We start from the raw sequence: 72,089 nt of genomic DNA on the forward strand, positions 1-72,089 counted from the left end.
CTCTTCTCCCTCGTTTCTCTGTTCTAATTCTAAACTCAGCCGATGCCCGGTGGGCGGGGTGGGGATTTGCCGATGGTCGGTTTTCTCAACTGCGGCCCTACCTCACAGTGAAAACGTTACTACTGGAATAAAAATGCCATATACTCCTATACTAATAAAACATTAAGGCCACGAAGCGATGCAGTGCTAGTTACAGGAGGCAATAAGAAGAGATGCATCCATCAACGACGTCCACCTCCTCGACTCAGGGCGCCGGCCCACCGAACAGCGGCTAAGTAGCAGCGACTTTCGTGGCCAGGTCAACGTGCTTCTAAACAATGGCGTCCAAAGATTCCAGCCGCTGGAAGAAGGCCAACGTCTTTCTGTCCTCGCTGGCTTTGTAGTGGCCTATGTAGACGATTTCCTCGTAGACGTGGATGTGCAGGTCGACAGTTTCTTGCATGGCGAGGCGCTGCGCGACGAGCACGACCTCGAGGTGCACATTCTTCGTCGCGACTTCCGGCACCTGCAGGGCCACCAGGGCTTGAAATAGTTCGTCACCATGGAGGCCGATGAGGGTGGCAGGCAATGAGGAGTCTAGGCACGCGGGCTGGAGCAGTACGGCAAGGTCATCCGCGTGCTTCTTGATGGCGGTGAACTTGCAGATGGAGTTGACCATCATGTCGTCCGCGCGAGAGGCGAAGCCGGCGTCGGCGAGGGCTACGACGCCGGCGGTTGCTAGCACCGTCTGGAAACGCTGCATGGTGCGGGGCCGCAGGCCAGCGCCTTGGATGATTTGGCACAGCCGACTGCCGCTCGCGTCCATCGCATCCATAGGTGCTTCTGGCTTCTGGTCACTTGGTCTTGGATTGGAGTGAGGCTGGCCATAGTGGGAGTAACATAACTAGTATCATGTACTTGGGAGTCGCAAACATGCTTACATCGCAGATAATTAAGAAGAGAGAGAGGGTCATAGTAACATAGGTAGATACCATAACATAATAAATGTTATGCTACTATGTGTCATGCATGGCAATAAATGAGACCACCTATGATACTACTTTATGATACTATGCACTATGGATGTAGTATCATACACTAGTATCATATGCATGATACTAGTATATGTTACTCCCCACTATGACCAGCCTGAGCAGTGTTGCGCAGAGACTAGGAGTAGATGGATTGGAGTGGTGGGGCGCCTTTATATGAGAATCCAAACTCTGTTGCAATGACATCGTGTTGGCTCTATTCCGCTTCTCCAATTAATTCCCTCTGCATGTAATTTGAGGATGCATCATTGACCGTTCAATGTCTCGGGAACCGCTACCCTCTCCCTCCTTGGCATTCAAGCACCTATGGAGGCGACTGCCGCTCGCGTCTATCGCGTGTCAGGAGACGTTCCCGTCGACGACGAGGTGCCTATGGTGACTTCGTAAATTTCAAGATGATAGTACTAGTATACTCAATATTGTGCACCGCGACCAAGGCCGAGAGGAAAACGAGAGAACTACGTATTTATTTACGGTGTAGATTCACTCATTTTGCTCCATATGTACTTCGTCTCGGTGTACTCTAGTCATTTGTTGAAATCTCTAGAAAGGCAAATACTCCTTTCTGGTTTACAGGGCTATACTAGCAAGTAATAGTGGGCTCACATAGCAATTTTGTCTCATGCAAGAGCCTGCCTATATGCGTGCTCCTGAGAACTGAGCATAGCTCAGTTGGCAAGGTGCGGGAGTTCGCAGCCAGCCTACCAGGGTTCAAGTCTCGGCTTGAGCGTTTGGTGCTCATGGAGTTTTCTTCTATAAAAAAAATTCCAACAGGCTAGTCTAGCCCGGGTTGGTCTCGTTTTTTTATATGCGTGCTCCAAGGTTCGCAACTGCCACGTTCGGGTTGCGCTTGGCTCTTCGCCTCTTCGAGAAGACGAACAATGATGTTACTACCACTGCTTCTACAGTATCAAATCCACAGCTGCATGTCCGTCCACCGCGGGTGGGAGGGATAGCTTGTTGTAGTACTATAAGCAAAACCATGTCCTCGTCTGCGAGCCACCGCGCGCATGGGCGAGGGAGAAGGCGTGTAGTAGTAAAATCAAGCTTCTCCTTATTGTACGAGTTGATGCGACACATCATAGCACTGGCCCCACATGGTTGCCTCTAAACTTGACTGAAAGACCCGCAGTGTACAATACTCCATTTGCTGCAACCTCTAACATTTACCCCACCACAAATTAAAATATATATTCCTGTCTTGACCAGATGAGCGTGCAAACTAGAATCACCACGATGACAGGTAGGGCCAGAAGATTATTTTAATAAAAAAGCATGGAGCCGACCCCAACGATTTTAAGCTTACAGGCACGGTACACGCTATCCTAGACTACTCTACACATGAAACTGCCACACGAGCATCCGGGCTGCGCTTGGCTCTTCGCCTCTTCAGGAAGTCGAACAATGATGGAGTACTACTGCAGTGGAGGAGTACTACAGTATGCTTCTAGCCATTTGACACCGATTGAACTGCTGCATGTCCACCGCGTGCGAGAGGGAGAGCGTGTAGCGAACGAAAGCTTCTCCTAGTCCTGCCAGCCACCACGCTCATGGGCGAGGGAGGGACGCAGCTTCATTGACTTACTGCTCCTGCCTTTGCATCTATGACAGGTGGGCCCAACAGGTCGGTGGCCCACCTGTCATGCAGCCAAAGGCAGGTGCGGTTAAGGCGAGAGGGCGTTGTAGTAATCAAACTTCTCGGTCTTGTATGAGTTGACGCGACACATCAAAGCACTACACTCGATATATTTCAATAATTTGCGTTTACTGATGCATTAATTACAACGCATGCATGCATGCCGTGACTACTTTTGATACTTGCATGTGTTGATTTAATGCACCTTGAAGTAGTATGAATATGTGACGTTAAAGCTTTGTAATACCCCGACCCTAATAAAGCGAGAGATGGTTGTGTACGTGGAGGGCGAGATCATGCAGACGGAACATGACCCGACGATGGAGCTCTCTATGGTCTCGATGGACCTCACCTTGCTCCACTACCCCTTGTGCCTCTGCCCCTTGAAGCCTCCAGTGTATGAGGTTCGAATACACCTCCTCCGTTCGGCTGATCGAGCAAGGTGCAGGTTTCTTGATTGATGTGCTGCTCGATTGATTTGTGCAGTGCAAGGGAGGGCACCTGGACTGTGCGGACTGCCGCGTCGAGCGCCCCGGGAACCAGCGGCAGTGCCAGAAGTGCGAGCGCGGCGATGGCTTCGACGTGTGGAACACGGCGGTGGATGCCGTCCTCTCCTCGGTGAGGGTGGAGTGCCCTCACGAAGGTTGTGGGCTCTACGTCACTTACCACAAGCTCGCCTATCACCAGAGCGTGTGTCCACTCGCGCCCTGCAAATGCCCTGTGCCCGTCTGCGACTACGAAGGCCCGCCGCCGTGGCTCTCCCACCACATCAGCACCATGCATCCCATGCCCGTGCACAGGATCCAGTACGGCAAGGCACTCCAGCTGCAAGTGCCACTGTCGGAGCCACGGCTCTTGCTGTTCGCGAAGGAGGACGGACGCGCGTTTTTCTTGGTCGGTGGTGTGCTCGACATCGGTGCGCCTATCACCATGTCGGTCGTCTGCATCAGAGCGGGGGCGTCCCCACTGCTGCACTACGTGGCCAAGCTATGGGCGAACGGCCCGCCGGGGGAGCCCAAAGGCAGGACCGACGCCGTCAAGGTGGAAATGGAGGTGACAAGCAGCAGGGATCCCGGCGACGTCGCCGTGCAGGAGCTGACCTTCTTCACAGTTCCGCCCAAGCTGCTGGCCGGGGCTAAGCTGGTGTCCCTCCACATTCATATTGACAAGCTCACGTCCTAAATGATTCTACAATGCCTTCTGTTTATCTTAGTAATATGCTAATATAGGGGTTAGCTCGGTCTACTTTAGCTTAAGAGATGGTGGGTTTTGGTGGCGATGCACCAATTACTTTGACATCAGATCAGCAGTTAAAGTAATTTCCAACAGTTGAATGGATATTTTGTGTCTGTTGGATATAAAGATCCTTTGGGTAAGAAGTAACAACTTATATGCTTTTTTTCGAAATGGAACAGCTTATATGCTTGTTTGTTCAGGAAGTGTTGCATACTTGTGCGAGTTGACACGACACATTAAAGTAGTACTACTAGTATTACTCCCTCTGATCCTAACTTCTCTGTGCATAATAAGTCGAGGCATAGATACCAAGGAGGGCCTGGTTGTGTCTATAGGCAAATTTGACAATTTTGACCTGTGGATGAAATAATTTCACAAAATGAACTGCCCCTAAATTTTTTTCACTCAGATGTCCTTTTTGAGTGGCACCTGACACGATGGCGCCACACTACACAGTGCAGCGCCTGACTGACAACCCACCCGACTGCGCACCAGGAAGACGAAGCTCGTGTCGTGTTGGTGTTGTGTGCGGCCTGCACATTAACCAAAACCTCGCGCCTCCAGATTAGCCTCCGCGTTTTAAACTTCTCAATCTCAAGGCCAAGGACCAACGTGAAACCTATGATAGAGCCAATCAGATGGTTGAGAACACTACAATTCATAGCTACAGATGCGTGTGTGAGAGTGGACGAGTGCGTGCGTGCACCTCTTCTCTTCCTGTATAACGTACTCCCAAATTACCCGTCGCAAATTACTCTTCGCGGAAATGGATGTATCTAGAACTAAAATACATCTAGATACATCCATACTCGCGACAAGTAATTCGAGACGGAGGGCTAAACTCAGAGTACAAGTGTATGTGGGTGGCATCGACCTAGGGACCTAGAGATGGTGCGTGCGAGAAGTCCCAAGAGATAGGTGTGTGCGTGGGAAAGAGGGAGGGAGATGATATGTGTCGATGTAATCGTGTGAAAAAAAGACTAGTCTATAGCTCGCCACGAGGCTATTCTTGTCGAACACCCCAATAACCGTAAGATATGTATCCGATGGTGCCAGTTATTGCACATACACAGCAGTAGAAAAAGAAGTACCATGGCATATGCTACACCACGGCCGAGAACACGTGCCATCCGGGAATAGTGCAGCACTTCGAAACTAGAACCGTCAATAAATTTTGAGCTTGCGTCTCGTCACATCCCAAATTACTACTACTACCTCCGTTCTGGTTTATTGGTCCCTTTAGTATTTTGTGCCAAACTTTGACCATAGATTTAACTAAGAACATAATAATGCATGTCACTAAAAATTATATTGTTGGATTCGTATTTGAACGTAGTTTTCAAGGATACTATTTTTGTACATGCATTAACATTTTGTTAGTTAAATCTAAGGTCAAAGTTTAACACCAAATATGAAGGGGACTAATAAACTAGGACGGAGGTAGTACCTCCGTCCTGGTTTATTGGTCCACATCGTAATCTGTGCCAAACTTTGACCATAAATTTAATTAATAAAAAGTTCATGCATGTTATAAAAAATTATATCATTGAAAACAATGTTCAAAAACAAATCTAGTGATAGTATAATTTTTGTTGACATCCACTAACATTTTTTAAGTTAAATATTTAGTCAAAATTTGGCACAAATTACAAAGGGGGCTAATAAACTAGGACGGAGGTAGTACCACGCTATATTTAATTGCAAACCTGTTCACACCGATCACAACCTAAACGGTTTCCCACTTAGGAGCGTGTTAGTAGTACTCGGTTATAAATACTACTATGCCAAGATGACTGCACATTCCTCCTCAACTCCTCATCCACAAAAAACAATCAAGTCATTCAGCATCGTTCCCTTGCGTCTGCCATGGCCAGCGTGAGTTCTGGGTTGAGAGGTTTCCACCAGGCAGAGGCGAGCATGGAGGAAGAAGCACGAGAGATGTCCCGCCTCGCCGCGAAAGCAGCCGACATGTCCAGCCGGGCAGCAGTAGCAGCACAAAGGTCCCGCCGTGCCGCCGAAGCAGCACGGAGGTCCCGCCGTGCCGTTGATGTAGCAGACTGGTCCGGCCACGCCACAGATGCAGCAGAGATGTCCCGCCGCACCGCCGAAGCAGCACGGAGGTCCTGCTGCGCCGCGGCGGCCTGGGAAAATTTCTCGCTGGCAGACGAGGACTCTTACAGGCGCATGCATGCGATCGTCCATAGCCAGAGGGATCGGATCTCTGGCTGGGCGAGGTCGCGGGTCGAGGCTACCGGCGTCATCCGGCAACTAGGGGAGGGCAATGCGAAGCTCTGGGCCGAGCGCGACCTGCTGAGGGCGAAGATCGCCGGAAGGGTGAAGCAGGCGGAGGAGACCACTGCCTTGATGCGTAGGACGGGCGTCATCGTCAAGAAACTTATGGACGAGAATGCCATGCTCCGCATCGAGCGCAACAGGCTGGTGAAGGAATCCATGGATGCTGCCAAGCAGCGTATTGAGGACATGAAACTGATGAAAGAGATCATCGCCGCTCGCCGCGAGAACTAGTCTCCGCGACCTGCAGGGCATAAAGAAAGTAGAGATCAGCGAGCCAGATCGTTGTATGCGTCTTCCTTCTTCTTTTGCCCTTGTGTATTTAGGGCGTAGCCGCATGTGGCTTTTTAAATCATCTTCCTAATTATGTAAGACAATTATTATCCACTCTCGTCGTCCTTATATATATATTCATCAGTCTTGCTATAAGTCGCAGTAGATGCTATTTAGGTCAGTCAGATCTTACATCAAGATCCATGCAAAATTTTCTTTTCAGATTTTCTTTTTCTCTCTTAAATCTCAGTCGAGTGAGACATAGCCACGCCATTAAGCAGAGGCTCGAGCGCCATTAATGGAGACCTTGGGAGAGAGGTGGACGGCAGATGGAGGTCAAAGGGCTCTCCTCCCGATAAGCACACACAGGGGTCTGATCACACGGCTCCCGTACTCAAATAGCTACCCTCGACGGCCCCTCCTAGCTAATAAAAAGGGGACGCATGGCGGCACGTAGATGGTAAATAGAATGCCCATAATTTCAGTAATACTTGTGTTTCCGATTGTAATGTGACAGTACTTGTTCCAAAATGACTTTGTTGATTGTTAATGTGTGCGCCTTCGCAAATCGGACAGCAAAATTACCACAACATGTTGGTGCCATGTCATGACACCAAGCCAAGGTTCATGATTTTCATGCGTGTTTTGGATTTACAGGAATTAAAAAACCAAGTTTCTCAATGTTTCCAGCTGAGCCACGATGCCCGGATGTTTGAATTTCATTCCCATTTCTTGCATGGGACCTAGAAATTTACCCGAGGACACACATGTGATTTTTCAACCAGCTTTGGTGCACTGGAGCATGTGCTTGTATATTTCAAATTAGAATTATGCACACAAAGGTGACACGTTCCGTCTCAGAACTACGAACCTTCTTGAGAGAAGCTCCGGTTTGCAAAAAGCTTATACCAAAACTTGTTCCTATTCGGCCAATTTTTTACCACAACATGGTAGTACCATGACATGAGACTATGCCAAGTTTCATGATTTTCAGGCGTGTTTTGGATTTACAAGAATTTTAAAACCAAGTTTCTCATGTTCTTGGCCGAGCCACGATGCCCAGATGTTTGAATTTCATTCCCATTTCATGCATGGGACCTAGAAATTCACCCGAGGACACACATGTGATTTTTCAACCAACTTTGGTGCACAGGAGCATGTGCTTGTATTTCAATTTTGAATTATGCACATTAAATGACCAGAAACTCAATTAATGTATAAAAAAGGCCAAATGAACCCGGAATAATTCCAAAATTTAACAGGGCACTCATGTAGTTCTATGTTGCCTCTGTAAAGAAACTCAAGGGGGGGGCAGCGTATATCGTTTCACACTCAAAGGTGACACGTTCCCTCTCAGAACCACGAGCCTTCTTGAGAGAAGCTCCGGTTGGCAAGAAGCTTATACCAAAACTTGTTCCAAATATGCCCAATTTTTTACCACAACATGTTAGTGCCATGACATGACACCATGCCAAGTTTCATGATTTTCAGGCGTGTTTTGGATTTACAAGAATTTTAAAACCAAGTTTCTCGATGTTCTCGGCTGAGCCACGATGCCCAGGTGTTTGAATTTCATTCCCATTTCTTGCATGGGACCTACAAATTCACCCGAGGACACACATGTGATTTTTCAACCAACTTTGGTGCACGGGAGCATCTGCTTGTAGTTCAATTTTGAATTATGCACATTAAATGACCAGAAACTCAATTAATGTATAAAAAAGGCCAAACGAACCCGGAATAATTCCAAAATTTAACAGGGCACTCATGTAGTTCTATGTTGCCTCTGTAAAGAAACTCAAGGGGGCAGCGTATATCGTTTCACACTCAAAGGTGACACGTTCCCTCTCAGAACCACGAGCCTTCTTGAGAGAAGCTCCGGTTTGCAAGAAGCTTATACCAAAACTTGTTCCAAATATGCCCAATTTTTCACCACAGCATGTTAGTGCCATGACATGACAGCATGCCAAGTTTCATGATTTCCAGACGAGTTTTGGATTTACATGAATTTAAAAACCAAGTTTCTTGATGTTCTTGGCCGAGTCACGACACCCAGATGTTTGAATTTCATTCCCATTTCTTGCATGGGACCTAGAAATTCATCCAAGGACACACATGTGATTTTTCAACCAACTTTGGTGCACCGGAGCATGTGCTTGAAGTTCAAATTTGGACTATGCACATTAAATGTCCAGAAACTCAATTAATGTATAAAAAAGGCCAAATGAACCCGGAATAATTCCAAAATTTAACAGGGCACTCATATAGTTCTATGTTGCCTCTGTAAAGAAAATCTGGGGAGGCAGTGTATATCGTTTCACACACAAAGGTGACACGTTACCCCTCGGAACCACGAGGCTTGTTGAGAGGATCTCCAGTTTTGCAAGAAGCTTATACCAAAACTTGTCCCAATTCAGCCAAGAATTACATACATATGAAAACAGGGTTTAGATTATCCCAAACATCTCGCCACCTAGACCAATGTACTCTGATTTGAATTCAACATAAAATGGATACAAATATTTGAATTGGAGATCGTATGTCACATGTAGTTTATAGAAATATGATTACTGCTATATGCATGTTTTTTGTTATCAAGATAATATTTAAATAATTGTATACCTTGACATGAATCATATTCAAAGAAGGAAAATTGATTCAAATTTAGTCCATATGGTAGACGACAATATATATGTTCATAGGGTGGAGTAAAATGTTCATATATGATGGAAGATCAAAATGTAGGACTACATCCATTATAAACCGCAAGGTCACCTAACGATATATTCGAATTCAACATAACGTGGATTCAAAAATTGAAGTTCGAGATCCTGGCATTTGTAATCATATAAAATGGGACATGACTCTTTCTTTTGGTGGGAATTGATTTGTTTTTTGTTGTTGTTGAGGGAAGTGCGAATCGATTTGGTACTGTATAGGGTAATCTTGTTCTCCCCATTTTTTTTTACATTTTTCTTGTAGTTTTTTCAATGACATTTATAGCAATATAGTAAAAGGGGACATGAGTCTCTTGTGTCTTGTATGAACTGTTTTTTTGTACACGTTAAGTTTGTTCTGCCGAACAAGGAATCCGCGCCTTGTTATCCCAAAAATTTCAAGCTCGAGTATCTTTTGTCTCATCTGCTTTGAAACTCCCGCCTCTTCAATCCGCGCCGCGCCTTGTTATCCTGAAATTTCGACGCGCGCGAAAACTCCCTCCTCATCCGAAATCGGTCCCGCAGTCCAGACGCGCGAAATCCCCCTTCTACCCCTCAGCCGGAAATGCCGGTTCGACGTCGCGGTGTCAAAATCGGTGGGGGTATGCTGGTAACTTAACCTACATTTCGGACAAGCGCGACCCTCAGCCATGGCTCTCCCTACCTTCCCCTTCGCCCCCATTCATACACCGAGGCCGCCAAAACCCACGAAACCCCACGCTCCTCGGTCAGCCTCCCGACCGCCGCCCAGCCGGAGACTCTTCTCCGACGACTTCATCCACCGCAACAGCTCACCGTCCCTCATCCAACGCACTGGATGAGGATCCATCGTCGATCTCATCATCCCGCCGGATCAGCCACCCCGTCATCCACATCCAAGCAGCTGCCCCGACGTTCGCCTCGTCCGCGCCACCTCCATCCCCAGAGCGCCGTCTTGACCTGCCCCACCGGAACCGCATCACCCTCACCAATTCCTCCGATGAAGCCGAGGCCAACTCGGCGCCACCAAGGAGGTTCTGCACTCACCGCTGCATTTTATCTTTTATTCGATCTCACGAGGCTGCCAGTGCTCAATACCGAGCAGCCATGGCGGGTCTCCATCGACGGCGCCGTCACCGGCCACTTCATCCACGACGTCTCTCCCCCATGTCGTTGCTTCCTCGGCGGCGACTTCCACACCAGCACTAGCTGCAGCTGCTCCGGCTCTCGCTCGCGCTGCTGCTGATGCTGCTCCGGCTCTCGCTCGTGCTGCGGCTCTGTTCTTGCTGTCGGTCACGCTACTGCACTGCTCTTGCTTTCGTTCGTGCTGCTACTCTGCTCTGATATTGCTGTCGGTCGCGCTGCTGCTTCGCTGTTGCTCTCGTTCGTGCTGCTGCTCTGCTCTTGCTCTCGCTCGCGCTGCTGCTGCTGCATGACCACCGGCAGCTACAGGAGTTGCTACTTTAGCACACGCTCGCGGTTCTGCTGCACGACTTGCTCTCTGCTAGTGCGTTCCCTGCTCGAGCGTCTGCTGATTTAGATCACTGCTTCTCTGCTACTAGTGATCGAACGCCCTAAACATCTATTGCAATACTCTTCTACTAGTTCAGTCAGTTTCAACAGTAAAATTCAGTTTCGACTGTAAAGTTCAGTTTCTTCAGTTAAGTTCAGTGTAAACAGTATTTACAGCATCTGTCGGAGCGGCCGTGGCGCGGTTGATGCGTTTTACATCTAGCACTTTTTGGTGATGTATTTTACATCATCTCTTGCAGATGATATTAGAGTCCCACTTCAGATTAACGTTGTATGTCTTGTCCTGCTTCAGCCTCGCCACTGTACATCTCACCGGAGCTGCTCCAACTATGGAACCGTCCATCACAGTGGAGCAATACCCTCGGTGCCGTTTCCAGAGGCTTCAGATCTTCTTCCCCGCCTCCGACAGTCACACCAGCATCACCATCCTCCACGTCCAACCCAATGTTGCTGAGGTCGACAAGGCTATGCCAAAGAGGTTGTACACTCGTTGCATCACTTTGTTACTCTGCATTTATGTTGATCCCTCAGGGATCCTTTGCTATGGAACTACTATGGTACTACTATTCGTGCATTTGCTTAGGAGTGGAGCAAAGCAAAACTGGAGGATTTTTTTTCCTTTGGTGTCTCTTTCAAAGAAAAATGGTAGGAATTTTAATATCCAGTTGGACGTCCTTTTCAAATTAATATGCATGAAGAACAAGACTAATTGCATTACTGTCATAATAAGATTCTTATTTTTTCTTTTTCACATGGTTTGACTTTAATTTGACCATGTTTCTCCATTCCTGTGTTCTTCCAATTCATGTGAACCAAACACCGAGGTTTGCAGAAATCCTACGTCTCCAAATTCTCTGTTTTGCACATGCATTCCTATCCTATTCTTGTGTTTTTCCTGTCCCTGCGTTTATAGAATCCTCCAATTCTAAGGAGCCCTAACAGATTTACTTCATTTTCAGATAGGCATCAAAGAAAACTCTGTGTGTTATGTCCTGCTCCTGCCGTGCCGTCATCCACCCCACCTGAGGTGCACCATCGACATAAGCGTTCACTGCAGCAGAGATTCCCCCTGCAAATTTTCTTTTGCCGCCTCGGATCATCTTCCCCATTGCTGGCAGCCACGCCAACTGCATTACCATCATCGACCGAGCAGATGAACCTGAGGACTACACAATTCCGGAAGAGAGGTCGCGGTCTTTCGCGTTTGCTTATGTTATACATCAGTTATTATTACCTGCTACTTTATCGTTCAAACTTGAGTTTTAAAATGCCCGTGGGTCTCATATCGAGGCAACAACCAATAGTATATGTCTACTATCTGGTTCATCTGGGGTCTTCTATGTGGTTCATGTTGGGTGGGCAACAAACAGTAGATGATCCATTGTCTATCTTTTTAAACCGAAGCTATAATCTACCTGCTATCGTTAGTTTTGGACCTATCCACTCATTTGCTACCATCAGTCTTGATTTCTCCATGCACCCCTTAGGCCTTACAAAATCTAACTAATTTTTTATTATGCATGTTAGTTATTGTACACAATCGTACTGAACATGTAGAGAAAAAGAGAAGACCGTTGCGTGGGAATACAGAGGGAGCCGACCACTCCTATTTACCACCTGAGGTGTTTGCTCTAACCTGGCATGCTGATGTTGGTCATATCATGCATATGGCGCCTCGCATTGCTTACATTATTCATCTTATATGTCATCAGCTTAGTTTAGATTTGCTTTGTGTGAATGCCACCTGTTTGGTTTCTATATAATACTCCCACTGTTCCTAAATATTTTTCTTTTTAGAGATTTCAACAAGTGACTACATACGGAGCAAAATGAGTGAATCTACACTCTAAAATATGTCTATATACATCCGTATGTAGTAGTCCATTTGAAAGCTCTAAAAAGACAAATATTTAGGAACGGAGGGAGTATATGGGAATTATGCAATGCCATCTTCTTTAGCCAGGCATCATATACGTGAATCATGCAGTGCCATCCTGTTTAGCTAGTCATCGTATATGTGAATTGTATCGTGCCATTTTTTTCATAATGTATTCCATTTGTCAACAATGTTTATACATTCATCTATTATTCCTGTGCATCAGCCATTTGAGTCGGTCATGGGAAAATCTGGAGTGAAAACAAGGTCTTCTGAGCAGTCAGTGCTACCTGTCGATGCAGATTTCTTGCTGGTTACAGATAGCTGCTCAGAGGAGGATTCAGAGACAGATGACCAGTCGTATTCCCCCCCCCCCCGAGGTGCATGCTCTAACTTGGCAAGGTTATACTGCTCACTAGCAAGATGCCATGCATTGCACGGAACATCAAGATGCATTTCTATAAGTAGTTTATCTTGTGAGAGAAAAGGATGAACACATAGCAACGGAACAACGACGATGACGATGGACTCCACTCCGCGGGGACGCTGGCTGGACGTTTATCCTAGCTCGCAAACAAGCAAGCATACAAGGCATGACCTGCAAACCGGCATGACACGCCACGTCAGTACATTGAATGTACTTGCAAGCTCACAGCAACCAAAGCAATCAAGAAAAATAACAGCATGGCATTTACAGGTTACTTAGCAGAGATGAACATGATACTAGCAGAACACATGGCATGCACAAGATGAACATGATACAGCTAGAACAATACCAGATGAGCATGACATGAACATATGAGGATACTAGCATGCGACATGTTAACAATATTATTCACCAACTTACTCTATTCAGGGTTACCTCATAACCACCACATGAATCACTTACCATCATTGTCATCACACGATCATCTCAGGATCAAATCAAACTTGTTATTAACAATACCGTAGTAATCATTCAAGACCACAAGGAGCTTGACCTTTACCTTGATTCTCACAAAACACCATAAACCTCAACCAACTTCGGTATCCTCAATACCACTGTGATCCTCTCGCGATCACATAAGAATCAACCACTTCTTTTATCATCGAACCGGGGTTGTTATTAAATAGGTTATTATTACTGTTGACCCATAGTATGACCTACTACGAACTGGGCCCGTATCCGCGGGCACGGCTTGATACATCTCCAACGTATCGATAATTTCTGAAGTATTCATGCCATATTTACTATTGTTTTATATGATCTTGGTATGATTTGATTAGAACTAACCCAGACTGACGCTGTTTTCAGCAGAACTACCGTGGTGTTGTTTTTGTGCAGAAAGAAAAGTTATCGGAATGCGCTGAAAATCAAAGGAGAATTTTTCTGGAAAATATGAAAAATACTGGAACAAAAATCTACCGGAGGGGAGTCCCGGGGGGCCCACGAAGGTGGGGGCGCGCCCCTGTGCCTCATGGATTCCTCGAGACCCCCCTGACGTGAAATCAACACCAACTTCTCCTATAAATATAGAAACCTTCGGGAAATAACCTAGATCGGAAGTTCCACCACCGCAAGCCTCTGTAGCCACGAGAAATCAATCTAGGCCCTCTCCGGCACCCTGCCGGAGGGGGGCATCATCACCGGTGGCCATGGAGGAGGATCCCGGAGGGGCCATCATCACCATGAAGGCCAAGGACCAGAGGGAGAACCTCTCCCCATCCAGGGGTGAGGCCATGGAGGAGGAAGCACAAGGGGGAGAACCTCTCCTCCTCTCTCTCGGTGGTGCCGGAGTGCCATCGGGAGGGGAATCATCGCTGTGGTGATCGTCTTTATCAACATCACCATCATCATCACCATCCTCATCTCTTTTACGCGGTCCACTCTCCCGCACCCCGCTGTAATCCCTACTTGAACATGGTGCTTTATGCCACATATTATGATCCAATGATGTGTTGCCTGTGACACCCCCGATTCAATCGTACACTAATCATGCACGCAAACGTGTACGATCAAGATCAGGGACTCACGGGAAGATATCACAACACAACTCTAAAACATAAATAAGTCATACAAGCATCATAATACAAGCCAGGGGCCTCGAGGGCTCGAATACAAGTGCTCGATCATAGACGAGTCAGCGGAAGCAACAATATCTGAGTACAGACATAAGTTAAACAAGTTTGCCTTAAGAAGGCTAGCACAAACTAGGATACAGATCGAAAGAGGCGCAGGCCTCCTGTCTGGGATCCTCCTAACTACTCCTGGTCGTCGTCAGCGGGCTGCACGTAGTAGTAGGCTCCTCCGGTGTAGTAGGAGTCGTCGTCGACGGTGGCATCCGGCTCCTGGGCTCCAGCATCTGGTTGCGACAACCAGGTAGAAAGGAAAGGGGGAAAAGAGGGAGAAAAGCAACCGTGAGTACTCATCCAAAGTACTCGCAAGCAAGGAGCTACACTACATATGCATGGGTATATGTGTAAAGGGCCATATCGGTGGACTGAACTGTAGAATGCCAGAATAAGAGGGGGATAGCTAATCCTGTCGAAGACTACGCTTCTGGCCACCTCCATCTTGCAGCATGTAGAAGAGAGTAGATGGTAAGTTCAGCAAGTAGCATCGCATAGCATAATCCTACCCGGCGATCCCCTCCTCGTCGCCCTGTTAGAGAGCGATCACCGGGTTGTATCTGGCACTTGGAAGGGTGTGTTTTATTAAGTATCCGGTTCTAGTTGTCATAAGGTCAAGGTACAACTCCGGGTTGTCCTTTTACAGAGGGACACGGCTATTCGAATAGATAAACTTCCCTGCAGGGGTGCACCACATAACCCAACACGCTCGATCCCATTTGGCCGGACACACTTTCCTGGGTCATGCCCGGCCTCGGAAGATCAACACGTCGCAACCCCACCTAGGCTCAACAGAGAGGTCATCACGCCGGTCTAACTCCTATGCGCGCAGGGGTCTGGGCCCATCACCCATTGCACACTTGCACGTTGCGTACGCGGCCGGAAGGAGACCTAGCCCCCTCAATACAAGCGCGATCTTACGGTCCAATGTGGCGCGCGCCACTCAGTCGCTGAGGTCAAAAAGAGCTTCGGCTGATACCACGACGCCGAGTGCCCATAACTGTTCCCGCATAGTTGGTTAGTGCGTATAGACCAAATGGCCAGACTCAGATCAAATACCAAGATCGTTAAGCGTGTTAAGTATCCGCGAACGCCGACCAGGGCCAGGCCCACCTCTCTCCTAGGTGGTCTCAACCTGCCCTATCGCTCCACCACAAAGTAATAGTCGGGGGCCGTCAGGAACCCGGGCCCACCTCTACCGGGATGGAGCCACCTGTCCTTTCAGCCCCCTCATCAGAATCACTTGCGGGTACTCAACGAGTTGACCCGACTTTAGTCACCACATGTGTCATGTATATAAAGTATATAATATATACCCGTGATCACCTCTCGAAGTGATCACGGCCCAGTTGTATAGCATGGCAGACGGACAAGAGTGTTGGGCCACTGATGGAACACTAGCATCCTATACTAAGCAGTAGGATAGCAGGTAAGGGTAACAACTGTAGCAACAATGACAGGCTATGCATCAGTATAGGATTAACCGAAAGCAGTAACATGATACACTACTCTAATGCAAGCTGCATAGAGAAGAATAGGCGATATCTGGTGATCAAGGGGGGGGGGGGCTTGCCTGGTTGCTCTGGCAAGGAGGGGTCATCATTGACGTAGTCGATCACAGGGGCGACATCGGTCTCGGGGTCTACCAGAGAGAAGAGGGGCAAGAAACAATAAATATAAAAGCAAGCATAGCATCACAAAGCATAACATGGCAATATGCTGTGCTGGGGGTGACCTAACGTATGGCTACACGATAAAGGTGAAGGGGGAATTCAACCGTGAATGATTTCCCGGTTCCGGACCTGTGTCAGACAGATGACCGGAGGGGGGAATGTTCCATGCTCAGGTAGTTAGAGGCATCTGACAGGTAAACGGACCGCGTATTCGGATTCATTGGATTTTTCTGAGCAATTTTCATGTATAAAGTTTTTCCATCCGAGCTACGCTTTATTTTCTATGATTTTCTAAAGTTTTAATAGTTTTCTGAAATTATTTAAATTAATAGAATTAACAGAAAAGGGACATGACTTCAGCATGACGTGTGGGTGATGTCAGCAGTCAACACAGGTCGGCTGACCAGGTCAAACATGACCCGTGGGTCCAGCGGGACCCACATGTCAGCCTCTGTTAGCTTAACAGTGGATTAAACTAATCTAACTAAGCAAATTAGGGGTGTGGGCCCCATATGTCAGTGAGTGTTTAGGCTAGTATAGTTACTTGTTTTTATAAAAACGTTTATTAAACTAATTATCAGAGTGGGGCCCCACATGTCTGTGACAGAAGCCGGCCCAGTCAGCGTTGACCTCGGTCAACTGGTCAAAGTGGGGCACCTGGGCCCACCAATCAGTGGCCCAGGAGGTGCCACGCGAGTGCCACATCGGTGACGTCACCGAAATCACACTGGCGACCATTCCCGCGGCCGAAGTTCGCCGGAGTTGCTCGGATTTCCCGCACAGTGCACCATTCCGCGCGTTTTCGGTGGCGTTCGAACGAGTAGATCGTCCCGCGTTGATCTAGAGTGATCCCAGGTGCGGGGTTGGCCGGAGTGGAGCAAAACGACGACCGCGGGCGGTGCCAGAATACGGGCATCTCCGAAAACCATGCTATGGGCTGCGTTCTAGTTAACAAATGGCGCTAGCGGGCTCTACGGACCTCCAGCAACTCGACGGAGGCCGTGGCTTGGCTCGGAGATGGACGGGGTGAGCGCAACGAGCTCGCGGACGAGGCCGCATGCGGCAATGGCGACGGAGGCACCACAAGCCATCTACGGCGCATGAGGAGGAACCAGAGGAAGGAGGAGGGTGCAGAAGCTCGGGCGAGGGGTGAGCAGAGAGAGAGAGAGAAAGAGAGAGAGAGAGCGGCCGAGATGGAGAGTGGAGTGGGTGGAGGTAGGTGGGGGGGCCTCGGTGGAGGCCTTATCCACCCAGTAGCGCTGTCGGCGAGCTGGCTCGACGGCGACGGTGGGTGCGCCTCGGTCGCTTGTACAAATAAAGGGGGAGAAGGAGGAGGCCGTGGTGGGCTGGGCTCTAGGCACTGTGCACTTAGGCCAGTGCACAGTGGCCTTTTTCTTTTTTCTTTTTACAGAAAAATGCTATGCATTATTTGAGCTGCCAAAAGGAGTTCTGTAAAATGTGGGACTTGGCCAAATAAATACATTACAATATTTGGCACCTGCCACAAAAAGTTTGGGAGGAGTTTGAATTGTTTTGGATTTTTCACAAATGGAAAAGCATTAAAAAATGCTGATTTGGAACTGCATTAATTTCCAGGGGAAATTAGCTATCTCAAATGATGTTGAATCACTCATGACATTTAGTTAGTGAAAAATTGCAAGCCAGCGAACATTTTTGTTTTATTGTTTGGAGAAATAATTTATTTGACTTTATTTGAAAATTGAATTTGAATTGGTTTCGAATCAAAGTGAGATTAGCAACAATAATAGTGATGACTTGGCTTCATTAGTAGGGGATTACTGTAGCTTGATTATCCGGGTGTTACAATTCTCCTCCACTACAAGAAATCTCGTCCCGAGATTTAAGAGGTGGAGTAAGGGGGAAGCTATAAGGACGAATGTCTGAAAGGACGAGCATTCGGAAGTTATCTCAAGAAAGGAGATTTTAGAAGCACCAGGACGTATCAAGAGTGCTATACGGAGATTCAACAAGTTTTAACCAGGTAGGCATCCAGCTGATGCCTAGAATAGGTGATGAAGGGGTTCAGAGCAAAGAAGAATAATGTTGCCTCTGATACCGAAATGAAACATGGTGAGGAAGTTAGCTTGTGTATTACATACGAAGCCGAGTGCCAAGAATATTTCAGAATCAAGGTTGTACAGGAGAGTCAGGTTTCGATCCTGTGGAACTGTGGGTTATGGGCCCACCATGTGGGTTAAGGGGTAGAAAGGGGGATGGCATCTTGCATGGTCATGATAGTAAGGCATGTCAGAGAAAAATCTGTCAGTTATGTTGGCAACAACGTTGGTACCAAGGGCGAAGGACGAAGAGAACCATTTTCCTGCTCGTTGAAACGAGGCGGACCAATAGGCAAAGTTCTCGTCCATCGGTGGTTACCGGAATGTCAACAACTATAGTAACAGGGTCTTACTGACACGGTTCTACACCAAGGTGTTTACATAAGCAGAAAAAATATTACTGCTTAGATCATATAGATCACAAGAAAGGTTAAACAAAACAATGGGAAGGAAAAGGCGATTATCAGATTAAACAGAACAATGGAAATGAAAATGTGTTTAAACACATATTTCAAGGGTATATCCTTCCCAAGGACAAGCAGAGCATGATATCCATGACAGGATATAATGTAGAAAACTCTTTAGGTAAGGGGAGAGAAATTTCATGACATTACCCATACAGCGGTGTTTGGATAGTTGATGAGGAAACATTTAGCATTGGGCGTCAAATGTTCCTGTTGAAAATCGAAGTACCATAGGCATGCTTCGAGATAGCATCGACATGGTCATCAGGTGAAGATCAGACTTTGGAAACACAAAGGATCCATCAGGAATAACTTTTAGAATAAGTCTTACAATTTCCTCATGGAAAGAATGGATAACCTTGCTAAAAATGAAAACTATAACAATGGGTCCTCCGGCCCGGTGCGCTAGGCAAGACATCACCTTGCTGGGCTATACAAAGTCCAATGTTACGGCTTTTGGAAAATTTCCCAACCATCATATTTGGCCGAGATTCAGTTCTGATTGGTGTCAGGATACCTCAGACTCATGATGCGTGAGAAGGAAGGGGTGCAACACAATTTTACGAGATGGAGTTGCAAGATTCTCGGGAAATGAATTATGGAAGCAAGTTCCGAATCATGAGTTCATCATTTAACCAAGGAGAGGACGAGGAGGTGGTTGATGAACTCAGCGACAATTAATTGAGATTTTCAAAAGATGGATTTCCACACTTATGTGAACAAGGAGATAACATTTGTCAGATCAAATGATGTAATGAGGTATGCTCGCGGAAGCCATACACAGTTAAACATTGGTTGAAAGGTGCACCCGAAATATGGACTTAGGTATCATGATCAATGTTAGTATGGTGATTCGATAACCAATGGTCTAAGAATGAAATATCGACCATTAACTTCGAAGCAATAGGGTTGCTAGAAGTTTTGAAGACGCACATCATAGTTCAATTGTCAGTTTTCCGGTTAGAAACAACACGGGGACCAAGGAATGAACGGATATGGCAAGAAGTATCACCTGTATCAAGATCTCTTAAGAGGTGGTGAAATTCTCACGACTTTCTTGACATAGAAGATGGTAATACTCCAAGGTAAAGAAGAACAAATGCTTGGTAGCAAGGATCTCGAGGTATAACGCAAAACACGAACAATTTGTGGTAAATGGAAGGCAATAAAGTGGTCGATGATAACACACATCATCAAGGGCAAGGATGGTATTTCTCAACAAGAATTCAACTGATATGTTGGAAGAGCTCAGAATGTTGACGAGCACGACACAATTGTCGAGAGATTTCAGGAAGATGTAATTGATCGGTGATGACATCAAGTCAAAGGAATGATGAAGCGAAAAGTTATTGGAACCACGGATGCGACACAAGCTCAAAATCAAGCTTGTTGTTCGAGGTGAATTGATAAAATGAGGAAGGTCGACGTAAGCTTCGCTCATCGTTGAAAGTTGTGCTCCGGGAATAAGGACCATGTAGCACAGTTAAATTAGCACGATAATGATATAGCCGATCATGCTAGCAATGATGTGACGGAGTACCACTCCAATTAAGAATTTGCAAGAGGTAGTGCAATGACACAATATCATCGAGATAACATGAGGCAATACTTGAAGGTAGATCAAATTAGAGGTTGGACAGATGAAATGATCTGCAGAAGACAAGTATTTTAACTTGTCCGGGAAATGGAATTAAGGAGAAACTATGGTCGGAACCACGGTTATGAATGATCAAACCACCGATACATGATGAACTTATAACAAGGGGTAATCATTTTTACGAGCAGCTTCCACGATAAGTTCTACATCGGGTCCATGGGCATGAACACAAAGGTTCAAGGTCGACTCCCACTTCTTCAATGCATAACCTTTCATTCACTCCTCGTTTTCAAAGAAATTGTAGTGCAAAAGATTTATCTGGCGAAGTACCAGAGGAGTAAGTCTCACATCTCTTTTGAGTTCACACAGATTAGGGAAGGCATAAGTTTAACCCGTAGGGGTATCTTAGGAACACCTACCACTAACTTCCAGAGCATATAATATCAGCTCGATAGCATAGCATGGTTGACAATAAGCAGAGGATAGAATTTACCGAAGGCAATATGTATCAGGGGAAGAGCGCACGAGATTTTGAATATGACGGACGTTGCTGGATAATAATCCAACAAAGGATTCAGCGGTTCTCAATGGATCTGATGTGAGTATCAGTACTCAATCAGAAGAGGGAAAGAATGCAAAGGCATCAGATTATAGAAACAGCTGAATAATTCGACATTCAAGTTGAAGGGAACTAGGTGGACAATCAATTACAACATGATTGGCCGAGATCCAACTCATGTCCAGAATGACGTATGAGCAGGAAGGTCAAATTTCAGGGTTCAAGACAAAGGATGTTAATGAATATTGCTGGGCATATGGATTTAACCACAATGCAGGTAGACAAGACTTTATAACGCTTGATATTTATTTATTTTTCTAATCAGAATTAGCAATTTTATTTACTCTGACTCTATGTTCCCCTTAGTGAAATATTAATCCTCGGGGGCACTAGGCTGCAGAGGATCTTTGGGAGATCGAATTGCATTCAAAGAATTTTGTGAGACATATGATCAACTGGGGATGAACGAATCCCCGATAAGTGTGAGGAATTATTCGTAGGGTTATTCAGGCGGAAAAGAGATGCAAGGCAGTCGGAAAAGGATTCTCGAAAGTCAGAGAATACTTTTGGGTATCTTGTAATAACAAGAACAACTAGGGATGGAAGTATGAACGGCAAGGTACGCAGTTATCCATAAGGATTCAACGGTGTTAAGGGATTGCAAAAGAAATGAACACAAGTTCTCGGGAGTAGATCGGAGAGTATCTTTGAAGTCTTCTCTTGAAGCAGGCAACCATCCGAAATGAAGGCGATCTCCGGGAAAGTCGTTACGAGAACCTAATGTAGCAAATTCATTTAACCCGAATAGAAGAGAGAAAAGAGTCCCAGAATAAAGATCGAGGAGTAAAAGATGCTACTACCACCCATTTGTGATGTGGGCCCGTAAGCCACACAATCAGTGTTAGTAAAAGTTTTTCAAGGACTAGACTCGACTTCGGCCAAGGAGTTGGAAAGGGGGCTACCTACAGGCAGTCACCTCTGATACCAACTTGTGACACCCCCGATTCAATCGTACACTAATCATGCACACAAATGTGTACGATCAAGATCAGGGACTCACGGGAAGATATCACAACACAACTCTAAAACATAAATAAGTCAAGGTACAACTCCGGGTTGTCCTTTTACAGAGGGACACGGCTATTCGAATAGATAAACTTCCCTGCAGGGGTGCACCACATAACCCAACACGCTCGATCCCATTTGGCCGGACACACTTTCCTGGGTCATGCCCGGCCTCGGAAGATCAACACGTCGCAGCCCCAGCTAGGCTCAACAGAGAGGTCAGCACGCCGGTCTAAATCCTATGCGCACAGGGGTCTGGGCCCATCGCCCATTGCACACCTGCATGTTGCGTACGCGACCGGAAGCAGACCTAGCCCCCTTAATACAAGCGCGAGCTTACGGTCCAATGCGCCACGCGCCACTTAGTCGCTGAGGTCAAAAAGAGCTTCGGCTGATACCACGACGCCGAGTGCCCATAACTGTTCCCGCATAGTTGGTTAGTGCGTATAGACCAAATGGCCAGACTCAGATCAAATACCAAGATCTCGTTAAGCATGTTAAGTATCCGCGAACGCCGACCAGGGCCAGGCCCACCTCTCTCCTAGGTGGTCTCAACCTGCCCTGTCGCTCCGCCACAAAGTAACAGTCGGGGGCCGTCAGGAACCCAGGCCCACCTCTACCGGGATGGAGCCACCTGTCCTTTCAGCCCCCTCATCAGAATCACTTGCGGGTACTCAACGAGCTGACCCGACTTTAGTCACCACATGTGTCATGTATATAAATTATATAATATATAACCGTGATCACCTCCTGAAGTGATCACGACCCAGTAGTATAGCATGGCAGACGGACAAGAGTGTAGGGCCACTGATGGAACACTAGCATCCTATACTAAGCAGTAGGATAGCAGGTAAGGGTAACAAATGTAGCAACAATGACAGGCTATGCATCAGTATAGGATTAACCGAAAGCAGTAACATGCTACACTACTCTAATGCAAGCTGCATAGAGAAGAATAGGCGATATCTGGTGATCAAGGGGGGGGGGCTTGCGTGGTTGCTCTGGCAAGGAGGGGTCATCGTCGACGTAGTCGATCACAAGGGCGGCATCGGTCTCGGGGTCTACCGGAGAGAAGAGGGGGAAAAACAATAAATATAAAAGCAAGCATAGCATCACAAAGCATAACATGGCAATATGCTGTGCTGGGGGTGACCTAACGTATGGCTACACGATAAAGGTGAAGGGGGAATTCAACCGTGAATGATTTCCCGGTTCCGAACCTGTGTCAGACAGATGACCGGAGGGGGGAATGTTCCATGCTCAGGTAGTTAGAGGCATCTGACAGGTGAACAGACCGCGTATTCGGATTCATTGGATTTTTCTGAGCAATTTTCATGTATAAAGTTTTTCCATCCGAGCTACGCTTTATTTTCTATGATTTTCTAAAGTTTTAATAGTTTTCTGAAATTATTTAAATTAATAGAATTAACAGAAAAGGGACATGACTTTAGCATGACGTGTGGGTGACGTCAGCAGTCAACACAGGTCGGCTGACCAGGTCAAACCTGACCCGTGGGTCCAGCGGGACCCACACGTCAGCCTCTGTTAGCTTAACAGTGGATTAAACTAATCTAACTAAGCAAATTAGGGGTGTGGGCCCCATATGTCAGTGAGTGTTTAGGCTAGTATAGTTACTTGTTTTTATAAAAACATTTATTAAACTAATTATCAGAGTGGGGGCCCACATGTCTGTGACAGAAGCCGGCCCAGTCAGCGTTGACCTCGGTCAACTGGTCAAAGTGGGGCACCTCGGCCCACCAGTCAGTGGCCCAGGCGGTGCCACGCGGGTGCCACGTCAGTGACGTCACCGGAATCACACCGGCGACCATTCCCGCGGCCGAAGTTCGCCGGAGTTGCTCGGATTTTCTGCACAGTGCACCATTCCGCGCGTTTTCGGTAGCGTTCGAACGAGTAGATCGTCCCGCGTCAATGAGTGATCCCAGGTGCGGGGGTGGCCGGAGTGGAGGAAAACAACGACCGCGGGCGGCGCTAGAATACAGGCATCTCCGAAAACCATGCTACGGGCTGCGTTCTAGCTAACAAACGGCGCTAGCGGGCTCTACGAACCTCCATCAACTCGACGGAGGCCACGGCTTGGCTCGGAGATGGACGGGGTGAGCGCAACGAGCTCGCGGACGAGGCCGCATGCGGCAATGGCGACGGAGGCACCGCAAGCCATCTACGGTGCATGAGGAGGAACCAGAGGAAGGGGGAGGGTGCAGAGGCTTACGGCGCGGCACACGGAGGCCCTCGAGTGAACGGGAGCACAGAGGGGAGGCGGAATCGATAGCGGCAGACGACGGCGACCGAGGTTGGGGAAAAGCTTGACCCGACCGCTGCAGGGTACTCCAGCTCGTCCTGAAGCGCGGGGTCGATGAGGACGACGTAGAGGGAGCTCGGGGACTCGGCGACTCAACGAACGGTGGTTGGGGCCACGCCTACGGCGAGGCTTCGGCGGCGATCTCGCTCGAGCGAGGGGTGAGCAGAGAGAGAGAGAGAGAGAGAGAGAGAGAGAGAGCGGCCGAGATGGAGAGGGGAGTGCGTGGAGGTAGGTGGGGGGGGGGCTCGGTGGAGGCCTTATCCACCCAGTAGCGCTGTCGGCGAGCTGGCTCGGCGGTGACGGTGGGTGCGCCTCGGTCGCTTGTACAGAGAATGGTGGAGAAGGAGGAGGCCGTGGTGGGCTGGGCTCTAGGCACTGTGCACTTAGGCCAGTGCATAGTGCCCTTTTTCTATTTTCTTTTTACAGAAAAAATGCTATGCATTATTTGAGCTGCCAAAAGGAGTTCTGTAAAATGTGGGACTTGGCCAAATAAATACATTACAATATTTGGCACCTTCCACAAAAAGTTTGGGAGGAGTTTGAATTGTTTTGGATTTTTGACAAATGGAAAAGCATTAAAAAAATGCTGATTTGGAACTACATTAATTTCCAGGGGAAATTAGCTATCTCAAATGATGTTGAATCACTCATGACATTTAGTTAGTGAAAAATTGTAACCCAGCAAACATTTTTGTTTTACTGTTTGGAGAAATAATTTATTTGACTTTATTTTAAAATTGAATTTGAATTGGTTTTGAATCAAAGTGAGATTAGCAACAATAATAGCGATGACTTGGCATCATTAGTAGGGGATTACTGTAGCTTGATTATCCGGGTGTTACATTGCCATCCTATAATGTTTTGAGTAGATATCCTTTGTCTTTGGGTTGATTGATGATCTAGATTGGTATGGGTTGTATGTTTTATTTTGGTGCTGTCCTATTGTGCCCTCTCTGTCGCACAAGCGTGAGGAATTCCCGCTGTAGGGTGTTGCAATACGTTCATGATTCGCTTATAGTGGGTTGCTAGAGTGACAGAAGCTTAAACCCGAGTAAGGGGGTTGTTGCGTATGGGATAAAGGGGACCTGATGCTTTAATGCTATGGTTGAGTTTTACCTTAATGATCTTTAGTAGTTGCGCATGCTTGCTAGAGTTCCAATCATAAGTGCATATGATCCAAGAAGAGAAAGTATGTTAGCTTATGCCTCTCCCTCATATGAAATTGCAATAGTGATTACCGATCTTGTTAACAATTGCCTAGGACAATTCCGCACACAGACCCATCATTATTCCAGACTCGCTATTTATAATATTTAGTAATATATTCTAACCTTATTATAACAGCACCTACTTTTATATTTTAGCTCTCCGATATCATGCAAAGTTATCCTCTTCATACCCACAACGTAGTTTTATTTCTCGTATCTAGTTGGAAGCAAACGTTCTGTGTACGTAGAGTCATATCAGTGGCAGACAGGACTTGAGAGAATATTGATCTTACCTTTAGCTCCTTGTGGGTTCGACACTCCATACTTATCACTTCCACCTTTGGAAATTTCTACGATGATTCCCTGCACTTGGGAACTATCAAGCTCTTTTCTGGCGCCGTTGCCGGGGAGCAATAGCGTGGGGTTGATATTCTCGTGTGTGCTTGTTTGCTTTCTTCACTAAGTAGATTTTATTTTTCCTTTTGGTTTCTGTTTAGTTGTGGGTAAAAAATACAAAAAAATTAAAAGAATGAAAATACAAAAAAAAATTACTTGTCTCTCATGTCTAAAAAGTTTTTTCAAAAAGGGAAGTGATTGGAAAGTTATGCATTGAAGAAGTGAGGGTCGACCTTGAGCACTTGTGTTCATGCTCACAGAAACAATGTAGAATTTTTCATGGAAGTTTCTCTGTAAATAATTATCCCCTTGTATATATCCATTGTATTATAAAAATAATGTGCCAAGCTTTGGTTTTAGGATGATTAGATTGCTTGTTTACTATGTGCAGAACAAAAACAGAAACTTTGGCTATAGCGCGTGATTTTACGTTTTTGATTGGAAGGTCAAATGGGTCTGAAAATTTTTGCACGTTGCTTATGTACAAATTTTTCAAATTTTCAAATTTATTTCATAAATTTTGGAGTTACAGAAGTTTACTAAACTTCCAGATTACTACAGACTGTCCTGTTTTTGACAGCTACTGTTTTTCGCGTGTTGTTTGCTTATTTTGATGAATCTATGGCTAGTATCGTGGGGTATGAACCATAGAGAAGTTGGAATACAGTAGGTTTAACACCAATATAAATAAATAATGAGTTCATTGCAGTACCTTAAAGTGGTAGTTTGCTTTATTACACTAACGGATCTCACAAAGTTTTTGTTAAAGTTTTGTGTGGATGAAGTGTTCGAAGATCGAGGAGCTATCAATATGAGAAGAATAAAGAGAGGAAAGAGTTCAAGCTTGGGGATGCCCAAGGCACCCCAAGTAAATATTTCAAAGGATACTCAAGCATCTAAGCTTGGGGATGCCCCGGTTGGCATCCCATCTTTCTTCTTCAACAAATATCGGTATACCTCGGTTTTTGTTTTGTTCACATGATTTGTGTCCTTTGTGTTTCCTTTAAGAACCATGCTAGTATGAGATAGCCCTTCATAGATTTATATAATACTTCATGAACTTCACTTATATCTTTTGGAGTATGAATAATACTATCATCTAAAGCGGGTTTGGAAAAGTGTCAACTTTAGGAATTATTGATCCCACTATTCCGAATGAGAAGAATTTTGCTCATGTGGAGAGTAGAAAAATTTATATGCTTGTAGATCATGAAAATAATGCTTTATGTGATGGTTATAATGTTGAATTCATTCATGATTCTACTTAAAATTATTAGGAGGGAGGAATACATGCTTGTAGGAGTTGCAATAATATCAAGTTTCCTCTCTATTGCTTAAAGTTTTGAAGTTATACTAGTTTTGCCTTCCTATGCTAGTTGATTCTTGTTCCTATAAATTGTGTGCTCACAGAATCCCTAGGCATAGGAAGTGGGTTATATTCAAATGTGATACTCATATTCTTCATGATGCTCTCTCTATGTTTCAATTCTTATCTTTTATGTGAGCATCATTGAAATCATCATGCCTAGCTAAAAGGCACTAAAGAAAAGCGCTTGTTGGGAGACAACCCAATATTTACCCTTACTGTTTTTGTGTGTTTACATGATTAAGCTACTTTAATAATCATGTTTTATAGCTTTTGTTTCAATAAAGTGCCAAGTAAGACCTTTGGGAAGACTTGGGTGAAAGTTAATGTGATCTTGCTGTAAAAAACAGAAACTTTGCGCTCATGAGATTAGCTTTCATTTTTTACAGAAGAGTGCTTTTGAGTTGATTCTTTTTTCAGAAGATTAATAGACAAATTCCTCATGTCCACCAATTTGTTTCATAATTTTTGGAGTAGCATAAGTATGGTTTGTGTTCAAATCATTACAGACTGTTCTGTTTCTGACAAATTCTGTAATATTTCTCAATATAAATTGTAGAAATGATATGGTACGGTAGGCATTGTGTGAGAACAATTATGAACCTTGTCTTTGACAGTACCAAAGTGAATGGTTTACTCTTTATCATACTAACCTATCTCACGAAGTTCCGTTAAGTTTTGTGTGATTGAAGTTTTCAAGCTTTGGGTGAGATATCGATATGAGGAGAATAAGAAGTGGAAAGACCCTAAGCTTGGGGATGCCCAAGGCACCCCAAGGTAATATTCAAGGAAGACTCAAGTGCCTAAGCTTGGGGATGCCCCGGAAGGCATCCCCTCTTTCGTCTTCAAAACTATCGGTATACCTTACTCGGAGCTATATTTTTATTCGTCACATGATATGTGTTTTGCTTGGAGCGTATTTTCAATTTTACTTGTTGTTCGAATAAAATCAATGGATCTGAAATCTTGAATGAAAAAGAATCCTCCCATGGCTATTTAACTATTTGACTACTCAGTGTTCTTCACTTATATCTTTTTGGAGTAGTTGTCATTTACTCATGCGCTTCACATATATCCTATTAGTAAATGGTTGGATGAATTGAATATCATAAAATCTGAATTTATATATGTTTCATATGCTTATAACATGGGGAGTAATGACTTCACACATAATAAGTATAGGTAGTAAACTTATTGAAAGTTAGCAAACGCAGAATTGGTCACTTGAACAATTCATGAAAGAATATTGAAGGAAGAGAGATTTCACATATAAATACTATCTTGGACATCTTTTGTAATTGTGAGCACTCATTAAAATATGACATGCTAAAAGGTTAATGTTGGACAAGGAAGACAACTTAATGGGTTATGTTTTCCTATATCCGAAACGTTATATTGTCTTGGATCATCCAACATGTTGAGCTTGCCTTTCCCTCTCATGCTAGCCAAATTCTTTGCACCAAGTAAAAATACTACTTGTGCTTCCGAATATCCTTAAACCCAGTTTTGCCATGAGCGTCCACCATACCTACCTATGGATTGAGTAAGATCATTTAAGTAAGTTGTCATCGGTGCATGCAATAAAAATTGCTCTCTAAATATGTATGGCCTATTAGTGCGAAGAAAATAAGCTTTATACGAACTTGTGATAGGGAAGAAATAAAAGCGACGGACTGCATAATAAAGGTCTCTATCACAAGAGGCAATATAAAGTGACATTCTTTTGCATTAATATTTTGTGCATCCAACCATAAAAGCGCATGACAACCTCTGCTTCCCTGTGCGAAGGGACTATCTTTTACTTTTATCTTATACCCTTATACAAGAGTCATGGTGATCATCACCTTTCCTTTTTACATTTTTTCCTTTGGCAAGCACTTTGTGTGGGAGTGATCCGGATATATATACCCACTTGGATGTAGGTTTTCATGAGTTACTATTGTTGACATTACCCTTTAGGTAAAAGGTTGGGAGGCAAAACTATAAGCCCCTATCTTTCTCTGTGTCCGATTAAAACTTTGAACCCATAAATATCACGTGAGTGTTAGCAATTGTGAAAGATTAAATGATAGTTGAGTATGTGGGGTTTGCTGAATCAAAGCTCTGACATATACCCTTCCGGGAAATAAGATGAATTGCAATTGTTTGATGACTGAGAATATAGTTTGTTAGTTTCAAGAAAGTTTATGATCTATACTTTAACATGTGAATAACTTGTTACTTGATCATGAAAAGTTTTATGAGATGAGCTACTGTTATGACATATAATGATGCTAGAAAAGGTGATTGAAATTATCATTGATCAAACTTGTGCACTTGCTAGCATTCACACTTCATAAATTATTTCTTTTATCATTTACTACTCGAGGACGAGCAGGAATTAAGCTTGGGGATGCTGATACGTCTCCAACGTATCGATAATTTATGAAGTATTCATGCCATATTTACTATTGTTTTATATGATCTTGGTATGATTTGATTAGAAATAACCCGGACTGACGCTGTTTTCAGCAGAACTACCTTGGTGTTGTTTTTGTGCAGAAATAAAAGTTCTCGGAATGCGCTGAAAATCAACGGAGAATTTTTCTGGAAAATATGAAAAATACTGGAACAAAAATCTACCGGAGGGGAGTCCCCGGGGGCCCACGAGGGTGTGGGTGTGCCCACCCCCTGGGCGCGCCCCTGTGCCTCGTGGACTCCTCGAGAGCCCCCCTAACGTGAAATCAATGCCAACTTCTCCTATAAATAAAGAAACCTTCGGGAAATAACCTAGATCGGAAGTTCCGCCGCCGCAAGCCTCTGTAGCCACGAGAAATTAATCTAGTCCCTCTCCGGCACCCTGCCGGAGGGGGCCATCATCACCGGTGGCCATGGAGGAGGATCCCGGAGAGGCCATCATCACCATGAAGGCCAAGGACCAGAGGGAGAACCTCTCCCCATCCAGGGGGGAGGCCATGGAGGAGGAAGCACAAGGGGGAGAACCTCTCCTCCTCTCTCTCGGTGGCGCCGGAGTGCCATCGGGAGGGGAATCATCGCCGTGGTGTTCGTCTTCATCAACATCACCATCATCATCACCATCCTCATCTCTTTTACGCGGTCCACTCTCCCGCACCCCGCTGTAATCCCTACTTGAACATGGTGCTTTATGCCACATATTATGATCCAATGATGTGTTTCCATCCTATAATGTTTTGAGTAGATATCCTTTGTCTTTGGGTTGATTGATGATCTAGATTGGTATGATTTGTATGTTTTATTTTGGTGCTGTCCTATTGTGCCCTCCGTGTCGCGCAAGCGTGAGGGATTCCCGCTATAGGGTGTTGCAATACGTTCATGATTCGCTTATAGTGGGTTGCTAGAGTGACAGAAGCTTAAACCCGAGTAAGGGGGTTGTTGCGTATGGGATGAAGGGGACTTGATGCTTTAATGCTATGGTTGGGTTTTACCTTAATGATCTTTAGTAGTTGCGCATGCTTGCTAGAGTTCCAATCGTAAGTGCATATGATCCAAGAATAGAAAGTATGTTAGCTTATGCCTCTCCCTCATATGAAATTGCAATAGTGATTACCGATCTTGTTAACAATTGCCTAGGAAAATTCCGCACACCGACCCATCATTATTCCACACTCGCTATTTATAATATTTAGTAATATATTCTAACCTTATGATAACATCACCTACTTTTATATTTTAGCTCTCCAATATCATGCAAAGTTATCCTCTTCATACCCACAACGTAGTTTTATTTCCCGTATCTAGTTGGAAGCAAAAGTTCTGTGTACGTAGAGTCGTATCAGTGGCAGATAGGACTTGAGAGAATATTGATCTTACCTTTAGCTCCTTGTGGGTTCGACACTCCATACTTATCACTTCCACCTTTGGAAATTTCTACAATGATTCCCTGCACTTGGGACTATCACGGCTATCGATAGATTTAAACACACTCTCCAGATGTTAGCACACTGTCCCCACACCACGGAACCCATGGCCTCGTGCTCCCATTCGGGTGGACCAACGGCGTTTCGACAAATCCGATCTACTGCCATGACACTCTCCCGGCCACTCCGACCAACTCCCCTTTGGGCTAAGTCATGGGTGGCCCCAATGCCACTCCGGACATCCAACGGCCACCGTCGTGGCAAAACAATCGTCCCAAACGGGGACATGAGATCTCAATACCAAACACAGGCACACACGGCTTATGTCCGCCTACCTGATCAGGGTAGCGCACGCCGATAACCTTCCCTAGTTGGAGGCACCAGCGAGAGGCATGACAAATGTGGTTGCATTGGTCAGTTCGGTTTTGATGGCACTATGACTCAACCAACAGGTGTTCAAGTTTAATTAATGTCCGATTAAACTTGAATGTAAAAGATGTTGAGTCATAATATGATGAAATAACAATGCATATGAGCTTGACATCAACATGAGCATGGATGGATACCACAACCGTTTAGCACGTTCATTTAACATCAATAACTATAAAGCATTTACCCTACTAGATGCAAATGAACATGGCATAGCGAGCACAAGTATAACACTACACATGAGCATGGCATGAGCACTAGCATCATAGATAATCCCTAGTCAAGAGCATGGCAATATATTAGCAAGTAAACAATTACCCAACAAGATACAAATGATCATAGCATAAGGATAAGCATAGGTTCACAAGCATATATAAATCACTCACAAAATATTAGCATGCACCAAATATTTCATTATTCAATTAGAAAACAAAGAAAGAAGGGGCATTGTTAATATCCATTACCACACTTGTGCTTCAAAGTAGCACCATGCTTTTCATATGGAGAGTCTCCTATGTTGTCACTTTCATATACTAGTGGGAATTTTTCATTATAGGATTAGATGCACACCCACTTAGTTTTCATATTGAGCTTGCATACACTTATAGCTCTTAGTGCATTCTTTGCATGGCAATCCCTACTCCTCACGTTGATATCAATTGATGGGCATCTCCATAGCCCGTTGGTTAGCCGCATCGGTGTAAGACTTTCTTACTTTTTTGTCTTCTTTATATTTACCCATATCATCATACTCTATTCCACCCGTATTGCTATATCCATGGCTTGCGCTCATGTATTGCGTGAGGGTTGAAAAAGCTGAAGCGCGTTAAAAAGTATGAACCAATTCCTTGGCTTGTCATTGGGGTTGTGCATGATAAATACTTTGTGTTAAAAAGATAGAGTATGACAAGACTATATGATTTTGTAGGGATAACTTTCTTTAGCGTCGATATTTTGAAAGACATGATTGTTTGTTGGGATGCCTGAGTATTGATGTCTTTATGTCAAATTATAGACTATTGATTTGAATCAATTATGTCTTAATATTCATGCCATGATTAGACATATGATCAAGTTTATGCTAGGTAGCATTCCACATCAAAAATTATCTTTTTTATCATTTACCTACTCGAGGATGAGCAGGAATTAAGATTGGGGATGCTGATACGTCTCCGTCGTATCTATAATTTTTGATTGTTTCATGCCAATATTATACAACTTTCACATATTTTGGGCACCTTTTTATATGATTTATTGGACTAACCTATTGATCCATTGCCCAGTGACAATTCCTGTTTTTGCATGTTTTTTGTATCGCAGAAAATCCATATCAAACAAAGTCCAAATGCAATAAAATTTCACGGAGAATTATTTTGGAATATATGTGATTTTTGGGAGTTGGAATCACTGCAAACGGAGGCCCACATAGGGCACGAGATAGGAGCGCACCACCCCTGAGCCAGGCGCGTGGTGGTGGGTTGTGCTCACCTCGTACGTCGGTTGGAGCTCTACTTAGGGCGCAAGGAAGCTTATATCCGGAAAAAATCATGTTAAAATCTCAGTGCAATCGGAGTTACGGATCTTCGGGAATATAAGAAACAGTTTTCGGCCAGATATGGGGAACGCGAAATAGAAGAGAACAGAGAGGGAGATCCAATCTTGGAGGGGCTCCCGCCACTCCGCTGCCATGGAGACCAAGGACCAGAGGGGGAACTCTCCTCCCATCTAGGGGGAGGCAAAGGAAGAAGAAGAAGGAGGGGGGCTCTCTCCCCCTCGCTTCCAGTGGTGCCGGAGTGCCACCGGGGCAACGATCGGGGCGACGATCTACATCAACAATCTTGCTACCGTCAACACCAACTTTCTCCCCCTATATGCAGCGGTGTAAAACCTCTTCCCCCCGCTGTAATCTCTACTTAAACATGGTGCTCAACTCCATATATTATTTCCCAATGATTTATGGTTAACCTATGATATTTGAGTAGATCCGTTTTGTCCCGTGGGTTAATCGTGATCTTGGTTGGTATGATTGCATATTTTATTTATGGTGCTGTCCTACGGTGCCCTCCGTTCTCGCGCAAACGTCAGGGCCCCCCACTGTAGGGTGTTGCAATATGTTCATGGTTCGCTTATGGTGGTTTGCGAGAGTGAGAGAAGCTTAAACCCGAGTAAGTGGGGTATGACGTATGGGAGTAAACAGGACTTGATACTTAATGATATGGTTGGGTTTCACGACCTTGATGATCTTTAGTAGTTGCGGATGCTTGCTAGGGGTCCAATAATAAGTGCATATGATCCAAGTAGATAAAGTATGTTAGCTCATGCCTCTCCCTCATATAAAATTACAAGAATGATTATTGGTACTTGTTATCGATTGCCTAGGGACAAATAACTTTCTTGTTGATAAAATTTCTCTACTAAAACTAACTTAGTTGTGTCTTTATCTAAATAGCCCCTATATTTTATTTACGTGCTCTTTATTATCTTGCAAACCTATCCTATCACACCTATAAAGTACTTCTAGTTTCATACTTGTTTCCGGTAAAGCAAACGTCAAGTGTGCGTAGAGTTGTATCGGTGGTCGATAGAACTTGAGGGAATATTTGTTCTACCTTTAGCTCCTCGTTGGGTTCGACACTCTTATTTATCGAAGAAGGCTACAAACGATCCCCTATACTTGTGGGTTATCAAGACCTTTTTCTGGCGCAGTTGCCGGGGAGTTATAGCATGGGGTGAATATTCTCGTGTGTGCTTGTTTGCTTTATCACCAAGTAGTTTTTATTTCCTGTACTAAGTTGTTATCTATCTTTAGTTATGGATATGGAACACGAAACACCAAAAAAATAGTGGTACTTGCTACTCATGGAGATGGGGAACCTCCTAAAACCCTCGATGCTCGTTATGTGAAAAATATTATGCACTACTTAGATAATCCTGAGAAAACCCCATTCAACATGATAATGGGAGTAACGTTGGATCAACGTGAATACTTTAGGGATTATCGGTTGACACAAAAAGGGAAACATTTATGGGATCAAATTTATATGTTGCATTGGTATGCTCGGGATTTATGCTTGAGATATGATTTTACTTGTTGCTCTAGGATGAATGCTCCACACCTTTCCTTTTCATGAAAATTTAATGATAATGAAACCTTAGCTTCTTATGCTAATGGTATATATGACTAATATGATGTGGAACGAATAGAAGAATTTGTTGCTTTTAAGGGTGCTTATGAAATTGAATCTTTGTTTGAAAAGTTTGAAGATTCTGATGATTCAATTTATAGACCTAATTTTTTTGCTATTCTTAAATATTGCTATGATAATTATAAATTCAATTCCGATATTGATGCATTTATTGAGAAAGTCTCCGCTGTCCAAGAAGAGGCTAATATTTTGCAGGAGTCTATGGAAGAAGGAATTGATGAAACTGTAGGCTCACTGGATGAAAAAGATGATGAGGAGAGCGGAGAACAAAAGGAGGAAGAGCGGATTAGCTACCCGTGCCCACCTTCTAATGAGAGTAACTCTTCAACTCATAAATTATTTAATTTCCCTTCATTCTTACCTAAGGATGAATGCCATGATAATTGCTATGATCCAGTTGATTCGTTTGAAATATCCCTTTTTGATGATCCTTGCTATGCTTGTGGCTAAGATGCCAATATGAATGATGCTTATGGAGATGAGCTTTCTATAGTTCCTTAAATTAAGAATGAAATTGTTGCTATTGCACCCACACATGATAGTCCTATCATCTTTTTGGATTCTCCAAACTACACTATATCGGAGAAGTTTGCACTTATTAAGGATTATATTGATGGGTTGCATTTTGCCACTACACATGATGATTTTGATGAATATAATATGCATGTGCTTTCTGCTCCTACTTGCAATTATTATGAGAGAGGAACTACATCTCCGCTTCTCTATGTTTCCAACATGATAAAATTGCAAGAAACTGCTTATCCTATGTATTGGCCTTTACTTGATGTGCATGAATTGTTCTTGTATGACATGTCGATGCATACGAAGAGAGTTAGACTTTGTCATTGCATGATTTATGTTGCTTTGTGCTCACTACTAAATTACAAATCATTGTTGATTCAAATTGGCTTTGATATACCTTGGGATCCAGGTGGATTCATTACTTGAGCACTTTATGCCTAGCTTAATGGCTTTAAAGAAAGCGCTGCCAGGGAGACAACCCGGAAGTTTTAGAGACTCATTTATTTCTGTTGAGTGCTTTTATAAAGTTTAAAAACAAAAAAAATATAGAGGAGAACTTAAAACTTCACAAAAAGAAAAGTGAAAGTGATAGAGACGAGCATTGTGAAAGTGGGGGACGTCCTTGAACTTTGTTCATGCCCATGGAAACTTTATGAATCTTAATTGCAGAAACTTTTCAACAAAAATCATTATCCCCTTGTACAATTCCATTGTATTATAAAAATAATGTGCCAAGATTTGCCTTTAGGATGTTTAAATTGCTTGTTGGTTTGTGCGGTGCAAAACAGAAACTTTGGCTGTAGTGCGCGATTTTAATTTTTTTACTGGAACGTCAAACGGTTCTGAAACCTTTTGTACTGTCTTTCTATACAAAATGTTTATTTTTCCTATTTTTCAGAAGTTTTATAGTTAAATAAGTATGGTGGATGTTCGAATCTTTACAAACTGTCCCGTTTTCACAGATTGCTATTACAGCTTTATTATTTCGGTATGTTTGAATTCTTGTTGAAGCCTTCTTCACTTGGGGCCATAGAATTGTGATAGTATATAGTGGGTGATGTTTTTTATAATTATACAATAATGTTATAGCAGTACATGATGGGATTTCATTGCCATATTCACTAACCCCGCCACTAAAAGTTCGGTTAAGTTTTGTGTGGATGAAGTGTTCGAAGATCGAGGAGGTATTGATGTGAGGAGAAGGAGGAGAGGCAAGAGCTCAAGCTTGGGAATGCCCAAAGCACCCCAAGTAAATATTCAAGTAGACTCAAGCGTCTAAGCTTGGGGATGACACGGAAGGCATCCCTTCTTACTTCAACAAGTATCGTTATGTTTTCGGATTCGTTTCGTTCATGTGATATGTGCAAATCTTGGAGTGTCTTTTGCTTTTAGTTTTCACTTTTCTTTTATGCACCATGCTGGTATGAGATAGTCCATGGTTGATTTACAGAATGCTCATTGCACTTCACTTATATCTTTTGAGTATGGCTTTATAGAATGCTTCATGTGCTTCACTTATATCATTTGAAGTTTGGATTGCCTATTTCTCTTCACATAGAAAACCGTTGTTTGTAGAATGCTCTTTTGCTTCACTTATATTTATTAGAGCATGGTATTTTGTAGAAAGAATTGAACTCTCATGCTTCACTTATATCTATTAGAGAGTCAAAAGGAATTGGTCATTTTCATGGTTAGTCATAAAATCCTACATAAAACTTATGGATCACTGAATATGATATGTTTGATCCCTTGCAATAGTTTTGTGATATAGAGATGATAATATGTGGGAGGTACTAGTAAATGGTTGTGTTTAGTAGGAATATTGGTGTTAAGGTTTGTGATTCCCTAAGCATGCACGTATAGTCTCTCGTTATGCTATGAAGTTGGTGCATGATTTATTATTGATTGTCTTCCTTATGAGTGGCGGTTGGGGATGAGCGATGGTCTTTTCCTACCAATCTATCCCCCTAGGGGCATGCATAGTAGTACTTTGCTTCGAGGGCTAATAAACTTTTGCAATAAGTATATGAGTTCTTTATGACAAATGTGAGTCCATGGGTTATACGCACTCTTACCTTTTCGCAATTTGCTAGCCTCTATGGTACCGTGCATTGCCCTTTCTCACATCGAGACGTGGTGCAAACTTCGCAGGTGCATCCAAACCCCGTGATATGATACGCTCTATCACACATAAGCCTTGTTATATCTTCCTCAAAACAGCCACCATACCTACCTATTATGGCTTTTCCATGGCCATTCCGAGATATATTGCAATGTAACTTCCACTGCTTCCGTTCGATGACTTGAGCATTCATTGTCATATTGCTTTGCATGATCATATAGCTAACATAGTAGTTGTGGCTCAGCCACCATTCATCATTTTTCATACATGTTACGCTAGATCATTGCACATCCTGGTACATTGCCAGAGGCATTCATATAGAGTCATATTTTGTCATAGGTATCGCGTTGTAATTTTTATTTCTTTTGAGTTATAAGTAAATAGAAGTGTGATGATCATCATTATTCATTTTTAGAGCAGTGTCCCAGTGAGGAAAGGATGATGGAGACTATGATTCCCCCACAAGTCGGGATGAGACTCCGAACAATGAGAGAAAAAGAAAAAGAAAAAAAAGAAAAACGAAAAAAAGAAAGAAAAAGAAAGAAAAAAATAAACAAAGAGAGAAGGGGCATTGTTAGTATCTTTGACCACACTTGTGCTTCAAAGTAGCACCATGCTTTTCATATGGAGAGTCTCCTATGTTATCACTTTCATATACTAGTGGGAATTTTTCATTATAGGATTAGATGCAAACCCACTTAGTTTTCATATTGAGCTTTCATACACTTATAGCTCTTAGTGCATTCGTTGCATGGCAATCCCTACTCCTCACGTTGATATCAATTGATGGGCATCTCCATAGCCCGTTGGTTAGCCGCGTCGGTGTGAGACTTTCTTAACTTTTTTGTCTTCTTTATATTTACCCCTGTCACCATACTCTATTCCACCCGTAGTGCTATATCCATGGCTTACGCTCATGTATTGCGTGAGGGTTGAAAAAGCTGAAGCGCGTTAAAAAGTATGAACCAATTGCTTGGCTTGTAATCAGGGTTTTGCATGATAAATACCTTGTGTTAAGAAGACAGAGCATGACAAGACTATATGATTTTGTAGGGATAACTTTCTTTAGCGTTGATATTTTGAAAGACATGATTGTTTGTTGGGATGCCTGAGTATTGATGTCTTTATGTGAAATTATAGACTATTGCTTTGAATCACTTATGTCTTAATATTCATGCCATGATTAGACATATGATCAAGTTTATGCTAGGTAGCATTCCACATCAAAAATTATCTTTTTTATCATTTACCTACTCGAGGACGAGCAGGAATTAAGCTTGGGTATGCTGATACGTCTCCGTCGTATCTATAATTTTTTATTGTTTCATGTCAATATTATACAACTTTCACATATTTTTGGCACCTTTTTATATGATTTATTGGACTAACCTATTGATCCAGTGCCCAGTGCCAGTTCCTGTTTTTTGCATGTTTTTTGTATCACAGAAAATCCATATCAAACGAAGTCCAAATGCAATAAAATTTCACTTAGAATTATTTTCGAATATACACTAGTAAGCATCGGTGCTATACAAACGGTTTTTAACCCCTTTCCGCGACGCCATTTGGAACCGTCGCCAAGTGAGTGTGGGCGATAGGGGGGTCCTTCCGACACGACCCAGAAACCGTCGGGTATAGGGCCCCTACAGTATTCCTACTCGTTTCTGCTTGCATTGCCATCACAGTCGGTATTCTGTGGTGCTACGTTTATGATGCGCGGCCTATCACAAATGGTTCACTATTATAGAACGTGTATGATGCGCGACCCATCACAAATGGTTCACAGTTAAGAAGATTAGCTAATCGCCGTACGAGTGTCAGACAGGATTACGAAACGTCGGACCGTCGTAACATCGTCATACACGACAACTATCACACACGTTATTCTGTGGTGCAACGTTTACGATGCATACTTCATCAGAAACAGTTCATGGTTGCAAATCGTGTATGATAAGGCAACTAACACAAACGTTTAGTTTGCCCGCACCGTTTGTGATATTGTGTGACATCACACACGCTTTGCAAATGGCAACTGTGTGCATGCTTGCACACGTTTCCTCTCTGTGAACCGTCTCGAACTATGGTGTATATCGCAAATGTTTGTATTTTACCAACTGTGTGTGCCGTAACAACCTGGAGAGCGTAATTTCACCGTAATTTAATTACTGCTATTTCAAATTGTATCGGATTTCAATTTGAATTTGAATGTATGCTACAGCTTTATTCATATCCATCAGGTTCAAACAACAAATGCATTATTCGATTCATAGGTACATATGTTCAAGAATTACATAAGAACCAAATAAAGAATGATGAACCACAGTTGTATACTTGTACTATTAAACACGGTAAAGAAAGAGCCGAAATATATTCTGGTTGCTGAACAAGGTGAAGCGGAATGCCCATATTGTGCCCTCCTCCATGCAGAAGGCACGCATGACTCTAGTCCAACCCCTTGTGATGGCCGACCGCCCATCCTTCACGGTCTTGATGAAAACATCTAGATAATCATCGTGTTCTGGTAGAAATACTTTAACCTTTGCATGCCCACCAATCATGTAGTTTGAGAGGTAATCTTGAGTAAACTGGTTTGGCAACCACTGCAAAGGAAAAAAGATTCAGACATTGTCATCTAACACAACTCATTATGGGCAGTAAAAAGAAGGCTGGAGAGTTCTTACTTACCATCCCGCAGTTCGCTGTTGTCTTGGATAAAGTGTAAACAAATAGTTTAATTGCCAACTTTGGACCCATTTTACTAACAACCTTTATCAGCTTCCTCACTTGATGCTGGTTCATTGATATCTCATTGCCCCATACGCAGAAAGGGTCGAAGCGCAGATCTTTACCAATGACATATGTACCTAAAAGCACCCTGTTAATATTAGAATGTAAACAACAATTGCACAATGATGTAGTACAACACTCTTTTATAATATGTCTATATACATCCGTATGTGGTAGTCCATTTGAAATCTCTAAAAAGACAAATATTTTGGAACGGAGGGAGTATCTTATAACATCCAATATACTCACATATTAGATGAATTAACATCTTATATTATGGGCCGTAAGGAGTTTAGTGCATTCTTAAGAATTATCGGCTGACTAACTGCTATTGTATCCATGGGTTATAGTTAGTTTGAGCTAGTTCGGGCTCAAATAGCACTAAAGTATATCTAAACATGAGGGCTAGTTTGAGCTAGTTGCATCTATAACCCACCCAAAAAAACTATCCAACCCAAGAGGTGCTAATTGGAGCTAGTTCTTCTAGTGCATTTATTGTCAATCTAACCCTGCTGTCGGTGTCAAAACCGGGAGATCTCGAGTAGGGTGTCCCGAACTGTGCGTCTAAGGATCGAAGGTAACAGGAGGCAGGGGACATGATGTTTACCCAGGTTCGGGCTCTCTTAATGGAGGTAATACCCTACTTCCTGCTTGATTGACTTTGATGAGTATAGGGGTTACAAGAGTTGATCTACCTCGAGATCGTAACGGCTAAACCCTAGATGTCTAGCCTGTATGATTATGATAGCCTCTATAGACTAAACCCTCCGGTTTATATAGACACCGGAGGGGCCTAGGGTTGTACATAGTCGGTTTACAGAGAAAGGAATCTTCATATCCGAACGCCAAACTTGCCTCCCACGCCAAGGAGAGTCCCATCCGGACACGGGGGGAAGCCTTCTATCTTGTATCTTCACGGCCCACCAGTCCGGCCCACGTCACATAGCTCGGACGCCCGGGGACCCCCTAATCCAGGACTCCCTTAGTAGCCCCTGAACCAAGCTTCAATGACGATGTGTCCGGCGTGCAGATTGTCTTCAGCGTTGCAAGGCGGGTTCCTCCTCGAATACTCCAAAGTAGTTGATCAAAAGAACTATATCAGGCTCTTTGTGCAATAGTTACAACCCGGAACATGAGGGAAAAATACTTAAACAAAAATAGGTTATGTCTTCTGACGAATTTTTGGGTGAGGTATTGTGTTCTGGACTTATTATTATTTCGAACCATTTTTCAGCCTCCCTCGCGTTGCGAGATGCGGTATTCATTGACACGTCTCGTCAAAGCAGAGATCGTTTCCCTTTATTGCGGGATTCTCATCAATACAGATTTGGGTAATCCAACCGTGCCGCTCGCATGACTCCTGGGGAATAGGCGAGCTTTAAGGCTCGTGGGGGAGGCTTGATATTCACTGCTTTTATAAGGAGATAAGGATCCACATTTTTACCCCACACCTTCTTCCTCCTTAGCCCATCCGCCCTCGAGCTCCAGCGCCCAAGCTTCAATCCTTTCTGTCTCCAGCAAACACTCCAGCCATGTCCAGATCTGGAGCGCAGGGCAAGTGACGGAGGAGAACATCAAGGAACTCCGGGAAGCGGGGTATTTAGACAAAGAAATTGCCCATCGGCTCCCTGCAAATAAGCAGATCATTCCCACACCGGAGCCCAATGAGAGGGTTGTATTCATCCCCCACTTTCTTCGCGGGCTAGGGTTTCCTCTCCACCCTTTCGTCCGCGGACTCATGTTCTATTACGGGCTAGATTTCCATGATCTATCCCCAAATCCATTCCTCAACATCTCGGCGTTCATCGTCGTGTGCGAGGCATTCCTCTGCATCCCCCCCACTTCGGCCTATGGCTCAAGGTCTTCAATGTGAAGCCGAAAGTGGTCGAGGGTCAACACGCGGAGTGCGGCGGCGCCATGGTGCAAGCGCCCCAACATCACCTGGCTCAAGGGGACTTTTGTAGAGACCGTGAAGGGGTGGCAACGGGAGTGGTTCTATGTTACGGAACCTCGTGACGCCACATGGGCCGCCACTCCTGAGTTCAAAACCGGTCCACCAATGCGGATCACATCATGACTCAATAAAGTCTTGTATTGGGCGTCATCCGATGAGGTGATGAAGCTGCAAAAGCGCATCAAGAGCATGGTGGAGAAGAACACCAGCCTTGCCTGCGTGATCCAGGTGATGTTGTTTCGCCGGATTCTCCCCTGCCAACGCCAGACTCTCCATATGTGGGAGTTTGATCCGGAAAGTCCCCGGACCCTGCAGCGGTTCTTCGGCACCAAGCACGAAGATATATGGAAGCTGCTTTTTAAGACCCAAAAGACGTGTCCGCCAACGACTGAAGACCTTGTCCACGACCGCGCTCATCCAGCCACTCCAGTAAGTTTTTCAGATTTGTAATCATACCCTTGATTTGTAGATCCAAGGAGTAAGTTTAAACCTTCCCCTTGTCCCCCAGGGCAGGACAAAGAAGGCAGAGCGGATCAAGTGTCCGGCTCCCCTGCCCGAAGATCCAGCTATTCCTCTTCTGACGGAGATGCTGGTTCCGGCGCCGTACCAGGCGCCGGAAAAGAAGGCCAAGAAGAAGGGCAAGGAGGTCCGAAGTGGCCTTCGCCGCAAAGGTACTTCAGACATAACATCCGAAGATACTGAAGCTCTCTCCTCCCACGATGAAGATGAGGAGGAAGAGGAGGAGAACAATTCTCCCCCTAAGGGGGGAAAGAAGAAAAGGTGGGCTTCCACGTCTAGAGGCGGAGGCGTCCAAGAAGGTGAAACTCTCCATTTCAGACGAGTCAGAATCGGACGTCGAAGCCGTCCCCGAATGGAACCCCAGGCCGAAGCCTTCGGCCGAACCGTAAGTATTTAAGGATAATGTATATATCCGGCTTTATTCCTTGCAATCCTAACACACAGAATCACGCGTTGTAGTCCGGCCCGCGACCTCCCCCAGTGATCATCGTCTTCTGGGAATTCGTTGGGCTCGAAAATGATGGAGAGCGAGTCGCCTCCGCCGGCCTCCCCACCCACTACTACGGACAACACCGAAGTGTTGTCCCGAGGGACGCTTCCAGGCCACAGAGAGGTGCGGGAAGCCGTCAAGGTGGCGCTAGAGGGTAATACCTCTGCTACCGAAAACATAAGGGGACCGACCCCCATAGAGACTGGCGACGGGGGCCATGCCCAATTCGGCCCCCAACCGAATATCATTCCGGAGACCGACACGGCTCCGGAATCAGGCGAGCAGCCTCCTTCGAAAGAAGGGGGTGCGTCGACTCTACCGGTGACCTCTGTCAATCCAGAGGCATCGGACACTCTGGTGGAAGCGCTTCAGAGCGCCTCCATTGTTGAGGAACATCGTACCCTTATGGGTACGGTGGTTGAAAAGGTTCAGTCCGCTAAGAGCAGATTGAACAAGCCCTATACTAGCCTTCTAACAGGCTTTGAGGTATGTGATGTAATATTTTTTTGTTAACTATAAAAAGAATGCCTTGTATACTCGGTAGCCCCTGAGACTCTGTTCAGCATTCATGAAGAAAGGCCGAACAGAGGATCAAATATTTCGCAGGAGATGATCATACATGTCTATCTGAACAAATAGGCTTCGAAGTTAGTGGCAACTGCCCATACCGCCAAAGTATCTGAACTAAAGCGAAGGTCGGAGCAGGCCGATGAAGAGCTCATCCTTACCAACAAACGATTGGAGGAGAAGCAAGGTAGGTGATACCTATTCACATCTAAAATGATATGACTTATTGTTTTGTTATCTTGCTGAGTTTTGTAATTATGCTTACAGTTGACGCGTCTGAGGTCGAGACCCTCAAGAATGCACTGGCCGAAGCCAAGAAGGAGGTGGAGGAGGAACGAGCCACCTGCCAAAAGCATGAATCAAGGGTGGAGGAAGTTCAGCAAGAGCTCCGTGATGCCATAAGCAAATGTGAGTCCTTGGAGCGCAAGATTACGGATCAAGATGCCAAACTTGCTAAGGCCCTCCAAAGTGCGTAGGAGGCCCAGGTTGAAGCCCAAGGCACCTGCCGGGGGATCCAAGAGGCCAAGCAGATCGTGGCGGGTAAGGCCTTTAATATGCAGAGCAAATTTTGTGTGGAGAAGGTACCTCTTACTGACCCGGGTTTGGAGTTCTCCACGAGCATTTGCGGATCTGCCCCGTAGTATTGCTGATGTTGCGGAGTTCTACCGAGCCGAAGAGGGGAGCTCGACGGAGAAGCTGTTCTGGTCGCAGTACCTTGCGCCAGAGTATCCGGTGCCCCTCAGCGATCAGCTGAAATAGTTGACCGAACTGCAGAGGGTGGCCGGACTAGCTATGCGGGATATTATAATCCGTCTCTGGCCCACCGAGCCCATACCCAGCAGCTACTTCGGACTCGTGAAGCGTCTAGTCAGTGCCTACCCCCGGCTGGATGCCATAAAGCGGCCGGTCTGTATCGAAGGTGCCCGGATGGCCTTCGCCCGTGTCAAGGTGCAGTGGGCGAAGATAAACGCCGTCAAGCTGGCAAGCGAAGGACCGCCCGCAGGCAAGGAGCACCGCACGCCAGAGCAGTATTTTGATGAAGTCTTGGAAGGTTCCCGCATTGTAGAGGGCCAGTGTTCAAAGGACATTATTTTCGAATAAATGTACCCGTGCTGCCCGAACTTCGTATTATGAAACAAGGCTTATATATAATATTTTGTTTGCTTTACCTCTAATTCTTTTCCTCCTGTGCGGTCGTTTACGGTAGCTAAGAGTTGGCCAGTCGTCGGCTTCAGCCCCCACGTAGGTAGTACGGGGGTGTTTGGAATGGCACCTTGACACACTTGACCCAGCGGCTTGGTCCTTGAAGGAGGTGTTAGTGCAGCGAACTAGGCAATCAGACTATGTGGTTTCATCGCTCTCACTTAGCCATAGGAGTTTGACAATGAGATTGTAGGCGCAGCCCCTGGTATTATTCGATTATCCGAACTTGGGTGCTGTAGACGCTTGCCCGGGTGGAGACCGGTCCTTCGCGTAATGCGGAAAAAATCGCGAGAGATTTATACGTAGTCACCGAATAGCTGACCAGCTCTCGCCGCATCGTGACAGTCAGTATTCGGCTTTCTCTAGAGGTGTTTATCTGGATGAACCGGAAACACAATCGCAGTAGTTGTCCCTTTACTACCATAGTTGAACGAGCGGAATGTAAGGCAGTAACCATAGGAGCCGGGCAACCCAACTATTGACCAAAGATATGATTCAGAGCCGATGCATATAATGCTAGTTTCGGGACACCGAATTGTACTAAAAATGTGTTCGGACTTATTTTGAGGAATGTACGTGGCTGGAAGGAGCCCCTGGCGGTTTAAGTCATATCGAGGTGTACATGACAATCAAGAAAAGAAAAAAAAGGGAATACAGGTTAGTAAATAAGCCAGTACCGAATAGGTTGGGTGAAAAAACTATTTCCATTATAGTCTAATTGATACGTCAAAACGTATTTGTACAAGTAATGCGATAAGCATCGAGGCTATTTTACATGCCTAGCACAAGGGAAAGTGGTGTACGGGTCCAGGAAAAGGAAGATGTGATCTTTAAAGATCCTTTAGATACTCTGTCGCACATCTACGCTGCTTTGCTCCTTGATGTATAATCCTTCAAGAGGATCAACGATCGGGTTTTCACAAGGGGCCTGTAAAAGGGTCCCCTGGTACCATCAAAAGTTGACGTGGGTTGTAAGGAACCTGGAAAAATAAAAATAAGAAGAAAGGATATGAGTGTCCAGATAGGGTCGAGCCATATTGTGGACTTTATCTTTAATATGCCTCCTTCTTTGCCCATGGTATCTTTAGTGCGTAGTTGTGCACGCGTGGCACATACGCCGCAACTTGGTTGGGCCTGAGATGGAGGCCGAACTGCTATTCGAGCTCCTGACGAGCTGGACTGTCGCTCTATAGGGTAGTCCGGACTCGTTTAACAGTTTCCGGGGGCTTGACTGCTGATGTGGTATTTGGCTTTATAAGGTCGCCCTGTACTTCCGCTACAAGGGCCGCGGTGTGCTCCTCAGTACGGAGGGAGCGCTCCGTGTTTCCATTGACTGTTATAACAACGCGTGGTCCGGGCATCTTGAGTTTGAGATAGGCATAGTGCGGGATTGCATTGAAGTAAGCGAACGCGGTTCGTCCGAGCAGTGCATGATAGCCGCTACGGAAGGGGACGACATCAAAGGTCATGTCCATGCTTCGGAACCTGTCCGGCCAACCAAAGACAACTTCCAATGTGATTGAGCCCGTGCAACGGGCCTCTACACTAGGTATTACTCCTTTAAAGGTAGTTTTGGTGGGTTTAAATCTTGAGAATAATTACCCATTTTGCGGATCGTGTCCTGATAGAGTAAGTTAAGGCCGCTGCCGCCGTCCCTGAGGACCCGCGTAAGGTGGAATCCATCGATAATTGGGTCGAGTACCAACGCGGCCGAGCCTCCGTGACGGATGCTAGTCGGATGGTCTCTGCGATCGAAAGTGATCGGACAGGCTGACCATGGATTGAATTTTGGGGTGACTGGCTCTATCGCATAGATGTCCCTTAGAGCGCGCTTGCACTCCCACTTGGGGATGTGAGTAGCGTATATCATATTCACCGTTTTGACCTCGGGGGGGAATTTCTTCTGTCCCCCGGTGTTCGGTGGGTGAGGCTCCTCGTCGTCCTCCTCACTGGGTGACCCCTTCTCCTTATGTCCGGTGTTTAGCTTACCGACCTGTTTAAAGACCCAACAGCTTCTGTTGGTATGGTTGGCAGGCTTGTCGAGGGTGCCGTGAATCTGGCAAGGTTGATCGAGTATTCGGTCCAGGCTAGATGAACCGTCTTTATTTCTTTTGAGTGGCTTCTTCCGTTGACCGGATTTGGAGCCATTGAATCGGGCGTTGACTGTCATGTCTTCGGTATCATCATTGTTACTTCGACACTTGTGTTTGTTGCGCCGAGGCCTGCTGTTGTTTCTGGTTTCGGAAGTACCAGTGTCGCTGGTACCATTGTTGCTATGGGCTAACCAGCTATCCTCTCCCGCGCAAAAGCGGGTCATGAGTGCTGTAAGGGCTGCCATGGACTTTGGCTTCTCTTGGCCGAGGTGTCGGGCGAGCCATTCGTCGCGGATGCTATGTTTAAAGGTCGCTAGGGATTCTGCGTCCGGACAGTCGACGATTTGGTTCTTTTTAATTAAGAACCTTGTCCAGAGTTTTCGGCCTGACTCTCCAGGTTGCTGGACCATGTGACTAAGGTCATCGGCGTCCGGGGGCCGTACATAGGTACCTTGGAAGTTCTCTCTAAAGGCATCTTCCAAATCTTCCCAACTGCCAATGGAATTTTCTGTGTGGCTGTTTAACCAGTGTCATGCTGGTCCCTTAAGTTTTAAGGGGAGATATTTGATGGCATGTAGATCTTCACCGCGAGCCATGTGAATGTGGAGAAGGAAATCCTCAATCCAGACTGCGGGATCTGTCGTACCGTCATATGATTCTATGTTGACGGGTTTAAACCCCTCTGGGAACTGATGTTCCATTACTTCGTCGGTGAAGCATAGGGGGTGTGCGGCGCCTCTGTACCGGGCGACATCGCGACGTAATTCGGACGGAGGCCGTATGCGATTTTCGGCCCGTGCGAGGTTGTGTCTGTCCCGCTAGGTCTGATGGCCGTCCTCACGTGTTGGAGCATGCCCCCTTGATCCATAGATTGATCTTGTCAGACCGACTCTATTGTCCAAGTCCTTGCGTAAGTCGTAGGTATAGCCTGGGGCCGTTACCTCCCTGCCTCGATAGCAGGGTGGCGGGCTAGTGTTCGGCATGAGTAGCCAGTCGGTCCCATCCACGTGGCGGTCGGTCGGGCTCGTCAGCAGTTTTATGCTCTGGCGGTATGGGCTCAAGGGCCTCGTTATCAAATTGAGGCAATAGCTTGCGCTTCGGGTAACTCTTAGTTGGGCGTTCGAGGCCTTATTCCTCGGCAGCCAGGACGTTAGTCCATATGTCATTGAGTAGATCCTGATCAGCTTGAAGCTGATGCTGCTTCTTTTTCAGGCTTCTTGCAGTGGCGATTAACCGGCGTTTAAAGCGCTCTTGTTCGAGGGGTTCCTCCGGCACGATGAAATCTTCGTCGCAGAGGCTCACATCCTCTTCGGAGATCGGTAGGTAATTACTGTCCTCCGAGCCCTCGTTCTTGATAGGATCATCGGGATTAACTTGCCCATCCTCCCAATCATCATGTTCGGATGTTGGCTCGAAAGGGGCTTTGGGGTCTTCGATGTTCTCCGGAGTGTTATTGTCTTCGGTGCCGATATTGCTGTCTTTCTGGCGACGCGATTTTGAGCGGCGCCGCTGACATCGACGTTTTGGAGGTGCTTCGGTAGGCTGGTCCTCAACTGGATCCTTCTTTTCACCGTCGTCATCCTCTTTAGGTGTATCCACCATGTATACGTCGTATGTGAAGGTGGCCGTCCAACGTCCGGTAAACGGAGGGGCTTGGCCTTGTTCGTCTCCGGCACCGTCGTCCATACCGTCGATGTCGTCCAAGGTGTAGTCCAGCATGTCGGTTAGATCTTCGACAGTAGCTATGAAGTGGGTGGTGGGTGGGACGTAAAATTCCCCGCTCTTAGCCCCTGGTCTGGGATGGGCGTAATTCAGAAATGATTCCTCTGTAAAGGCGAGGGATCGCATTAAGTCCAGAGTCTCGTTTAGGAGCGAGTTTTGGATAGAGAATTGAGAGACCGCCGGGCTGGCAGGGGCGAGAGCCACCTAGCCGCGCCCGTTCAACGTGGACCTTGAGAGTTCAGATTTAGAGTCCGAGGGAGAGTCCGACGCTCTAGCGACAAGGGGTGTTCGGTTCGTCTTTGGGTTTGCTGATGACGTCGTCCCCTCCGGATCTCTGGTAGCGAGTTCCATAATGGCACGGACTCCGGCCGGCTCTGAATTCCCGTCTCCGGACCCGGTGGTCTGCTATGGATTTAAGGCCAGAGAGGCGGCCGGGATCACGAATCCTTCGTAGATCAAGTCTCCTCGGATATCGGCGATGTAGTTTAGGTTCCCGAAACTGATCTGATGACCAGGGGCGTAGTTGTCGATCTGCTCGAGGTGGCCAATCGATTTGGCACGTAGCGCGAAGCCGCGGAATACGAAAATCTGGCTCGGGGGGGGGGGGGGACCTCCCCCGAAACAGCATCATTGTAGATGATCGAACGAGCCATCAAATCTTCTGTCAACAACACAGAGGAACTCTCAATGAAAGCACCAATGTCGGTGTCAAAACCGGCAAATCTCTGGTAGGGGGTCCCGAACTGTGCGTCTAAGGATCGAAGGTAATAGGAGGCGGGGGACACGATGTTTACCCAGGTTCGGGCCCTCTTAATGGAGGTAATACCCTACTTCCTGCTTGATTGACTTTGATGAGTATAGGGGTTACAAGAGTTGATCTAGCCCGAGATCGTAATGGCCAAACCCTAGATGTCTAGCCTGTATGATTATGATTGCCTCTACGGACTAAACCCTCCGGTTTATATAGACATCGGAGGGGCCTAGGGTTGTACAGAGTCGGTTTACGGAGAAAGGAATCTTCATATCCGAGCGCCAAGCTTGCCTCCCACGCTAAGGAGAGTCCCATCCGGACACGGGGGGAAGCCTTCTATCTTGTATCTTCACGGCCCACCAGTCCGACCCACGTCACCTAGCTCGGACGCCCGGGGACCCCCTAATCCAGGACTCCCTCACCTGCCATCCAAACAACTCTTTGGATGGAGTTAGTTCAGGGTTAGTAATGAGCTAGAAACTAACTCTAACCTCTAGCTAAGTTGAGTATCCAAACAGGGTTGTGTTGTTGTTGTTGTTGTTTTTGTTGCTGTTGCTGCTCTTCCACGTATATCTAGACATCATTAGAACATTAATGTGACACTCTTCCTTGTTGCTATGTAGCCTAGGATTGCATATTTAGACATGAAGTACAGTGCATGTTGCTATGTAGCCTCTGATATATTACATATGGCCCTAGTTAACCTAACGATAAATGAGTTGCGGATATATTTAGTTAAAAGTCTGATTCACCGATTAGTCCCTTATCAGCCGCCGGCCTATATGGTACTAGCTACCGATATCCTAAACAGTGAGCAGATATAAGCCATGGGATGAAACTAACCTCGATGGAAAACATCAGTCGTTCCAAAAATTGTCCTGTGTAGGTACATCGAGAAGCATGTTAAGCACAACAGGCTAAACATCAACCAAAATTATACATGGCAGATAAAATAATCTCCAAAAGATAGCTTGAGTGTGCAGGTTTAAGCACGCTAGTAAAGCAAAACAAGTGGAAAGGTGTGCTAACTGCAACAGGACTAACATTTAACAACAAGCAAACATAGTCATTCAAACTGGTATTGTGCCGGTCTAAGTACATTGGTTATTGTTAAATAAAAATGGAAAGGCGTGTTAACTACAAGATGCAGCAACCGAATGTAGTCATTCATAGTGGTATTGTTGAAACTGGTACTGATGAAATTGAACTGCACAGTTCATACTTGCACATATAGAACATCACGTTGTGAATAACTGGAATAAACAAGGCATACTACGAACAACCAAAGATAACATTTGAAACTAGACATATGCTAACTACAAACAACCAAACAATCAAAAAACTTTAAAAGAGGCATATGCTAGCTATAACAGGCTTAACAGCAAGCAAATATATGCATTCCTATCGGTATGTTTAAAACTAGATTGATGAAATGTACTGCACAGTAAATAATTGCACATATAGAGCATCACATTGTGAACTACTAAAATAAACAAGGCATACTGCAAACAACCAGATATAGCAATTAAAACTGGACATATTCTCACTACACTACAAAAGGGGCTCGACAAAACAAATCATGGGTTTCCCCCTGTGAAGAGGCACGGCAAAACAAATCATGGGTTTCCTCACTTGTCACAGATGGGCTCGTTCCCGTGGGAAGAGCACGGACCCTGGATGCCCTCCATGTTGTCGCAGATGGGTCCTTCCCCTTGGAAGAGCACGACTGTAGGGTGCCCTCCCTGATGTCGCAGACGGGCGATTTCTGTTGGAAATATGCCCTAGAGGCAATAATAAATAGGTTATTATTATATTTCCTTGTTCATGATAATCGTTTATTATCCATGCTAGAATTGTATTGATAGGAAACTCAGATACATGTGTGGATACATAGAAAACACCATGTCCCTAGTAAGCCTCTAGTTGACTAGCTCGTTGATCAATAGATGGTTACGGTTTCCTGACCATGGACATTGGATGTCGTTGATAACGGGATCACATCATTAGGAGAATGATGTGATGGACAAGACCCAATCCTAAGCCTAGCACAAGATCGTGTAGTTCGTTTGCTCAGAGCTTTTCTAATGTCAAGTATCATTTCCTTAGACCATGAGATTGTGCAACTCCCGGATACTGTAGGAATGCTTTGGGTGTACCAAACGTCACAACGTAACTAGGTGGCTATAAAGGTGCACTACAGGTATCTCCGAAAGTGTCTGTTGGGTTGGCACGAATCGAGACTGGGATTTGTCACTCCGTGTAAACGGAGAGGTACTTCTGGGCCCACTCGGTAGGACATCATCATAATGTGCACAATGTGACCAAGGAGTTGATCACGGGATGATGTGAGTTACGGAACGAGTAAAGAGACTTGCCGGTAACGAGATTGAACAAGGTATCGGGATACCGACGATCGAATCTCGGGCAAGTAACATACCGATAGACAAAGGGAATTGTATACGGGATTGATTGAATCCCCGACATCGTGGTTCATCTGATGAGATCATCGTGGAACATGTGGGAGCCAACATGGGTATCCAGATCCCCCTGTTGGTTATTGGCCGGAGAACGTCTCGGTCATGTCTGCATGGTTCCCGAACCCGTAGGGTCTAAACACTTAAGGTTCGATGACGCTAGGGTTATAGGGAAAGTATGTACATGGTTACCGAATGTTGTTCGGAGTCCCGGATGAGATCCCGGACGTCACGAGGAGTTCCGGAATGGTCCGGAGGTAAAGATTTATATATGGGAAGTCCTGTTTTGGTCACCAGAAATGTTTCGGGTGCTATCGGTAATGTACCGGGACCACCGGGAGGGTCCCGGGGGTCCACCAGGTGGGGCCACCAGCCCCAGAAGGCTGCGTGGGCTAAGTGAAGGAGGGGACCAGCCCCAGGTGGGCTGGTGTGCCCCCCCCCCACCAAAGCCCAAGGCGCAGGGAGAGTGGGAGGGGCAAACCCTAGGTCCACATGGGCCTTAAGGCCCACCCTAGTGGCGCCCCCCTCTCTTCCCCCCTTGGCCGCCCCCTAGATGGGATCTAGGGCTGGCCGCCACCCCTTGGGGTGGGAACCCTAGAGGGGGCGCAGCCCCCCCCCCCCCCATATATAGTTGAGGTTTGGGGCTGCCCAAGACACGAGAACGTCTCTCTTTCGGCGCAGCCCTACCCCTCTCCCTCCTCCTCCTCTCCCACGGTGCTTGGCGAAGCCCTGCGGGATTGCAAAGCTTCTCCATCACCACCATGTCGTTGTGCTGCTGCTGGACGGAGTCTTCCCCAACCTCTCCCTCTCTCCTTGCTGGATCAAGGCGTGGGAGACGTCACCGGGCTGCACGTGTGTTGAACGCGGAGGCACCGTTCTTCGGTGCTTAGATCGGAACCAACCGCGATCTGAATCGCTACGAGTACGACTCCTTCATCCGCGTTCTTGCAACGCTTCCGCATCGCGATCTACAATAGTATGTAGATGCACTCCCTTCCCCTCGTTGCTAGATTACTCCATAGATTGATCTTGGTTATGCGTAGGAAATTTTGAATTTCTGCTACGTTACCAAACAATTTCCCCTTGGAAGAGCAGATGGGCTCTTTCCCCTTGGAAGAGCCGGAGAGGGTGCCCTCCTCGTGGTCACCATCGATGAGGTCTCACTTGGAAGCTATGGATCCCAAGACAGCGTCACAGAACGTGTCCTTCAGAAATGACAAAAGGGGCTCGATGGCGATGTAGAATGGCAAATTGTTGACAGCGAGCCAGAGGAGATCAGCGGCGGGGCCATGGATGAGATCGACGGTGGTTGAACCCGAGGGGTTGGGGGTGGGCTTAACCTGTGACATAGCCCGCCTCAGGCCATCGCTATCGATGACCTCGATGTCGTAGCCAGCGGCCAAGACATGCCCGCATACTCTAGCCCGCTGCTTGAGTGCCTCCCAGCAGTAATGGTCGCCAGCTTCCTCAGCGACGTTGGGCGAAGAGACCACTATACACCTCTTTTGGGCCAGTCGGTCCTCGAGCTCCACGGGTAGCGTAGACGGGCTTAGGATGCGACGCTCTGGAGTGGGGGATGGGGATGGGGATGGGGATCTGAGGGAAAGGGGCCGTTTGGCAGGTGTCATCTAAGAAACTTAGGGCGGCCTGGGTATGGAGATCGGTGGGTAAGCTGCACGGGCAAACCGGCAGATGTTGACAATGAAGGCCTTGCGGCAGCGGCGGCGGGGACCTTGCTAGGGTTTTGAGCGAGGGAGGGGTGTGTGTGTGCGCACGCCCGAGGAGGTTTTGGTGTGTGTGTTTGGAGGGGGCGCGGGGTGTTTGAGGAAATGACGCGGGTACTGAAAATTTTACTACGCGGGAGTGAAATGCCGGGCTATTGAAAATTTTGATGATAGTGCATCGCACACGGTCCAGAGATAACAACTGTGTGTTATGAAACAGAAAAACCCTCGAGGCGGGCAGATATTTTCTAGGGATGCAGGCGGGATTGGGAACAAGAAACATCGCACACGGTCCGGAGACAACAACCGTGTGTTATGAAACAGAAAAACCCTCGAGGCGGGTAGATATTTCTAGGGATGCAGGCGGGATTGGGAACAAGAAACATCGCACACGGTCCGGAGATAACAATTGTGTGTTATGAAACAGAAAAACCCTCGAGGCGGGCAGATATTTTTGAGAAGGGGAGCCTCGTGGAGCCCAATGTACTGTGCGGATGTGTGTGTGACAGGGGCACTGGCATGGCACACGGTTAGTTTGAGTGAACCGTGTCTGTTGCGTCATCCGACTTGTCTAATGTTCATAAATTTGGCGAAAAATGACGCGGGAGAGGGTCAGAACACGAACACACTTGCTGTGGACCAAATTTATGTATCAAAAGGGTGGTTTGATTTTCAAATACCAAATGCAACTTCGATGTGGCACCTCTCTCGCAGAGCGCACGGTATTGCTTGCCCCCACCCCCTCGTGTCGGCAGGAAGGGAATCCTAAGTTATGAATGCATGCCCCCGCCCCCCCAACCGAGGTTCACCAAGCAAAGTGTGAAGTAGCTAGCAGCCCCCCTCCTCCCTCGTGTCGGCATGAAGTGAATCCTAAGCTATGAATGCATGCCCCCCCAACTGAGGTTCATTCACCTAGCAAAGTGTGAAGTAGCTAGAAGCCCCCCTCCCTCGCGTCGGCACGAAGGGAATCCTAAGCTATGAATGCATGCCCCCCCAACCGAGGTTCACCCTAGCAAAGTGCGAAGTAGCTAGCAGCCCCCCCCTCCCTCGTGTCAGCACGAAGGGAATCCTAAGCTATGAATGCATGCCCCCAAACCGAGGTTCACCCTAGTAAAGTGCGAAGTAGCTAGCAGCCCCCCTCCCTCGTGTCGGCACGAAGGGAATCCTAAGCTATGAATGCATGCCCCCCAACCGAGGTTCACCTAGCAAAGTGCAAAGTAGCTAGCAGCCCCCCTCCCTCATGTTGGCACGAAGGGAATCCTAAGCTATGAATGCATGCCCCCCCAACCGAGGTGCACCCTACCAAAGTGCGAAGTAGCTAGCAGCCCCCATCCCTCGTGTCTGCACGAAGGGAATCCTAAGCTATGAATGCATGCCCTCCCCCCCAACCGAGATTCACCCTAGCAAAGTGCGAAGTAGCTAGCAGCCCCCTCCCTCGTGTCGGCACAAAGGGAATCCGAAGCTATGAATGCATGCCCCCCCCCCCCCGCCCGCCAACCGAGGTTCACCTAGCAAAGTGCGAAGTAGCTAGCGGCCCCCTCGTGTCGGCACAAAGGGAATCCTAAGCTATGAATGCATGCCCCCTCCCCCCCAACTGAGGTTCACCAAGCAAAGTGCGAAGTAGCTAGCAGCCCCCCACCCCACCCCCCTCGTGTCACCACGAAGGGAATCCTAAGCTATGAATGCATGCCCCCAACCGAGGTTCACCTAGCAAAGTGCAAAGTAGCAACCGCCCCCCCCCCCCCCACACACACTTTCAGTCGGTGGGCCAGAGAGGCATATCTCACCAAGATTGATCGTAAAACAGACCAAGAATAATCCACCTTGGTCGTACAACCTCTCTCTTGTTGTTGGTCAAAGTGATGGTTGTCCATGCGACCCCGGAGATGGGCTAGCTCGCCAATAATCACGTAAGTAGCTAGTCCCCGAAGACAACCACTGCATGCGTGTGGCCCAAACATATGTATGGAGAGGTGTGTTTTTGAGTAACAATGGAACAACTTCGATGTGGCACCGTGATTTCGAACTAGAAATCCCCACACTGAGTGAGGGTTAGGTTGATGATGCTTATGTATGTTACACCACACTTCAAGCCAACGACGGGTCATGCATGCATGCGTGCATAGTATATGCGCTCAAACTTAAGGTGTGAATCTCACCATGACCTATACTACGATAACACGAACCAAATGAAGAATCCGCCATGGTAACCTATCTTGTTGTTGGTCAAGGTGATCATGGATGTCCATGCGGGCCCACGAATATATAAGCTTGTCGCCGATAACCGCGCGAGGGAGTGTACCGTTCGAAGGCAACCACTACATGCATATGTATGGAGGTGATGCGTGCATGCATGTTTGAATACACAACATTGATGTGGCGCGTGCGTCAAAAATCGTACACTAGCTCCCCACACAGAGCGAGATCGGTTCATGATGTGTCGTTGTACTAGCCACTTCGACTCGATGGGAGGGATTCATGCATACACATGCATGTGTGTGTGCTCAAATTGTATCATGCATGTCATCCCAAAGCAAAAATAATAATCCCCTCCTAAGTCAAATTAACCTCTCTTGTTGTCAGGCAAAAAGTAGTGATGGACCAAGCGGGCCCACAGAGGGAAAGCATCGATGTCGCTGATAACCGCTTAAGTGGGTGCGAGAGGACAACCACCACCGCTTTGCACGCGGGCCAAACATATATATGTTGAATACCCAAAATGCACAACTTTGATGTGCCACATGCCTCAAAAACCGTAAACCATGCACCCACACAGAGCGAGGTTCATATCAAGCGTACTACAAATGATGGTCCCCTTCCCCCCTCTTCACCGCATACTATATACTCCTGCCATAATATATGTACAACCCAAAAGAATCCTCATCGATGGTGAAATTAATTAACCTCTCCCGATGTAGGTCAAAGTGATGCATGCATGCATCGACGATGGCCTCGTGGGCCCATAGATGGAAGCGTCACACGTGAGTGTCCTAGCTAGGATATGCATGTGGCCCAAAAAGGTGTTGTGTGATGTTTGAATAACCAACTTCACAATTTTGATGTGGCACGTGCCTCAGAAACCAAAAAGTCCTGAAACTGAGTGAGGTGTACTTGTTCACAGACGCGTACGTATAGTATATATGCTAGTCCCCTCCCACCTCTTCGACGTGTACTTTATACCACCATAACACAAACAAAAAAGATTCTACCTTACTGGTCAAATTAACCTCACTGTCGGCTGTTCGTCAAACTGATGGACGACAACCTCGCGGGCCCACAGAAAGCGTCACACGTGAGTATCGAGTGTCGTGTAGGACAACCATCGAATGCATGTGGCCAAAGCATTTATGTATGAAAGGGTTGTCTAATGTTTTAAATAATGATTTTACGACTCTGATGTGGCACCGGCCTGCCTAACAAAACGGCCAACCCACACGGTGGCTCACAACTCATAGTGTACTGCGATCCACCCGCCACCCCCAGACGCACACACCCACACACACACCGCGAATCCACCGCAACTACTATGCATGTTAAATTAATTATCCCACGGTGAACATACATATTACCAAAGGAGGGACATTTTAATTTCAAAAAAATCACAGAGATCATTAAGACTTTAGTACATTGATTGATTGATTTTCTATGGGTATAATGTGCAAAAATCAAATTAGAGCTACATGCACAAGTGACAGTGCACCTAAATGGATTGCAAAAACACATGTGTCTCACTGGGTGCATGTTTACTCGCCGTGCAACAAATTTCAAACATTGAGAATCTTGATTTTTAAATTCTAGTACATCCAAAACTTATTTGAAGTTCATGAAACTTATCGTGTTGTCATATGGACACCAATACAAAGTGGCATTGTACTTTTCTTTGTCAAATTTGAGACCAGTTTTGATGTAATCTTTATCTAACTACAGACGGGAGATTATTAATAATTGGGAACCAATATCCCAAATGGATTATTTACTTGAACTGTGAGCGTTAGACCAACAATGGATATGTGCCATGCTTCGGTTAAGCAATAAAGCGGCAACATTAATCATCCAAATAGAAAACAATATACGTGCCGCTGCACGACCCGTGTGCCGTGCGAGCAGGCGTGAGTTGACAGGACGCATGCGAGCAGTCTGCCACGCAGGCAGACGGGGAGGCGTGCGTGCAGGTGTGTGAATTGATGGAGGCATGCTCGCTGCGCAGTGTCATCGGGAGGCGTGTGAGTAGTTGTGTCAAACTTTGGTAGGCATGCCAGCAGTCCGGTGCACAGGCTCACCGGGAGGCGAGCCATCGGTTTGACCGCCGCCCGCCTCTCTCCCACGAATCCCACTACTCCATATTAACGGTGCGCCCGAGCGGCCGCACCCCCCATCCTCGCTACACACACACAATCCTCTCTCTCCGCTTGCATCCTCGATGCCGCTCTCAGTCCTCAAAGCCGTTAGTGTATGAGGATGCCGCCGAAGCGCCCCATCGGAGGGAGTGGCGATGCCGGGGCTGCTAAAGCACCGGAGCACGGCGTGGAGATGGAGACAGAGGTTGCCGTCACCGCCGGCGAGTTATCGCTGCACCCTGACATCGTCGATGGCGTCGAGCTTCCACAGCCGGAGGCGGAGTTCCACACCGACTCCGACGACCACTCCAGTGACGACTCCAACGACCACTCCGGCGATGACTCTGACGACGACGGACAGCTGGTTAGTCATCTATACCCATTTATGTGTCAAATAGATCATAGGATTTCTCTGGTTACTCCTGCCTCCCCCTTTTTGGAATAGAAATCCTATGGTTATGTTCTCCCAATCCATGAAATCTAAGTAAGTTTCATTAGATCCGTGTAGTGTATTGATTGTTTGAATGGTACAAGTGATAAGTGATTAGTTGTTTCATCTATGCAAATGATTTCTGCTAGTAATGCGACTAGGGTTAGTGTTCGTGCTAATAATTCCTAGCCAGGGCTTGACAATTGATTTTGAATGACCTACATATGTTTGTGCCATTATTTTCTTCAAGATTGGTCTGTACATAGACGACTGTGCTTAAAAATCGAACCATAATCTCTGGATATGTATAAATAAATAGCCATAAGTTCCTAATCCTACTTCACGGCATGTAATCATTGATTTGATGCCAAATTTGTTTTACTACTTGTATAGGTGTTGTCTGACGATGTGGGCAGCGAGGATGAAGATGGCCAGAGGAGGTACAAGAGGCAAATCCAGAGGGAGCTTTATGCGGGGATGCATAACAGGCGTATTAGGACCTAGAACGGCGGCTATGGATGCCCATTTTCCAACCAGAAGCTTCATGACGCGTATCTAAGTGTTCTGGCGCATGCAAGAGGACGGGCCGTTGGCTCCTTCAAGCAGAAGTATTCTCACAGGGTGGCCCACGATGCGTACGCCGAGTACCTGGAGAAGCTTCAGGATCATGTCGGCCGCATGTGAGATGAGATGTGGGATGGATTGAACTATGTACGCTTGAGTATGTTTAATGACGGTAGAACTATGTACTTATGGTTGAACTATGCTTATGTACGTGTACGTTTATTATCTATGTCTGAGTATGTTAAATATTTGGTCAAAATTTGGTAAAAATTACAAAGGGGGACCAATAAACCAGGATGGAGGTAGTATGTCAATCACACAGTTCCCAAAATTGGAACCACATGCAATGACTTTCATTTTGCTTGTTGCATCAATCACACACGGTTCGCTCTAGCAAATCGTCACCCCCAAAATTCTTTGTGGGACAGAAAACCCTCACCACCCAATTCAAAAAAGAAAACCCTCACCATCCCCACGTCACAAAAACCCTCACCCCGCCCGCCACCCCCTCGGCCCCTCCGATACGTTCCCCATTCACACCTGCACAAGCTCCTCCGCGTCTATCCATGGCGCCGCCTATCGCGGCAGTAAACACTTAGCTCGACGCCTGCCGCCGTTGCCAGGCTGCTGGCAAAGCCCACCGCATTTCGCCACTTCCGCTTGCTGCCGCCTATCGCCATCGACTTTCTTGACGCTGCTCGCGGTCGACCCAGCTCCGCTCGGTTGGGGAATCTGCCGTACTGAGGGTTCTTTCTCATGGACGACAAGGTAACTAATTTAACGAGATATTATCTCATCTCTTATCCCAGTTCATCTGCCTCCTTTAATCACCCGGCGGAAATCGCCGTGAATTCATTTTTATTCGAGCTGATTTGAGGGTTTTCTTTCATTCATAGAATGTACAGTGCACCGACACTTCAGGACTTTGCGACCTCCGCCAGAGATTCCATCTCACCGTACCAGATACCTTGAGGACACACACGGTATGTTCAATCTCACCCTAAATCGGTTGGCATGGCCTACTTTCCTGAACATATTCTAAATATTGCTACATCTGGATAAAAGGTGCCACATGCACCATATACGTCAAAGGGGATTTTCCCCCTCTTCTTTCTATATTAGGCAAATTAATGATGTATTGTTCTTTCGATTACTCTTATATTTCCATGACATCATGTTTACCCTATCTGTTTAATTATAGATTTTTGTCCTTTGATTTCAACTGTTGTACAGTTCTTTCAATTTGGGCCCATATTTGCATGTCACCATATTTTCTTTAACAATCTTACCATTTTCTGCATAACATCCCTTGCTATGCAACAGATTATGTAGTGCGCAATTTTTCCCTTTACACAGATCAAAGCTCCACAGATGTCATACTGCACACAAACCATGGATTTACAATCGTTGCTAGTGTAAGACTTGATGAACGTGGTGACTCCTATTTTGGCACTGGCTTTTGGAAAGAAATTGCAAAGTTTTATGTATTGAAAGCTGGCACTAAAATTGCACTGCACATAAAAGGGCCTGGTCATGAGATATATGCTAACTTCCCCGACAAAATCATCCGTCCAGACTTTGTTCAAAGTAAGTTTTCTTTTCAACTATCTGCATGTTGACTTACCCAGCAATGTCAAATGAATTTTGTAGTATTTAAGCAACCAATTTTTATTCCCTTTTCTTACTATATTCCTACCTAATAACTTCTAGTTACCAATACACTTTTCTATTGCCCTGTTTTAACTAAATATTCCCTGTACTCCCATTTCTATCAGAAAGCGCCACTGACAAGGAGACTCCAGAGGTGGAGAATGGGGATGCCAACAAGCGGAGGCGGGGCGAGCTAGAACCGCAAGCGACTCGAGCAGGCCTAGACTTCATCAGCAGCCTCCCCGATGATATGTTGAGAGTCATCATCTCCCTCCTCCCAATCAAATATGGGGTGCGGACAACCATCCTTTCCCGGCGGTGGCGCCCGCTAAGGAACTCCAGCCCTCTCAACCTCATCGACACCCACGAGCTCTGCCATGGCTATCGCAAATGCTTGGATGCGTTCTCCAAGATCCTCGGCAGTCACCTTGGCCCAACCAAAGGCCTTAGAATGGGCAAGTTCCGTTCCAATGGCAAGGACTGAGCCAAGCTTGACGAATGGTTCCGATCCCCCGCCCTAGATCAGCTCGAGGAGCTCACTTTTGATGATGGGCATATGCAGTCGTTGCCAACGTTCGCACTCCGCCTCGCGCCCACGCTGCGCATCGCCAAGTTCAGGAACTGCCACCCCCCGCCCTTAATGACGCGCCCGCTCTTATTCTACGACGACTGAAGCACCTCGAGCTCGTCGTCGTCTGCCTCTCAAATGGTGACATGGAGTGCCTGCTCCGTGGTTGTACTACACTCGAGTACCTTCATCTTCAGGGGATCAATGGGTTGAGTACCTTCCACATCACCTCCATGACTCTCCGGACTATTTATGTGTGTTGCTGGTGCGGTAGGAAGACATCACAAGATGTGTACCACGGTATGGTCATTGAGGACACGCCTGCACTTGAGAGATTACTTGTAGTTGATCAAGAAGGTCCAACAAGAATCAATGTCATTTCTGCGCCGAAATTGACAGTGGTGGGCTACTCGTCTCACACATACTCCGAACTTGTTATTGGATCCACACCCGTTCAGGTACAACAGCCGCCTTCTACCTCTCCTTCTACAAATTAACATTATTTCTAATTTTGAAGATGATTGTTCGTCTGTCATTCAGAAAATGATTCTGACAAGCTTGACCCCGAAACTACGCACAGTGAAGGTCTTGGCACTAGAATCTATCGGCCCCAACCTGGAGCAAGTTGTCAGTTTCCTGAGATGCTTTCCGTGCCTGGAGATGCTATATATCGAGGAGATGTTCCTTTCCTGTTAAATGTTAACCATAAGGGAGTTAAATTTGTGACACCTTTTTCCAACTTTACAATGACAATGTACTACGATTTCTGAAGGTTCTTTTGGAGGATTTCAGTACATACATGTCGCCCCCCCCATATTGGTTGCTTGATCCATATGGTTACAATCAATAAGCATTTCTCCTTTGGATTCATCTGTACTAGTTTTCTTAGGGAACTTTTCATCCACTCCAACCTCTTGTGAAGAAGGCTACATTTTTCTAGAATGTAATCAAATGCCCATGTTAATCATGTCAGATCGAAGATGGCATGTTAGTGCATTTTACATATCCTGCAAACCAAATAGGCCTGTAGTAATGTTCAAAACTGCATGTAGGCACTAACACGTTTTCTTCTTTTGCAGATAAGATTAGGCCCAGTGGTGGATAATGTGATACAATATAACAATCACGTCGAATGCCTAGATCTGCATCTCTCAGAAATTACTTTGAACTCCTACCGAGGGACCTTACCGAAGATCATATTCACCGGGTTCTTTGTTCTCAGAGCAAGGGTGCTGAAGGAAATGAGGTTTGCCCTACATTTATTTCGCAAAAATGAATGGTTTGTTGATCAGCGTCGGCGCGTGCGGCAGAATGGAGTAGGCTCCAAAAATGCTGAATTTCATTTGGAACTTCAGATGACAGAGTAATCGAAAGTCATCGTGTCAACCCCATACATAACTTCTCAGTGGCTGACCCCTTTGCAAAAATTGTGAGGTTTCGAAACCAGACTTAGAAGCGGTGATATTAGTTTGAACCTCTCTGATATCCATGTTCAGTGGATCAGCGCGAGCGTTTGCAGCTGATAAGCTGAATTTCATTTCTAATATCAGTTTGAACCTTGTAGTCTTCGAATTTGAGCCATATAACTTTGGGAGTTGAACCTTGTAACATTTTGAGCTTTTGTGGTACAATCGTTGAAATGGCATCGTATGAGACTCGTATATTGCTAGCACTATTTTGACCTTAATATGCAATGGTCTTAGATTTTATTAACCATTCTCGAATCAGTTTACCTTGTCGATCTCACAGCACACGATCTGTATAGCTAACTCGACTGGGATCTTCGACATTATTGCACACAGTTGGTTTCTTCCACCGTGTGCACTGTAGAGTGCAGAATTAATTATCGCACTCGAGTGTCCATCATCATCCTTTTGTGTAACTTTGACCTCATCACCCACGGGTAAACTTATGATCGAAGTCATTCCACACACTTCGTTTTTACAAAGCTTTTTGCCAATAAACGCCCATGATTTGTCCTCTTCAAGCCGACATGTGGCCAAACTGGCCGGGCGGGAAGCTTGCGCGGTAAACAGCACGGTAGCGCGGGAACAGGCTCACCGACGATACATTTGGTGCCTCTTCGAGCCCACACGTGTGGTGCAGTGTTGTCAAGCATGCACTGGAATCCTCCGCTATGAACGCCGTGACAAGACGTGACGATAACAGGTCTGCCGGCCCCCATTTATTATATCGGCCATTTAACCCTTGTGTCTCTTCAACCTTTCGATCGCGCCCCACCATTGCAAGAAGCACACCCACCATGAGAAATTCTTAGAGGGTATCCTGCACGGCTCCAATGGCCCTCCGAGCGGCTGCTGACGACGAGCAGGAGTTCACCATGCGTGCCGTGGTGGACACCCATAGAAGGTTCATGGACCTCTCGGTGGTGTACACCAACGAACCAGTCTGGGTGGAGCACTCCATCCACATCATGGAGTTGTTGCTTGCCACGGAGAAGTACAAGGTGGTCGGGTTCGACCTCGAGTACACCCGCGCTCGTGCCGGGTCTCGTCCCAAGGTTGTCGTCACCCAGATGTGCGTGCGCCACCACGTCCTCGTCTACCACTATTGCCTGGCCACAAGGCCTTGCTAGCGTTTCGCCAGGTTTGACAACAGCCCCCACTACATGTTCGCTACGGTGGACATCACAAACGATGTAAAGGCGCTCGAGAATTCGGGCATCGCCTGCCAGAATCTTGTATCCAGCGCCAATACAAGATCTAGGGCAGCAAGGAGCATGAGAAGGACTCACTGGTTCACCTCACCGAGGCCATCATCGACCCCTACTACAGAGACATGAAGGATTCGTGCAACAAGGACAAGCGTGCCCGGCACTCGGCCTGGATGGAGAAACTCGACAAAGCTCATGTCGTGTACGGGGCCAAGGAGGCGTACACGAGCTACGACATGTACAGGCGGATCGTTGACATGAGGAAGTGCCTCCTTCCCCAAAACGGCCAGGGATCCAGCCGGAAGCAGACCAATGGCAAGCGTCGTCGCAACAATAAGTAGATGATTAGATCCTTGTTTCTCCTACTTTAGTATGCATGTAATTGCTTACTTTGGTGTGTGGAAATGTTATGTGTGTACTCACTTGTGTAATTGTATGCTTAATTTGGTTATGCAATGCTGTCTTTTTAAGTATATATGTTGATGCTCTGTAGACAGAGCGTAGATGTTGTGCGGACAAAGAAAACCACATCGCACACGGACTAAACAATGGATCCCCTCGGTGATGTTTTCATCAATCACTCACAATTGTATATCAGCAATCGTCTGCTCACAACACACACGGCTTGTTAGCAGTAATCGTATGTGTTGTTATCGCTCTTCGCACACGTTTCTGATTACAGACCTGTTTACCTCGTATCACACACATCTTGTTCATTTGAACCGTTTCTATTCTCATGTCTCAACGCAAACACTTCGTCCGAGTGAACCGCATGCCGTATATTGCACACACCTTTGATCTGGCTGACCGTTTCTTTTGTGTTGCCTAATCACAAACAGTTCATCCGAGTGAACTGTATGTTGTACATCGCACACACCTTCATCTGGCTGCCCGTTTCTTATGTTCCTCCTCATCGCAAACAGTTAATTGAGCTGAACCGTATGCCCCGCATCGCACACGCAACTAATATCTGAACCGTGTTTGATGCATCCTCCATCGCAAACGTTTTGCACCTTTTTTGACGGGTTTTTTACACCATCGTTTGCGATTATGGCATCGCACACAGTTTCATCGAAGGGTCTCTGGTCGTAGTGTCGCGTTAGCAGCAACCTGCAGTAGTGATATGTGATTTTTGGGAGTTGGAATCACCGCAAACGGAGGCCCACACAGGGCACAAGACAGCAGTGCACCATCCCTGAGCCAGGCGCGTGGTGGTTGGTTGTGCTCACCTCGTACGTAGGTTGGAGCTCTACTTCGGGCGCAAGGAAGCTTATATCCGGAAAAATATTGTGTTAAAATCTCAGCGCAATCGGAGTTACGGATCTCCGGGAATATAAGAAACAGTTTTCGGCCAGATCTGGGGAACGCGAAACAGAAGAGAACAGAGAGGGAGATCCAATCTCTGAGGGGCTCCCGCCCCTTCGCCGCCATGGAGACGAAGGACCAGAGGGGGAACTCTCCTCCCATCTAGGGGGGGGGGCAAGGAAGAAGAAGAAGGAGGGGGGCTCTCTCCCCCTCGCTTCTGATGGCGCCGGAGTGCCACCGGGGCAACGATCGGGACGGCAATCTACATCAAAAATCTTGCTACCGTCAACACCAAATATCTCCCCCTCTATGCAGCGGTGTAACACCTCTTCCCCCCGCTGTAATCTCTACTTAAACATGGTGCTCAACTCCATATATTATTTCCCAATGATCTATGGTTATCCTATGATGTTTGAGTAGATCCGTTTTGTCCTGTGGGTTAATCGTGATCTTGGTTGGTATGATTGTATATTTTATTTATGGTGCTGTCCTACGGTGCCCTCTGTTCTCACGCAAATGTGAGGGGCCCCAGCTGTAGGGTGTTGCAATATGTTCATGGTTCGCTTATGGTGGGTTGCGAGAGTGACAGAAGCTTAAACCCGAGTAAGTGGGGTATGACGTATGGGAGTAAAGAGGACTTGATACTTAATGCTATGGTTGGGTTTCACGACCTTAATGATCTTTAGTAGTTGCGAATGCTTTTGCTAGGGGTCCAATCATAAGTGCATATGATCCAAGTAGAGAAAGTATGTTAGCTCATGCTTCTCCCTCATATAAAATTACAAGAATGATTACCGGTACTTGTTATCGATTGCCTAGGGACAAATAATTTTCTTGTTGACAAAAGCTCTCTACTAAAACTAAGTTAGTTGTGTCTTTATCTAAACAGCCATTAGATTTTATTTACGTGCTCTTTATTATCTTGCAAACCTATCCTATCACACCTACAAAGTACTTCTAGTTTCATACTTGTTTCCGGTAAAGCAAACGTCAAGTGTGCGTAGAGTTGTATCGGTGGTCGATAGAACTTGAGGGAATATTTGTTCTACCTTTAGCTCCTCGTTGGGTTCGACAATCTTATTTATCAAAGAAGGCTACAAACGATCCCCTATACTTGTAGGTTATCAACGGGTCAATGCAGAGGCTCATGGGGGAGCTACTAGGCATGGAGGGACGTCGAGACAAGGAGGGAGCGGACGAGAACATCGGCCGGAACGAGCCAGAGCTCGCTATTTGCATGACGCAAGCATGATCACCGCATGCACTGGTGCAAGCGGCGCGTTTTGGCCAGACCGACCATGTCAAGTAGATAGTCCATACTGCCCTTAGTCCAAATGAAGAAAGAATTCATTCTAGGGGCAAAGAAGAGATTGGCAGGAGGCTCCAAAACATATCAACAACAAAGTGTTTGTGCTTTGCAGTGGGGACACAAGCTTGGGAACGATGGAATGGCTTTGTCTGATGATGATCACATACTAAGAAGACCAAGAATTAGCTTAAGAGGAAGGGTTTAGCTAGCACTTGCTGTGCAATGCACTCCACTGGTCAGAAATGCAAATCTTGAATTGGCACCCTAATGACTAATTGGATTGAGCTAAAAATTGGAGAAGATGAGTTATTTGATGATATGAAGCTGCTATAAAAGTTTCATGCCATTTGGAAATACCGAAATGGTACTTGCTTCACAATGCAGCTCTCTAGACAGAATTTAAAAAAATAGCTGAGGAAAATTGGCCAGATAAAATGAGCCAAAAATTTGTGGAGAGAGTTTGCATGGATAGGATAATGTCCTGGTAAATTTTCATCTTAACTAAAGCAATATAAAATATAGTTGCTTCACAACCAAAAAATCTGACCAGAAACCAAGATTTGATGCTGAGCTCACATAGAGTGATGACATGAGCCCAAATCTGGAGGAGAGTGATGATTTGATCATATGAAGGACCTTGAAAATTTTCAACTCATTTGGATTAACCTAGCTAGTACTTCCTTCACAAAGAATTCCCTTAGACAGGAACTTTGAAAAATTGCTCAGGAATATTCACTAGGAAAAATTGAGTTGAATTTTGACAAGAGGCAATGATATGGACAGGAAAAGGTGTCCAAAAAGTTTGGGGTCAATCAAACAAAGATAAATGACACTTCCTTCTCAAAAAGCCACTTAGGGCAGAATGAAAAAAGGAATATTTGTGAATTATCTTTGATGATGCCAAGGAAGGATTTTGACATATTTGAGGAAGATATGACCCAAACAATTTATGATAAATATTTGGGAATTTTGGGAGTGACAGAAATATAGGCTGCTTCACAACCTAGGGCAAAAAGAATTATTCCTTGAATAGAAAAGGAATATCCCCAATAAAAAGAATATTGGGATTTGGGCTAGGATGAGAAATGACAGGGTCTTGGGATGATTTAGAGGATGACAAGCCACTATGGAACCTAGGAAGATATGATCTTCCCAAGTTTTAGGATCACAGAGCCATGGAAAAGCAAATCAAAACAATAATTCAAGGAAAAACAAAGGAAAAAGAAAAGGCCAAAATCCAGGGTGTTACAGTCTACATGTCTCGGACATGATGCCTACATACATGATCATTGCCTTGAATATCGTCATAACTATGCCCTTTTCTATCAATTGCCCGACAGTAATTTGTTCACCCACTGTATGCTATGTGTTCGAGAAAGAAACCTCTAGTGAAAACTATGCCCCCCAGGTATACTTTAATCATATTAAAAAAATCTAAAATACCATTGCTGCAATTTTATTTCTTTTATTTTGTTTTGCAATTTATCTATCTACCGCTACGATATTTGATCCTTGCAATTAATGAGATCAAGGGGATTGACAACCCTATTGGCTGCGTTGGGTGCAAGTATTTGCTTTTGTGTGTGTAGGTGTTGTTCGCGAGGCTTTGCGTGATTCTCCTATGGGTTCTATAAACCTTGGTCCTCACTGAGGGAAATACTTATCTCTATTGTACTACATCTCCCCTCCTCTTCGGGGAAAATCCCAACGCAGCTCACAAGTTGCAAGAAGAATCTCTGGCACCGTTGCCGGGAAGACATCATCAAAACCCATCAAGTACCTTCACACAAACTATCATCTACTTGCTATACTTTTCATTTGCCTTTTTTATTTTCCCGTGCCTCTCATTTTCATCTCCCCCACTTCTCATAAAAAATACAAAAACACAAAAATCTTTTTGTTTGCTCGTTTTCTTGGTTTGTCGCTATGTCTCAAGAAAACACCAAGTTGTGTGACTTTTCCAGTATTAATAATAATGATTTTATTATTACTCCAATTGCTCCTCCCACCACTAGTGCGAAGTCATGTGATATTAATGCTGCTTTGCTAAATCTTGTTATGAAAGAACATTTTTCTGGAAGTCCTAATGAAGCATCACATCTTAATATTTTCGTTGAATTTTGTGATATGCAAAAGAAAAAAGATGTGGATAATGATATTTTTAAGTTGAAATTATTTCCTTTCTCGCTAAGAGATCGTGCTAAAACTGATCTTGAGCAATATTGGTAATTCATATACCAATAATAATAGGATACCAACTGATCTTGAACAATATTGAATAATGCATTAGTTCTCAAATGAGTTTTAATACCATGGTAGAAGAAAAAATGAATAAAGTTGATGATATGGCTAGAAACATGGATAAAATTGCTCATGATATGGATACTTTTAAAATTTTGCCACACAAGCATGATGTTGATGAGTCTATTAAATTTGTCCAAGTCTCCATTAATGAAAGTAAATAAAGAAACGCTAGGTTGAGAGCTAAGCGAGAATTCCTAGAAAAAGCTATTTCACCCGGTTTTTATCGTAATCATGATCAAGATATTAAAATGATTTGTGTCTTACCTATTGAATCTTTGCTTAGTAATATAAATCTTTATGAAAAATGGACAGGAGATGAGTGTACTTTAGCTAGAAGGCGTCCCAATTGTTCGGAGGGTGATGATCTTAATGATAAAAATGATAAAGGTGGGTTTGGAGAGGTCAAGACTTTAAATAGTGATGTGCCCACTACTTTGGATTACAAGGACTTTAATTATGATAGTTTCTCTTTAGTTGAATGTATTTCCTTGTTGCAATCCATGATAAATTCACCCAATGCTTATGAACAAAATAAAGCTTTTACTAAATATATTGTAGAAGCTATGATAAAAGCTCATGAAGAAAAACTAGACTTTATGTGATTTAATACCTAGAAAATTGCATGATGAATGGGAACCTACTATTAAACTAAAAATTAAAGATTATGAATGTAATACTTTATGTGATTTAGGTGCTAGCGTTTCCACTATACCAAAATCTTTATGTGATGTGCTAGGCCTCACCGATATGGATGAATGTTCCCTTAATTTGCACTTAGCGGATTACACTATTAAGAAACCATTTGGTACAATAAATTATCTGATTATTTTGCTAATAGAAATTATGTGCCTATTGATTTCATTGTGCTTGATGTTGAATGCAATCCATCTTGTCCTATAATACTTGGTAGGCCTTTCCTACGAGCCATAGGTGCTATTATTGATATGAAATAAGGAAATGTAAGGTTCCAATTTCCATTAAAGAAGTGGATGGAACACTTCCCTAGGAAGAGAATTAAACCACCATATGAATTTATTATGAGGGACACCTATTGAATTAATTTGAAGAATGACAACACTTGAAACAACGCCTTACGCCTAGCTAGGGGCGTAAAACAAAAGCGCTTGTTGGCAGGCAACCAATAGTTATCTTATTTCCCTTTTTATTTTCTATTTTTGGTGTGTTGACACAATTATGCTACTTTTATGATTGTGTTTTTTGTATTATTTAGTGTTTGTGCCAAGTAAAGCCTTTGGGATGATTTGGTTGATAGTTGATTTGATTCTATGAAAAAAATAGAAACTTTTCACCCACTCTAGGAATTTTTTAAAAGCACTTGAACATGATTTTGATCTAATTTTTTTACACATGATTAATATACAAATTTCCCATGTTGTACTTATTTTAAAGATTTTAAGAGTTCCATAACTATGGTGTTTGTTCAGATCATTACATACTGTTCTGTTTTAGACAGATTGTGTTGCATAGTTTGCTTGTTTTAATGATGTTATGGGTTATATCGGGGGGGGGGGGGTATAAGTCATGGAGAATTTAGAATACAATAGGTATTATGCAATAGTAAAATCTTAATGGGTTCATAAAAGTACCTAAAGTTTATGATTTTCTTGTTATACTAATGGATCTCATGAAGTTTTTGTTGAGTTTTTTGTGCTGAAGTTTCAAGTTTTGGGTGAGATCACGATGGATGAAGGAATAAGGAGCGGCAAGACCCTAAGCTTGGGGATGCCCAAGGCACCCCAAGATAATAATCAAGGAAGACCCAAGCGTCTAAGCAATTGGGATGCCCCGGATGGCATCCCCTCTTTCGTCTACAAACCATCGGTATATTACTTGGAGCTATATTTTTATTCATCACATGATATGAGTTTTCCTTGGAGCGTCTTGTGCCATAGTAGTTTTTGCTTTGTTTGCTTTTTAGTTTCCCACAATCATTGTTTGGTGGACACACCTTTTGACAGGGACACACATTTATTTGTGATTTGTTAGAATACTCTATGTGCTTCACTTATATCTTTTGAGCTAGGCAGTTGCTCTAGTGCTTCACTTATATCTTTTAGAGCACAGCGGTGGTTTTGTTTTAAAGAAATAGTTGCACTCTCATGCTTCACTTAAATATTTTTGAGAGTCTAATCCCTACCTAATAATAAAGGAGCTATGGCTTCTGCCCGTACATCATTAAAGTTACCTCCGAAGTTGACACAAATTACCCACTATGCCATCCATAAGTGAAAAAACGATTCGATTTGCTACATGGGCTGTTTACTTTGGTTTATATACTGTTCGACCCCTAATGAAACACAAAAACACAGCCAACCCACTGGTCAAAGCTTTACTCCCCCATGGAGGAGAGCTGTGTTCGACCCCAACGTGACCGCTTTTTCTCTTTTCTTTTTTTTGCAAATTCAAATGCTTTTTAAGACATTCATATCTTTCAAACCATAACTCCAAATCTAACATGTTATATATGAAAATTGCTTACAAAAATATGTATATTTCAAATATGCTATTATCTTGCATGTTACTCATTTCTAGAATAAATTTTATGGTGCAACCATAATTAATACCTTCTCTATATTGGGCTTACTGTTGATCTTCATACTTTTTGAAATTGTGCCCATAAAGTTTTTTAAGACACCTTGAGTACACTTCAAAAATCATCCAATCATTACATTTTTATGAAACACCACTTATCATGTTGTTTGTTGTGTGGAGATTTCAAGGGATTTGTTGATATCGTCTAGTGTGTATAAAGGGGTGATTTTTTTCTCCCGTTGCAACGCACGGGCATGTTTGCTAGTAAATAGCAATGGCAATTTGCATGGGTTATAAGACTAGTCCATAAAGGATATGTATTCAAGAGGGATATGATACGTCTCCAACGTATCTACTTTTCCTAACGCTTTTCCTCTTGATTTGGACTCTAATTTGCATGATTTGAATGAAACTAACCCCGGATTGATGCTGTTTTCAGCAGAACTACCATGGTGTTGTTTTTGTGCAGAAATAAAAGTCCTCAGAATGGAATGAAACTTTGCGAGGAATTTTTATACAATAAAAGAGAATTTCTGGAGCCAAGAC

Source organism: Aegilops tauschii, chromosome 4 (assembly GCF_002575655.3).
Source record: "Aegilops tauschii subsp. strangulata cultivar AL8/78 chromosome 4, Aet v6.0, whole genome shotgun sequence".
Classification (NCBI taxonomy): Eukaryota; Viridiplantae; Streptophyta; class Magnoliopsida; order Poales; family Poaceae; genus Aegilops; species Aegilops tauschii.